At 43.5% G+C, this 72,089-nt stretch overlaps 1 long non-coding RNA gene across 1 annotated transcript; it reads left to right on the top strand.

Moving 5' to 3' along the window:
• Positions 1 to 22,795: 22,795 nt before the first annotated feature.
• LOC143773703 (uncharacterized) lies at positions 22,796 to 71,062 on the top strand. The gene is made up of 4 exons (XR_013215317.1): positions 22,796 to 23,009; positions 66,403 to 66,564; positions 70,171 to 70,296; positions 70,402 to 71,062. It is a non-coding gene; the product is annotated as an uncharacterized LOC143773703 (long non-coding RNA).
• Positions 71,063 to 72,089: the final 1,027 nt, after the last annotated feature.

The raw sequence follows: 72,089 nt of genomic DNA, 5'->3' as shown, positions 1-72,089 counted from the left end.
ATGTGTAATTTCACTATTTAATGTGCAGAATTATATAGGATTCTATAGAAATTAAAAGAAAGAAAAACATTTGTGTTTAGGTTTTACTCCTACTGGTAATATGTATTTCTTCATGCTTTAATTTATCTTTTTATTAAAAAAAATCAGGGCAAATGTAATAATTTGTTTGTGCTGAAATTTACTGAAATTTAGAACATTTTGCCTCATTAAGTCTTAGACGAATTTATTATTATATGCTTTAGACTCTTTTTGCACACCAATCGTGCTAAAATGTAGACTCAAAAAAGTCATGCAAAGTGTTCAAACCGATAGGCAATGTAAAGTTAGAAAAAAGAAAAATGTGGATAGAAGGAAAGAGTTAAAAGGAAAATGTTTTGGGATATGCATACAGTTGTGTGAAAAAGTGTTGCCCTCTTCCTGATTTCCAATTATTTTGTACAGGCATGTTTTTGACAATTAAATGTTTCAGATCATCAAACAAACGTAAATATTAGACAAAGATAAAGCAAGTAATCACAAAATGCAGATTTTAAATTAATGTCTTTATTATTAAATGAAAAAGAAATCCAAACCTACAGGGCCCTGTGAGATAAAGTGATTGCCCCATAAACTTAATAAACTAGTTGGGCCACCCTTAGCAGAAACAACTGCAATCAAGTGTTTGCGATAACTGGCAATGAGACTTTTACACCACTCCAGAGAAATTTTGGCCCACTCAACTTTGCAGAATATTTGTAATTCAGCCACATTGGAGGGTTTCTGAGCATGAACTGCCTTTTTAAGGTCATGCCACAGCATCTCTATCGGATTATGGTCAAGACTTTGACTAGGCCTCTCCAAGATCTTAATTTTGTTTTTCTTAAGCCATTCAGAGGTGGGCCTCAGCTTGGTCATGAACAGATAGCCAGACAATCTCATTCAGGATTTTTTGGTAGACAAGAGAATTTATGGTTCAATTTACTACAGCAAGTCATCCAGGTTCTGAAGCAGCAAAACTGCTTTAGATCATCACATTACCACCACCATATTTTACTTTTGGTATTATGTTCCTTTTGTGAAATGCTGTGTTACTTCTACGCCAGATGTAATGGGACATGCACCTTCCAAAAAGTTCAACTTTTGTCTCGTCAGTCCACAGAGTATTCTCCCAAAAGTCTTGGGAATCATCAAGATGTTTTTTGGAAAATCTGGAATGAGCCTTTATGTTCTTATTGCTAAGCAGTTTTTATCTTGGCACTCTGCCATGCCGGCCATTTTTGTCCAGTCTCTTTCTTATGGTGGAGTCAAGACAACTGACCATAGCAATTGAGGCCTGCAGTTCTTTGGATATTGTTGTGAGGTCTTTTGTGACCTCTTGGATGAGTCATTGCTGCGCTCTTGGGGTAACTTTGGTCACACGGCCGCTCCTGGGAAGGTTCACCACTGTTCCATGTTTTCGCCATTTGTGAACAATGGCTCTCACTGTGGTTCACTGGAGTCCCAAAGCTTTAGAAATGGTTTGTAACCTTTTCCAGACCAATAGATTTAAATTATTTTGTTTTTCATTTGTTCCTTGGGTTGGGAATTTCTTTGGATCACCGCATGACGTCTAGCTTTTAAGGATCTTTTGGTCTTCTTCACTTTGTCTGGCAGGTCATGTTTAAGTGATTTCTTGATTGAAAATAGGAGTTGCAGTAATCAGGCCAGGGTGTGGCTAGGGAATTTGAACTCAGCTTCCAAAGATGTGATAAACCACAGAATATTTATGCTTTAAGGGGAGATGGTGCAATCACTTTTTCACACAGGGCCCTGTAGGTTTGGATTTCTTTTTCCCTTAATAATAAAGACCTTCTTTTAAAAACTGCATTTGTGCTTACTTGTGTTGTCTTTGTATAGTATTTAAATTGATTTGGTGATCTGAAACATTTAAGTGTGACAAACATGCAAAAGAATAGGAAATCAGGAAAGGGGCAAACATTTTTTTACATAACTGTGTATATGTGCATATATACAGTATATACAGCTCTGGAAAAAAATAAGAGACCACTGCACACTTTTATAAAAATCAGCTTCGCTACATGTCTGAAAGCCATTCCATTCCAGTATCAGTTGAATTCCAACCAGAGTACACCTCATTCTACTTAATGTGCTTCTGATTAGGTGATCACCTGAACCAAGTCTTATTTAACAAAGGAAAGTATAAAAAACACTGCTGTGTTGTTCACAATCCTCTTGCAGTAGGACAAGCTGGATGGCAAAACAAGTGCTAGTAATATCCCAAAAGTAATAGGAATTAAAAAATAACTTTTATCCATGCCACAGGAGTTGAAAAGAAAAGTTTTGAGTGAGTAAAAGAAGAGCTCAATTCTGGTTTTGCTAGCAGAGGGACCCAGTGAGCATCACGTTGCCTCCATCCTTAAAATTTCTAAGGCGGCAAACCATTACAACAAGGTCAAGCAGCAGACATTGGGGACAACAAAGCTACAGACCGGCAGAGGGCAAAAACGACTCTCCACTGACCGGGATGACCGTCATCTTCAAATGTCACTCAACAACCACAGGATGACATCAAGTGTCCTTCAAAAGGAATGGCAAATGGCAGCTGAGGTGAAGTGCACGGCAAGAACAGTTCGTAACAGGCTCCTAGAGGCAGGACTCAAGTCATGTAAAGCTAGAAAAAAGCCTTTCATCAATGAGAAGCAAAGGAGAGCCAGGGTGAAGTTTGCCAAAGACCATAAGGATTGGACCATAGAGGACTGGAGTGAGGTAATGTTCTCTGATGAGTCTAATTTTCAGCTTTGCCCAACACCTGGTCATCTAATGGTTAGACAGAGACCTGGAGAGGCGTGCAAGTCACAGTGTCTTGCTCCCACTGTGAAATTTGGTGGAGGATCGGTGATGATCTGGGGATGCTTCAGCAAGGCTGGAATTGGGCAGGTTAATCTTCGAATCAAGCCGCATACAAGGTTATTCTGGAAAAACAGTTGATTCCTTCTGCTCAGGCAATGTTCCCCAACTCTGAGGACTGTTTTTTCCAGCAGGACAATGCGCCAATGCACACAGCTAAGTCAATCAAGGTGTGGATGAAGGACCACCACATCAAATCCTTGTCATGGCCAGTCCAATCTCCAGACCTGAACCCTATTGAAAACCTCTGGAAAGTAATCAAGAGGAAGATGGATAGTCACAAGCCATCAAACAAAGAACTGCTTAAATTTTTGTACCAGGAGTGGCATAAAGTCACCCAAAAGCAGTGTGAAAGACTGGTGGAAAGCATGCCAAGACGCATGAAAGCTGTGATTAAAAATCATAGTTATTCCACAAAATATAGATTTCTGAACTCTTCTTGAGTTAAAACGTCAGTATTGTTGTTTCTAAATGACTATGAACTTTTTTTGCATTATTTGAGGTCTGCAAGCAATGCATTTTTTTGTTATTTTGACCATTTCTCATTTTCAGAAAATAAATGCGAAATGTATTGCTTGGAACTTCGGAGACATGTTGTCAATAGTTTATAGCATTAAAGAACAATTTATATTTTACTCAAAAATATACCTATAAAGAGAAAAATAAGACAAACTGAATTTTTCTCTGAGGTCCACATCCAGGGAGATTAGCTACAGTGCCATGGGTTGTAAACTTTTTGATTATTTTGTGCACCGTGGACAAAGAAACATCAAGATCTCTGGAGATGGACTTGTAACTTTGAGATTGTTGATACTGTTCAACAATTTTGGTTCTTAAGTCCTCAAACAGTTCTCTTCTCTTCTTTTTGTTCTCCATGCTTAGTGTGGCACAGACACACTGCAAAGATTGAGTCAACTTCTCCCCTTTTTATCTACAGTTCTGGAAAAAATTAAGAGACCACTGCAAAATGTTCAGTTTGTCTGATTTTTCTCTTTATAGGTATATTTTTAAGTAAAATGTAAATTGTTATTTTATGCTATAAACTTATGACAACATGTCTCCGACTTTCCAAGCAATCATTTTTGTATTTTTTTTTCTGACAAAGAAAAATGGTCAAAAGTAAAAAACAGTGCTTTCAGACCTCAAATAATGCAATGAAAGCAAGTTCATAATCATTTAGAAACAACAATACTAATGTTTGAACTCAGCAAGAGTTCAGAAATCAATATTTTGTGGAATATCCATAATTTTTTAATCACAGCTTTCATGTGTCTTGGCATGCTTTCCACCAGTCTTTCACACTGCTCCTGGCGCAAAAATTTAAGCAGTTCTTTTTGTTTGATGGCTTGTGACTATCCATCATCCTCTTGATTACAGTCCAGAGGTTTTCAATGGGGTTCAGGCCTGGAGATTGGGCTGCCCATGACAGGGTTTTGATGTGGTGGTCTCTAATTTTTGCCAGAGCTCTATACACATACACTGCTCAAAATAAAGGGAACACTAAAATACCACATCCTACATATCACTGAATAAAATATTCCAGTTGCAAATCTTTATACATTACATAGTGGAATGCATTGAAAATAGTGATGAGATAGCATGCTCATCACTACTAGTTACTCGCTCAAGCAACAGTGTGCTCTTGAAGCTCGTTACTCGGCGAATTTTTTTTAATGCTCAAGCTCGAGTCTGCCTCCTGACAGTTACTGTAATGCCATAGTCATCTTGGCTGTGGCATTACTGTGACTGGCTTGCCGCATAGTCTATATAAAGACCCATGACACCATGCTCAGCACACTGTAAGCCGGAAACAGGCAGAGAAGGGAGAGATGCTGCTGAAAGAGGGACAAAATTGTATCTGATTATAGGCAGGGATTCAACTACATTTATATTTCTTTCAACTACAAAAACAGTACTTCTTAGGGCAAATTATAGTCAATATTAATACTGATGTTAGCAGCACTTAGGGAGAAAATGTGGTGAAGGGATAGAGTAGAACAGGATAGGGCTAATTGCACTTCCTTTCTGCTGTAACTCATACCAGAAGCTCTTCTCAGAACTAATAATATTTTACTTTTAATCCTGCGAATTGTTATAAGCAGGGAAATATTCTACAGTGTTTTCACTGTAGCAGTTGTGCATAAAAAGCATACAGTCAGACTTGGTTAGATATCAATAGCATCGGTATATTGCTCCTGCAGTGTAACCAGTCCATCTGAGGTATGCACATTTTCCAGCTACAGTAGTGCTGCAAAGTTTTTTCAGCAGTGAAATATTATATGGCATTTATAGTGCACCAGTTGTGCATCAAAAGCATACAGCCAGACTTGGTTGGATCTCAATAGGATCACTATATTGATACTGCAGTATAAAAAGTCCATGTGAGGTGGGCAAATCTTCCTGTGCTAGTATTCCTGCAATTTTTTTTCAACAGACAAATATTATACACCATTTATACTGCACCAATTGTGCATCAAAATAAAAAATCCAGAGCTGATTGGCTAGAAATAGCATCGCTATATTGCTCTGGCACTGTAACAAGTCCATGTTAGGTGGGCAAATTTGTGTGTTCTAGATTTCTGAGATTTTTTTTTCAGCAGACAAATATTATATTCCACTTATACTTCGCCAGTTCTGCATCAAAATAAAAAAGCCATATTTGGATATTTAAAAATAGCATTGCCATAGTGCTCCGGCACTGTAACAAGTTCATGTGAGGTGGGCAAAATTTCCTGTGCTAATATTCCTGCCAATTTTTTTAGCAGAGAAATATAATGCAGCATTTATACTGCTCCAGTTATGCATCAAAACAAAAAAGCCAGACTTGGTTAGAAAAAGCATTACTATACTGATACTGCAATGTAAGAAGTCCATCTGAGGTAGGCCAATTTTCCTGCGATAGTGATACTGCAAAGTTTACTCAACAGGGATATATCATATGTAATTAAAAATGGGCAGGGTGCGTGGCAAAGGATGGGGAAGTGGGCGTGATGCTGATAGTGAGAGTGAAGGTCGAGGCAGTGGGCAAGGTAAAACTGTGCCTGCTGCACGAGCACAGCACACACATTTTGTCGACCTAGCTTTCTGTCCCACTTTGTAGGGGGGCGCAAAACATCACTCTTGAAGCCAGACCAGTGTGAAAATGTTGTTGGATGGATAGCAGATAATGCTTACAGTCACTTTGCCAACACCACCCTGTGTTCCACATGGCCCAGTCTTAGTAGCCATGCTTCTGGACCACATAATCCCCACCCTGATCCTCCTCCCTCCCACCATGCCGAGTGCCTGGAGACAAGTGATCCCACACTTGGCACTCTGAAGAGTAGTTCACATTTCCATTTATAGATTCTGGCCTCTCACCCTGCCCGTTTAAAGCAGTACATGAGGAGATCGCATGTAGCTATACTCAAATATTTGAGCAGCCATGCTCACAAGAAGGCGACTTTGGGAAAATGCAATTACTGTCACAAGATGTGGATGATGATGAGACAATTGCCAGCAAGTGATGTTGTTATGTCAGCAAGTCAGGAGGGCAACCAGCATGCGGAAGTGGAAGAGAAGGTGGTGGACAATGAAGTCTCTGGTCTGACATGGGAAGGTGACAAGCAGAGCAAGGACAGCAGCGCACAGGGGAAGGGATCCGCAGGACCACAACAGTCAGGAAGAGGCAGTGGGGTGGCTATAGACACAAGGATAGTCAGTACCTGGGCCATCACAGATCGGCGGTTCCCAGTGGAGCACAGGTGTACAGCAGTCATTTTCCATTTCCAGAATCACTGTGTAAGTCTCTCTTTTCTGTTGTCTATAAGCCCATATGGTCAGCAGGGTTAACAATCTCCCATATAGAGTGTAAGGTCTTATAATCAACATGGTCTACTCTCTCTCTCCTGTTGTTAACTCTGTTTTTTGGCTCCCTCTAGTGGTCACAAGCGGTACTGTGTAGTGTTGTCTTTCTGCAGGTTGGCAGCATCAGCTGGTTCGTTATCCTCGGTTGGTTTCCTATTTAGCTCACCTGGATACTCAGTTCCTTGCCTGCTCCCAATGTATTCAGTGCTCTTCAGATTCCTTGTGACTACCTTGCTCCCAGTCTCTCCAAGACAAGCTAAGTTTTTGTTTGATCATTTTTTGATTATTAGCATTCATTATGTTTTTAGTCCAGCTCGCTAAAATGTGATTTTCTCGCTTGCTGGTTGCTCTAGGGGACTGAGTTTCTCCCCCCACACCGTTAGTTGGTGCGGGGGTTCTTGAAATCTCAGTGTGGATATTTTGTAAGGGTTTTTTGCTGACTGCACAGACCCCTTTACTATTTTCTGCTATCTAGTATTAGTGGGCCTCATTTGCTGAATCTGTTTTCACCCTGTGTATGTGCCTTCCTCTTACCTCACCGTTATTATATGTTGGGGGATTCAATATCTTTGGGGATTATTTCTCTGGAGGCAAGAGAGGTCTTTCTTTCTCTCTAGGGGTAGTTAGTTCCTCAGGCTGGCTCGAGACGTCTAGGATTTTCAGGCACGTTCACCGGCTACTTCTAGTGTGTTTGGATAGGTTCAGATTTGCGGTCAGTCCAGTTTGCCACCTCCCTAGAGCTTGTCCTATGTATGTTACTTAGCTGGAGTAATTTGTGATCCTCAACCACTAAGGATCATAACACCTGTAGAGTGCAAGTTCTTATCATCAGCAAGGTCTTCTCTGAGTGAAATCCTCTCTCTCTTCTAAAGAGTGCAAGCTCTTATGGTCAGCGGAGTTCTCTCTTCTATTTTTGGAGCAATTACAAGTTTTTCAGAAATGCGATTCTGGCAAATTTATTCAAAAAAATCAAATTTTGTGGGTACATTTTGTGAAGCCTTAAATTCAAATTTCAAAAGACCTGCACTAATACAGTATAACCTACAGTAACTTAGCGTTGACTTCTCATCTGATGAGAGTTATTTTACTTGTTTCTTCTACAGCTGGTCAGATCTTCATGTCGACATCTTCTAACCTTGACTCGTTTTGTCTTACTGGTCCTGAAAATAACAAAATCACATATTCTGTACAGATTCATTTGCCTCTTGAATAAAAAATCTCTCACACTGCACCCGTGAATATAAATATGGGCACCACCATTAGTACATATTAGCCACACGCCATTAAAAATATAATTTGATAATCCAGCACTGGAACCTGCATTAAGTGTAGTCAGCAACTTTTCCATCGCCCCCCTGTAAATACAAATTAATTACCCACTAATTAGCCATTAATTAGCCACTGTAACGCTCCCTCTAAATGCATTACCAGTACCCGTTCTGTGTCCACTCTCACCCCCACTTCATTATAAGACCCTGTAATGTCCTCTTAACACCCCATTCAATTTAAGACACTTTACTGTCCTCATTCACCCCAAATTCATTATAAAATCCTGTATTGTCTCCTCTCCTACCTAATTCATCACAAGACTTTGTGTTGACCTCTCTCACCATCTTCACATTTATTATAAGACCTTGTATTTCTTCTCTCACTTCCAAATTCATTATGAGACCCTGTATTGCCTTCTCTCTACCCATTTCTTATAAGATATTGTATTGTTCTCTTCCCCTCATTCCATTGTGTTCTCTATCACTGTTTTTTTTTTTTTAAATAATAGTCTGATCCTATTTTTTAAACACATGATCCTTCTGGCTAGGCACTTGACATAAGGAGAGCTCTGAACAGGAAGATCAGGAAGCTGACGAAGACTTCATGTAGCTCTGCAGCTACGATTTATTGCAAGCGGAGCTGCAGAAAGACTCCCTGCCCAGTGTGCTGCTGATGTTGAAATAGATTATGGAGAAGGCAATCTAGGCATTGCCCTCCCCCTAAAACCTCGGACCCCACATGATACGCCAGATTGACCTCATTTAAAATCTGCCTCTCTCTAAAATCGCAATCGCAGTGGAAATGTAAAGTAAAAAATTATTGTATATTTGCCTAATATGGTGGTTGAGATTACAATACAGAATTAATGCTATTTGTCTTCAAATAAAGTAATAATTCTACATGAAAATGCATATATTTTTTTAAACACATTTCCTATTTCACAGTGCTCTCTACTGGTCAAGAAAAACAATGCCTCCTCTTCTGCTCTAAATCTGTAGACTCTAGAGCTAAGACATTGCTGAAATGATAAAAGAATATGTGTATTGAGTTGAAGAAAAAAATTTGCAGGATGCATAGTTGAAAGTAACAGAACCTGGCACTACAGTATACAGTGCCTTAAAAGGTATTCACACCCTGTGAACTTTTCCAAATTTCTTCACGTTACACCCACAACCTTAAATGTATTTTATTGGGACTTTATCTGATATACCAACACAAAGAAACAAGTATGTGTGAAGTGTAAAGGAAATTATACATGGTTTTCTAATTATTTTATAAATATACATCTGAAAATTGAGACATCTTTTCTATTCAGCCCCTGTAGTCTGATATCCTAAATAAAATTCTGACTGGCCCATTGCCCCCAGAAATCACATACAGTAATTAGTAAACTGAGTCTAGGTGTGTGTAATTTATTCTCAGTACAAATACAGCTATTCCACAAAACAGAAACCACTAGAGACTAGACGGAGGTGGACATGACTTGGGGATGGGTGGACCGAGAACTCCTGCAGCTTTTGTTTGTATTGCGGTGTAGATTTTGAACAAGAGTGTTGTTGCTTTAAGAGGAAGGAGTTTAGATGTTTATGCCTGGTGTATTACTGTGAGGAGGGTGGGGCTTATATAGGGGAGGCAACTCTGGCTCTCCCTCTTTCTCTCACAGGATGGACAGGATGAAACATTACCCGCCCTCCCACCCTGTTTATAATCTCTGTCCTAAAACTTTTTAATTATTGCTTGTATAATGATAGATGCTTTATTGTATTTTTGAATTTGTCATTCTACAGTTAGGTCCATATATATTTGGACAGAGACAACATTTTTCTCATTTTGGTTATAGACATTACCACAATTTAATTTTAAACAAAACAATTCAGATGCAGTTGAAGTTCAGACTTTTAGCTTTCATTTGAGGGTATCCATATTAAAATTGGATGAAGATTTTAGGAGTTTCAGCTCCTTAAAGGGAACCTATCACCCCGTTTTTTAAAGATTAGATAAAAATAGTGTGAAATAGGGGCAGAGCTGGGCTTTACATTAGTGCCTTTTTGGTGCCTTTACACCCCCGTTAGGCTGCCGAAATACCTTTGTGAAGTGGCCGTTTTGTCCCGTCACTCAAGTTGGTCAGGTCGGATGGGCGTGGTCACAGCGCTGTTTGTCCCCCAGGATCCTGCTCATCATTACGTTGGTGGCGTAGTGGTGTGCGCATGTCCAGCAGGCGAATCCACTGCCCAGGAGATGAATAACAGCGCGGTCTTCGCTATTCAGCCGTTTACCGGTGGGCGCGGCCATCTTTCCTGTGGCCGCGCCTGCGCAGATGGAGCGCTCTGCTGCCCGGGGCTTCAGGAAAATGGCCGCCGCGATCTCCATCTGCGCACGCGCGGAATCCCGCGGCCATTTTCCTGAAGCCCCAGGCAGCAGAGCGCTCCATCTGCGCAGGCGCGGCCACAGGAAAGATGGCCGTGCCCACCGGTAAACGGCTGAATAGCGAAGACCGCACTGTTATTCATCTCCTGGGCAGTGGATTCGCCTGCTGGACATGCGCACACCACTACGCCACCAACGTAATGATGAGCAGGATCCTGGGGGACAAACAGCGCTGTGACCACGCCCATCCGACCTGACCAACTTGAGTGACAGGACAAAACGGCCACTTCACAAAGGTATTTCGGCAGCCTAACGGGGGTGTAAAGGCACCAAAAAGGCACTAATGTAAAGCCCAGCTCTGCCCCTATTTCACACTATTTTTATCTAATCTTTAAAAAACGGGGTGATAGGTTCCCTTTAACCTGTGCCACCCTGTTTTTTAAAGGGACCAAAAGTAATTGGACAATTGACTCCAAGGCTATTTCATGGACAGGTGTGGGCAATCCCTTCATTATGTCATTCTCAACTAAGCAGATAAAAGGCCTGGAATTGATTTGAGGTGTGGTGCTTGCATTTGGAAGGTTTTCCTATGAAGTAAACATGCGGTCAAAAGTGCTCTCCATGAAGGTGAAACAAGCTATTCTTAAGCTGTGAAAACAGAGAAAAAACCCATCCGAGAAATTGCTACAATATTAGGAGTGGCAAAATGTACAGTTTGGTACATCCTGAGAAGGAAAGAAAGCACTGGTGATCTCATCAATGCAAAAAGACCTGGGCGCCCACGGAAGACAACAGTGGTGGGTGATCGCAGAATAATCTCCATGGTGAAGAGAAACCCCTTCACAACAGCCAACCAAGTGACCAACACTCTCCCGGAGGTTGGCGTATCAATATCCAAATCTATCATAAAGAGAAGACTGCATGAAAGTAAATACAGAGGGTTCACTGCACGGTGCAAGCCACTCATAAGTGTCAAGAATAAAAAGGCTAGACTGGACTTTGCTAAAAAACATCTAAAAAAGCCAGCACAGTTCAGGAAGAACATTCTTTGGACAGATGAAACCAAGATCAACCTCTACCAGAATGATGGAAAGAGAAAAGTATGGCGAAGGCTTGGTACAGCTCATGATCCAAAGCATACCACATCATCTGTAAAACACGGCGGAGGCAGTGTGATGGCTTGGGCATGCATGGCTGCCAGTGGCACTGGGTCACTAGTGTTTATTGATGATGTGACACAGGACAGAAGCAGCCAAATGAATTCTGAGGTATTCAGAGCCATACTGTGTGCTCAGATCCAGCCAAATGCAGCAAAACTGATTGGTCGTCGTTTCATACTACAGATGGACAATGACCCAAAACATGAAGCCAAAGCAACCCAGGAGTCTATTAAAGCAAAGAAGTGGAATATTCTTGAATGGCCAAGTCAGTCACCTGATCTCAACCCAATTGAGCATGCATTTCACTTGTTAAAGACTAAACTTCAGAAAGAAAGGCCCACAAACAAACAGCAACTGAAAACCACCGCAGTGAAGGCCTGGCAGAGCATCAAAAAGGAGGAAACACAGCGTCTGGTGATGTCCATGAGTTCAAGACTTCAGGCAGTCATTGCCAACAAAGGGTTTTCAACCAAGTACTAGAAATGAACATTTTATTTAAAATTATTGAATCTGTCCAATTACTTTTGGTCCCTTTAAAAACAGGGTGGCACATGTTAAGGAGCTGAAACTCCTAAACCCTTCATCCAATTTTAATGTGGATACCCTCAAATGAAAGCTGAAAGTCTGAACTTCAACTGCATCTGAATTGTTTTGTTTAAAATTCATTGTGGTAATGTCTATAACCAAAATGAGAAAAATGTTGTCTCTGTCCAAATATATATGGACCTAACTGTATATCTTGTACCAGGTTCAATTGTATATTGGCTAAGAAGAGTTATTATTTGTGGTAACCTTCTAAGCCCAAGGGAAGGGCAATCCTTAAGCCATGGTTCCCTGGAGGTTTCCTCCACAGGGGGGTTTTCCTCTCCTGAGCGCTGTAGGATGACTCTTTGTGAGTCGGAGGTTTGCCAAGTTTAGTCCCATTAATGCTTTTGCAGGGACTTCTAGTTTTTAAGTTTACAAAAATGATTTAATTATTAAAAAAAAGAAAAGTGGCAAATGAGACTTGGAATTTATAACCCGTCACTAGTGTTGAGCGATACCTTCCGATATTTGAAAGTATCGGTATCGGATTGGATCGGCCGGTATCCAAAAAATATCGGATATCGCCGATACCGATACCCGATACCAATACAAGTCAATGGGACACAAATATCGGAAGTGATCCTGGATGGTTCCCAGGGTCTGAAGGAGAGGAAACTCTCCTTCAGGCCCTGGGATCCATATTCATGTAAAAAATAAGAATAAAAATAAAAAATATGGATATACTCACCCTCGGACGAGCCCTGGCTGTCACCGCTGCACCCGGCAGCCTCCGTTCCTAAGAATGCAGAGTGAAGGACCTTCGATGACGTCGCGGCTTATGATTGGTCATGTGACCGCTCATGTGACCGCTCACGCGACCAATCACAAGCCGCGACGTCATCGCAGGTCCTACACGCACTGCATTCTTAGGAACGGAGGCTGCCGGTTGCACCGCTGAGGTCCAGGGTCTGTCGGAGGGGTGAGTATATCCATATTTTTTATTTTTATTCTTCATTTTTTACATGAATATGAATCCCAGGGCCTGAAGGAGAGTCTCCTCTCCTCCAGACCCTGGGAACCATACGCACCGCACACGCCTGGGAACTTATAGGAACTTCCGATTCCGATTTCCGATATCACAAAAATATCGGAACTCGGTATCGGAATTCCGATACAGCGAATATCGGCCGATACCCCATATTTGCAGTATCGGAATGCTCAACACTACCCGTCACGGCTTTGCGGTTTAGGAGTCAGGTGGAAGTTGCAGACAAGTTAAGGTGGACTCATTTTAACTAATAGAGGATGTAAAACCTCATGGTGGTGAGCAGGCTTGGCTTTGGTAGCCAGCCTCAAGGACGTTGTAATGGTAACATCAATCTGGGGCGGGCACAGTGGTTAAGCACAGGAGTGAGGATAATAGGGTCATTGGTGCCCTGAAAGTTTACTGGCTCTGCTTGAATGGCAAGCCAGTGCGTGCCACCCCTTTATGGCTGTCTGTCCTGGTGCTGTATATCAGACAGCTGGGGATATCGCAGTACTTGTGAATCCCAATGTACTAGCACTCCACCTGACTCCTACTGTGATTATTTAATCCTGTGATTTGAATAAAAGCTGTGGCCATTTTGACAACCAAAATAATGTGTTTTGTGTATTTATTTTAGTACCTAGGTTTACAGTAGTTATGGTGGTTTTAAGATGGAGTGGGGCAGGGGTGAACCTAGCCTCTCTGTAAGGACTCTGGATTCCTTGTTTATCTTTGGTGCTTTATTGCCATTTTCCAAGATGGCGTCTGCTGCCTCAAATCTGCTCATGTGATCTGACTTCCCTGTCTTTATAAGCCTGGCTTGCTTCATTCTCCTTGCTTGTGTATTCTGCCTGAATCCCTGGTTTGTGCTGCAAGAGACTTCCCCTCTCCAGATACTCCGGCTCCGCCTATTCAGCTAAACCTTCTCAGCTCTCAGAGGTTCTCCTGCATTTCTCTGCATTCCTCTCCTACCTGCTGGACATGTAAGCTCATCCTGCTACAGCTAAGCTTGTTTGATTTTCACTGCTGGTTTATGTGACTGTTTGGACTTGAAGCTCTGCACTGCTTCTGGACTCGTTGCTAAAACTGCCAGCCCTGGTTTGAACTGTGTCTTATCGTCTGCATTTCCCCAGAAGATGCTACGCCCATAAAACTGTGCCTGCAGCAAAGCTGCAAATAAACTATTCCTAAGAAGGACCCAGTTTGCCGTCCATTTGAACTGTTGTGCACATGCTGCACCCACGTTTGTGCGTTTGAATATTGACTGTGCCTGCAGCCGAGCTGCAAGGAACTTATCCTGATTTCACCTTATTTGCTGTGTTTGAACTTGTTCACGCTTTGCACCAGTGTTTGTTTGAAAAATACAGACTTATCACTATATTTGGTTCTGCTGCTTATTTGTCTCAAGCCAAGAGATTCCTGACTGTTCCACTACAATTGTTACAGGATACACAAGCCAAATAAGGAATCTGCTGAGACAATGGCTACTGAAGCTAGGATTGAACAACTGTTTTCTATGAGATCTCTGCAGAGTAAAGGTACCTTCACACTAAGCGACGCTGCAGCGATACAGGCAACAATGCCGATCGCTGCAGCTTCGCTGTTTAGTCGTTGTGTGGTCGCTGGAGAGCTGTCACACAGATGGCTCTCCAGCGACCAACGATGCCGAAGTCCCCTGGTAACCAGGGTAAACATCGGGTTACTAAGCGCAGGGCCGCGCTTAGTAACCCGATGTTTACCCTGGTTACCATTGTAAAAGTAAAAAAAAACAAAACATACTCACATTCAGGTGCCCGGCGTCCGCTTCCCTGCACTCCTCCTGCATCCTGTGTCAGCGCAGAACATCTTCAGCATCTCCCACAGAGCGGTGACGTCACCGCTCTGCTTTACGGCCGGCACTTACACAGGATGCAGGAGGAGTGCGATGTCAGCGGGAGATCCAGCGACAAAATAAAGTTCTGGACTTTCAGCAACGACCAGCGATCTCACAGCGGGATCCTGATCGCTGCTGCGTGTCAAACACAATGATATCGCTAGCCAGGACGCTGCAACGTCACGGATCGCTAGCGATATCGTTTAGTGTGAAGGTACCTTAAGGTTGGAGGCTTGGAACATAATCAGCAGTTGTTTGGACAGACTCTGCAGGATCTGAGTACTCGAATGGACGCTCAGGAAAATAAATTTAAAAACATGGAGTCCCAGTATGGACAGGCTTTTCAAGACTTAAGTGCTCAGATGGCCACACAAGTGGTCTTACCCCCGGGACAGCCGCAGGCAGTCAGTCCTCCTAAGCTGCCGCCATTCCGATACAATGGTGATCGTGATAAATTTTGTGGTTTTGTAAATCAATGTTTGTTATATTTTGATGTGCATGCCGACCGCCTTACTGTCCTTGCTTCAAGGTAAACGTTCAGTTATTGAATATGCCACTGATTTTAGAAGGCTAGCTGTGGATACTAACTGGGATTCATATGCACAATTGCCTATTTTTAGGAGAGGTCTGTCTAGTGTTATAAAGGATGAACTAGCCCGCTCTGAGTCACCGCAAGAACTAGAAACATTTGTTCAACACTGTGTACGCATTGATATTCGCCTTACTGAGCGCAGACAGGAGAAATTGGCGGTATTTAATCGTATGTCTAATTATTCCCTTTCTCCCAAAGAACCTGCAGGTAAAATCACTCGGGAGACAGAGGTAGTGCCTATGCAAATTGACTCAGTGCAGAGACGTGAGAGTAATGAACTTCGGGAGCGCTGCCTCCGGGAGAGTCTCTGCTTTTATTGCGGCCAATCTGATCACTTCTTAATCAACTGTCCGAAGCGGCCTAACAAGGTGTTAGCAGCGGTAGGGGAATATGATAATGATGACGATGAATCTGATGTCTCTGAATTTAGCCTACCATTGAATGCTGTTTTTCATTCTCTCTCTATGACTACTCCTTCCAGGGAGCAGAAGGTAAAAGACTCTCACTGCTCACTCCCTATTAAAATCTTATGTTCTGGATAGTGGATCTCTAGCGCAGCCATGATAGATTCCGGCGCAGGGGGTAATTTTATGGACATTGCATTTGCCAAGAAACACGGCATAGAAATCCAGCATAGAGCTTCTCCAATTGCTATGGAAACGGTAGATGGCTAGTTTCTGGGCCTGTTGATCAGGAGACTGTACCGCTTGCCATTTTGTTGGAACCGGACCATCAGGAGCAACTCTCATTTTTAGTAATTTCTTCTCCTCATTTTCCTGTGATTCTAGGCATTCCTTGCCTGCGCTCACAAAATCCAACAATCAACTGGGAGACCAAGGAGATTACATTCCCAACCAGGAGTGATTCAGCCGTAATGGAAACTGTTCCGGAGTCTCTTGATTCGGAACCCCCTGAACCGGTATTTACTTTACCTGCTGTATATAAGGAATATTCTGACATCTGTGATAAGACAAAGGCAGACCAGCTTCCTCCACATAGGGATTATGATTGTCCCATTGAACTGCTTCCAGGGGCAGCCATTCCTTTCAGTAACGTCTACCCTTTGGCAGCTCCTGAGCTCCAAGCTTTGAAAGAGTATATTGACGAAAATTTGGCTAAAGGCTTTATACGTCCTTCTTCCTCACCAGCAGGGGCACCTATTTTTTTTGTAAAGAAGAAGGATGGGACCCTAAGACCGTGCATCGACTATCGGGAACTCAATAAGGTGACCATCCAGAATCGTTATCCCTTGCCTTTCATTCCAGAACTGTTGGAAAGAATCCGTCATGCCAAGGTATTCTCTAAATTGGATCTTCGCGGGGCGTATGATCTGATACGTATCCGACCAGGTGATGAATGGAAGACGGCATTCAGATGTCGGTATGGACATTTTGAGTACTTGGTGATGCCTTTTGGGCTGTGCAATGCCCCAGCAAACTTTCAACATCTCGCCAATGATATTTTTAGAGATTTACTGGACCAGTTTGTTGTAATCTATCTGGATGACATTCTAATTTTTCCTGACTCTCTACAGGAGCATCAAGAACATGTCAAGATGGTTTTGAAGTGTTTGCAAGAGAACCATCTTTATATCAAGCCGGAGAAATGTGAGTTTCATCGTTCAGAAATTCAGTTCTTAGGTTATGTCATCTCTCCTCAGGGGATAAACATGAAATCCAGTAAGATTCAAGCAATCCTGGATTGGCCGGTGCCTAAGAACATTAAGGAGGTTCAACGCTTTATCGGCTTTGCAAATTTTTATAGACGTTTCATAAGAAATTTTTCAGAGATTGTCCGTCCCATCACTTCTCTGACTAAGAAGGAAAGATCCTTTAAGTGGTCTTCACAGGCTCAGGAGGCCTTTGATCGGCATGTCTTGTTTTACCTCAGCTCCGCTTTTGATTCATCCAGACCCAGCACTTCCTTTCATCGTGGAGGTGGACGCTTCTGATTGGGCACTGGGAGCCATTCTCTCTCAGAGAACTGGAGAGAAGGCTCTATTACATCCTTGTGCTTTCTTTTCTCGTAGACTTACCCCTGCAGAAAGGAACTACGACGTGGGAGATAAGGAACTCCTAGCGATTATTGCAGCCTTTAAGGAATGGAGACACCATTTGCAAGGGGCCGCACAACAGATCGTAGTGCTCACCGATCATCGCAATTTGGAGTTCCTCAGATCTGCTAAATGTCTGTCTCCACGTCAGGCTCGGTGGAACTTATTTTTAACCAATTTAACTTTATTATTTTGTACCGTCCAGGTTCACGTAATGGGAAGGCTGATGCCTTGTCCCGAATCCATTCTGCGGATTCCGTACCTGGAGCCCCGTTCAAGAACATTCTTTCGGATGCCAACTTCATCGGAGTAATCCATGATTCAGATCTATGGACAAGGATCAAGGAGGCCTATGATGGTGATGTATTTCTTGCTAACCCACCTGTGGATATCAATATTGCCCTTAGGGGAGGCTTGTGGTTCCGTGACCAACGCATCTACATTCCTGAGGCCGTACGTCTACAGATCCTCAAGTTGGTACATGACTCCAAGTTGGCTGGTCATAGGGGGGTACAGAAGACGCAAGAGTTCCTGAGACGATTTTTCTGTTCCACTACAATTGTTACACTCTCTGCTGCCTGAGGCGAACGGAAAAATGGTGCCCCCCCCGTAATAAAATCAGTACAAATAAATCTGGTTTACTCTTTACTAGCCTAACCTGACGCACATGGAAAATACATACACTTTTAAATAGGAACATATTTGAAACATCGATCTTTACACTTCTTCAGGGACTAAATGCCACCTGAGGTGAAGTGATCAACTTGCTTCATTTTAAGTGTGCCCTTGGCCGGAGAACAGTGCTTATTGTAGCGCTTCTTCCCCGGCAGGCGTCCGTGTCATACAGATGTGGCACACAGTTGCCACACGTATTACACACACGGACACGAATATCTCCAGTACCGTTTTTTCCGGTACCGGAAATATCAGGATGTGTGAAACCAGCATAAAGCCACATTCACAGGTTCAGTATTTGGTCAGAATTTTACCTCTGTATTTGTAAGCCAAATCGGGAGTGGGTGAGAGATCCAGAAGTGGTGATGTGTTTCTTTATACTTTTCCTCTGATTGTTACATTCCTGGTTTTGGCTTACAAATACTGAGGTAACATATTGAACATGTGAACGTGGCCTGATAGCGTGTTTCTGTTACTTCTGACTTCCCGCAAACAGCTGGAGCCGGACCGGACCGCGACGCCCATCTGACCCGTAACGGACCGGGACCGCCCCTTGGTGAATATAATATAACCTTTATTTCTCATCTTTCAGTTTACATTGGGGGCTTATCCACAGCATTACAGAATGCATTACAGAATGCTGTAGATAAGCCCCTGATGCCGGTGGCCGCAGCTCATATACGATTTTTGGGGTGACAGACGCCCTTTAAAAAGGTACAGTACTACTGGCCTCTCAGATCCTCAATATTAATCTGACCTGATAGCAAAATGACTATAGTTGCCCATAGGATATGTCCTCCACTTGCCCAAGTAAGTCACAATAACATGTATGGATATAACATCCTTTTCTTATAAGCACCACTTATTTGTACCATATAAATGTGACCATGTATATACTATTCATCCTATGGGCAAATATAGTCATTTTGCTATCAGGTATGAGAGGCCAGTAGTACCTTTTTAACACCCCCGACCCCTTTTTCTGTTTGTTGGTTATAGGGAAAGGAAGAACAGAGAGAGAGAGAAAGAAAGGAGAGAGAGAGAGAAAGAAAGAAAGAACAGAGAGAGAAAGAAGGAGGGGAAAGAAAACAGAAAGAGAAAGAAAGAAGGAAAGAAAGAAAGAGAGAAAGGGAAAGAAAGAGAAAGAAAGAAAGAAAGAAAGAAAGAAAGAAAGAAAGAAAGAAAGAAAGAAAGAAAGGAAAGAAAGAACAGAGAGAGTAAGAAAGAGGGGAAAGAAAGAAAGGAGAGAGAGAGAAAGAAAGGGTAAAGAAAGAAAGAACAGAGAGAGAGAAAGAAGGTAAAGAAAGAAAGAACAGAGAGAGAGAGAAAGAAAGAACAGAGAGAGAAAGAAAGAGGGGAAAGAACAGAGAGAGAAAGAAGGGGGAAAGAAAGAACAGAGAGAGAAAGAAAGAAAGACCAGAGAGAGAAAGAAAGAACAGAAAAAAAAGAAAGGAGAGAGAAAGGAAGGAGAGAGAAAAAAGATTAGAGAGGGAAATAAAGAACAGAGAAAGAAAAAAAGATTAGAGAGGGAAAGAGAGAGAGAGAAAGAAAGATTCTATAAAGATACTATAGCGGCCCGGCTCCCATTGTAATGCCCACCTGAGCATCACGCTGCAGGACATATCATGATCCGCTCACATGGCCGGCATCCCCGATTCCAAGGCGATCCCCCTGTCCGCACTGTCGGAGGAGGACACGGTGATGGATCTGAAGCATTCCCTGAATGCCTCCATGGTTCCGTCACAATCTCCTCCCAAAATTACATCATTTCCGGTCAGCTTTCAGCACGTTACTTCCGGTGGAACATCACGTGCGAGTTTTAAAGCGCTCCTCGGGGCTCCGCCGTGTACTCCTGTGTCCACAGGAAAAGTAAGCTCCCGGCCGGGACAGCCTCTCAAAATTGGGACTGTTGGGAGGTATGAAATTTGCTCCCTGATCAATACACCGACATCGGACACGCACGGCTCCACACACCTCATACACACGGTTCCGCTTTGTATGCCTCTTACACACACGGCTCCGCTCCGTACACCTCGCGCACACACATGGCTCCACTCCGTAAGCCTTGTACACATGCGGCTCTGCTCTGTACACCTTGCACACACGCAGCCACGCTACGTACACCTCCTACACACGGCTCCACTCCGTAAACCTTGTACACATGCGGCTCTGTTCCATACACCTCGTACTCATGCTGCTCCGCTCCGTACACACACGGCTCCACTCCGTACAACAAGTACACACATGGCTCCGCTCCATACACCAAGTATACACATAGCTCTGCTCCATACACCTTGTACACACGCGTCTCTGCTTCGCACAAATTGTACACACATGGCTCCACTCCGTACACCTTGCACACACGCGGCTCCGCTCCATACACCTCATACACACACAGCTCCACTCTGTACACCAAGTACACACACGGCTCCACTTCATACACCAAGTACACACATGGCTCTGCTCCATACACCTTGTACACACGCGTCTCTGCTTCGCACAAATTGTACACACATGGCACCGCTCCGTACACCTTGTACACACGGCTCCGCTCCGTACACCACATACACACACGGCTCCGCTCCATACACCACATACACACATGGCTCTGCTCCGTACACCTCGTACACACACGGCTCCACTCCATACACCTCGTACACACACGGCTCCGCTCCGTACGCCAAGTACACACACGGCTCCGTTCCATACACCTTGTACACATATGGCTCCGCTCCGTACGCCAAGTACACACACGGCTCCGCTCCATACACCTCGTACACACATGGCTCCGCTCCGTACGCCAAGTACACACACGGCTCCGCTCCACACACCTCGTACACACACGGCTCTGCTCCGTACACCTCGTACACACACGGCTCCGCTCCATACACCTCGTACACACACGGCTCTGCTCCGTACACCTCGTACACACACGGCTCTGCTCCGTACACCTCGTACACACACGGCTCTGCTCCGTACACCTCGTACACACACGGCTCTGCTCCGTACACCTCGTACACACACGGCTCCGCTCCATACACCTTGTACACACACGGCTCCGCTCCGTACGCCAAGTACACACACGGCTCCGCTCCATACACCTCGTACACACATGGCTCCGCTCTGTATGCCAAGTACACACACGGCTCCGCTCCACACACCTCGTACACACACGGCTCTGCTCCGTACACCTCGTACACACATGGCTCCACTCCGTACACCTCGTACACACATGGCTCTGCTCCATACACCAAGTACACACAGCTCCACTCCATACACCTCGTGTACACACGGCTCCGCTCCATACCCCAAGTACACACACGGCTCCGCTCCATACACCAATTACACATGCGTATCTGCTTCGCACAAATCATACACACATGGCTCCGCTCCGTACACCTCCTACACACCCGGCTCTGCACCGTACACCACATACACACATGGCTCTGCTCCGTACACCTCGTACACACACGGCTCCACTCCATACACCTCGTACACACACGGCTCCGCTCCGTACGCCAAGTACACACACGGCTCCGCTCCATACACCTTGTACACACATGGCTCCGCTCCGTACGCCAAGTACACACACGGCTCCGCTCCATACACCTCGTACACACATGGCTCCGCTCCGTACGCCAAGTACACACACGGCTCCGCTCCACACACCTCGTACACACACGGCTCTGCTCCGTACACCTCGTACACACACGGCTCCGCTCCATACACCTCGTACACACACGGCTCTGCTCCGTACACCTCGTACACACACGGCTCTGCTCCGTACACCTCGTACACACACGGCTCCGCTCCATACACCTCGTACACACACGGCTCCGCTCCGTACGCCAAGTACACACACGGCTCCGCTCCATACACCTCGTACACACATGGCTCCGCTCTGTATGCCAAGTACACACACGGCTCCGCTCCACACACCTCGTACACACACGGCTCTGCTCCGTACACCTCGTACACACACGGCTCCGCTCCATACACCTCGTACACACACGGCTCTGCTCCGTACACCTCGTACACACACGGCTCTGCTCCGTACACCTCGTACACACACGGCTCCGCTCCATACACCTCGTACACACACGGCTCCGCTCCGTACGCCAAGTACACACACGGCTCCGCTCCATACACCTCGTACACACATGGCTCCGCTCTGTATGCCAAGTACACACACGGCTCCGCTCCACACACCTCGTACACACACGGCTCTGCTCCGTACACCTCGTACACACATGGCTCTGCTCCATACACCAAGTACACACAGCTCCACTCCATACACCTCGTGTACACACGGCTCCGCTCCATACCCCAAGTACACACACGGCTCCGCTCCATACACCAATTACACATGCGTATCTGCTTCGCACAAATCATACACACATGGCTCCGCTCCGTACACCTCGTACACACCCGGCTCTGCACCGTACACACCCGTACACACATGGCTCCGCTCCGTATACCTTGTACACATATGGCTCTGCTACATCCACCCTGCAAACCCCTCCTGACCCCACACATCAACTTCCCCTCATCCAGCACCATGACAATCAGCACAGCAGAGTCCTGCTTACACGAGGACCCTGATCATGTGACCGCTGACTCCTCCCCTCCTGTGACCTCATCACAGGTCCTGTGTGCACAGAGCAGCCATCCATCAGCAACCCGAGGAGATGCATGGAGAAGAGCGACTTCAGCGTCAGGACCTGTGATGATTTCACGTGAGTTGGGGAGGGCTGGATGAGGAGATCCAGGACGGAGCCCTGATTAGACTCAATAGCGTAGTGTAATAACTGAACGTGCATCTCCGACGCAAATCCATTTACTACACCGACAGAATCTGCCGCCCCCTCTCTTCAGGGATGGCACTGCCGCCTGAGCCAGAGGGCGCCACTCGCCTCATAGTAGCGACGTCACTGGAGTGGGGTCCATCCCATATCCAAAAGTCAAGCTTTAGAGGTCTCAGACAATTAAATAGCTTTATGAAAACCAAGGAACGCAGCAGACAGGTCAGTGGTAAAGTTGTGGAGAAGAGTAAAGCAGGGTTAGTTTTATGACCCAAGTTCTGAACATCTTACGGAGCACTGCTCAATCCTTTATCCAAAAATGGAAGCAGTATGGCATAATTGCAAGTCTACCAACCAATGGCTGTTCACCTAAACTGACATCTCAAGCAAGAAGAGCACTAATTAGAGAAGCAACTAAGTGGCTCATGGTCACTCTGGGAGAGCTACAGAGATCCACAGCTCAGGTTAGAGAACTTGTCTATAGGACAATTATTAGTCGTATATTCCAGAAATCTGGCCTTTATAGAAGAGTGGCAAAAAGACAGTCATTTTTTTTAAAGCAAGCCATAAGAAGTCCCATTTGCAAACTGCAAAAAGCCATATATGGAAGGCTGCTAGCATGTAGAAGAATGTGCTCTGATCAGATGAGACCAAAGTATAATTTGGCTAAATGCAAAACGCTATGTGTGGGGAAAAACTAAGACTGCACTGTGATGACACTGAAAACCATCCCCCACCGTCCAACATGGTGGTGGCAGGATCAAGCTGATAAGGAGTTCCGAACCAATGTCCAGAATAACCTGATCTATAAAGCTGTAACAGTATTTAAACCCAGCAGTAGACACCATAAAAAAAACTAGAAAAAAATGTTTTTCATCATATAGCCAACAAGGAAGTGGAGTAAAGTTTGATAAAAAAAAACTTCTGTAATTATACAATTTTCATTCTGCAACATTCACTGCATTTGACTCCATGGGTGACTCCAGAAACAAAATAATCACTACACTTGACCATGAAGTCCCAAAGGGGTGTAATTTCCAAAATGAGGTCATATGTTTCTGCTGTTCTGGCACATGGGGGCTCTGTAAATGGAGTCTGCAATCTATTCTAGGAAAATCTGTGCTCCAAAAGTCAAATAGTGCTCCTTCACTCCGTATGGCTAAACTGTACTGTACAGCCATATATGTGGTATAGCCATGATCCGAAGGAATTGTGTAATTAATTATGGGGCAATTTTTACCTATTTTCCTTTCTGAAAATTGGAAATCTGGGTCTAAAATAACATTTTAATAGTAAAAATGTAACAAATTTTCTTAATTGCCCTATAGTATAACATTTTGTCACACCTTTGGTGTCAATATGCTCGCTGCACTCCTGGATGAATTCACTGAGGGATGCAGTTTGCAAAATGGGTTAATTTCTGGTGGATTTCTGCTGTTCTGGAACCTCAGGGATTCTGCCAATGTGACATAGCACCTCCAAAACATTCCAGCAAAATCTGAACTCCAGAATAGCACTCCTTCCCTTTTGAGCTTGCACTGTGCCTCAAAGTAGTTTTCAACCACATATTGCGAACACAGGAGAAATTGTGTAACAAATTAAACTGTCCATTTTTAACTATTAGCCTTTTGAAAATTAAAAAAAATTGTGCTAAAACAACATTTTAATGGAAAAAATGGTAATTTTTCACTCTCACGGTTCAAGATGCTCATTCCAGCCTCAGATGAATTCTTTAACGGGTATAGTTTCCAAAATTGGGTTACTTGTGGGGGTCTGTTTTGGCAAGTCAGGGGCTCTTCATTGGATTCAAATGGTGCTCCGTCCCTTACGAACCCTACTGTGCACCAAAACAGTAATTTTCTACCACACGTGGGGTATCATTGCACTCAGGTGAAATAGCAGAACTAATTGTGTGGTCCATTTTCTCCTACTACTCTTGGGAAAATAAAAAAAATTGGGTCTAAAACAGTATTTCCCAAACTCCAGTCCTCACGGACCCCACGGGTCATGTTTTCGGGATTTCCATAGTGTTGCACAGGTGAGACAATTCCTGATGCCCTGATGATACTTCCACTACTTGCGCAATACTAAAGAAATCCTGAAAACATGACCTGTGGGGTCCGTGAGGACTGGAGTTTGGGAAACACTGGTCTAAAGTAACATTTTTGTGGAAAAAATTGAGTTCATATTTTCACGTCCCAATGTTATGAAGTTTTTTGAAGCAACTGTGGGTTCAAAATGCTCACAATAGTCATGTAAATTCATTCAGGGGTGCAGTTAACAAAATGGTTTCTGCTGTTTTAGCATGTCAGGGGTTCTTCAAATGCAACATGGCATCTGCAATATAGTCTAGTCAAAAATGTGCATCAAAATTCAAATAGCGCTCCTTCCCTTGCAAGCTCTGATGTGTGCCATAACAGTAGTTTCTGACCACTTTTGGGATATCATGGTATTTACGAGAAATTGAATAACAAATTGTGCAGTCCATTTTCTCCTGTTACTCCTGTCAAAATGAAAAATTTGGGGCTCAAGCAACATTTTTGTGGAAAAAAATTACATTTTTGGATTTCATATCCCAATGTTATAAAATTCTGTGAAGCACTTGTAAGTTCAAGATGGTCACCACATGCCTTTTTAAATTCCTTGACAGGTGTAGTTTTCAAGCTGGTGACCTTTGTGAGGGTTTCTACTCTTTTGGTACCTCTGGGGCTTGGTAAATGCAACATGGTGTTCGCAATCTATTCCAGCCAAAATTCAAATAGCGCGCCTTCCCTTCCGTGCCCCACCATGTGGCCAAACAGTAGTTTTCCCCCAAATAGGGGGCATTAGGCTCAGGAGAAATTGCACAACAAATAACTTGGCCAATTTTTCCTTTTACCCTTGTGAAAATGAAAAATTTGGGGCTAAAGCAACATTTTTGTGAAAAATAACACATTTTTCATTTTTTGTTTTTACTTTGTTTTAATTCTTATGAAGCACCTGAAAGGTGTTAGGGCTAGCGGAACGCACCTAATGAATGTATATATTTTATTAAAATAGATGCGTTCGCAGCCCGGGGTCCACCGTGCAGGAGAACCTGCTGCTAGCAAATAGCGGAACTAAATGGCGGTGTTAGCTAACTCTGTTACTTCACAGAGCAGCCGTGAACTCAAAGCACTGCGCCCTATTAGACACCACAGAGGCACAGGCTAACTGTCTAAACAAGAACAGTCAGTGGTCTTGCATGCACACGAAACTCTCACCGGAGGTGCCAGCATTCTAGGGGCTTATTTCAGCCAGGTCCCTGAACACACAAGCATACAAACTCCTCGCCGGAGGTGCCAGCATTCTAGGGGCTTATTTCAGCTGGGTCCCTGAACACACTCATAAAAGACCACACTGGCGCAAAGTACATAAATGAAAGCAATACTAGCGCATGGCCGTGTGGCCATGCGAGCCTTAAATAGTTGCAGCATGTACAGGACCTACCAAGAAGGACCAATGAGAGGCTGCCACAGAGCGTGAGCACCTACCGGACCTTAGCTGCAGTGTCTGATCATGTGACCCTCGATCTCCACTGAGAGATCTTACTCTGGGCATGCTCAGAACGAGAAAAGCAGGACTTAGTCCCAGAAGCGTCTGCTCGCTGCTGCCCAGCACTGACTTCAATGGCAGAAGCAGGAAAAGCAGCAGCAACTCTCTGTACAGAGTCAGACTGGGCAAGATGCTGGGACTCACGCCTCCGCTGAGCAGACTCCACTGCGGCAGGAGAAGAATGGGAGACCGCAGTGGAGATGGCCCGAGATTCCCCCTGTGCAGAGACGGGAACTCGACCCCTAACATTACCCCCCTCCTAGGGCCCCCCCCTTGGGCCTCGCTACGCTCGAAGGCATCAATGAGCTGCAGAGCCCGAATGCGCTCAGCAGGCTCCCAGGACCTATCCTCAGGACCGTAACCTTTCCAGTCCACCAAATAAAACTTTGTGCCACGAACCACCTTGCACCCCAAAATAGCATTCACCTCGTAATCATCTGTAGACGAACCCGATGTCCCGGCAGATGACTCGGAAAACCGGGACATGTATACAGGTTTCAAGAGGGACACATGGAAGGTGTCGGTGATACCCAGGCGTGGCGGAAGGGCTAAACGATAGACCACAGGGTTAACCTGTGAAAGGACCCAAGTAGCGAGGTGCAAACTTAGTGGACTCAACTCGCAGCCTGATGTTACGGGCGGAAAGCCACACTAAGTTGCCGGGAGCAAAAGTCGGAGTGGGGCGCCGATGTGCATCGGCGGGGGACCTCATTCTCTCCTTGGAGACCTGAATGGCATCCTGAGTGCGGTCCCAAATATCCCATGCTTCCACAGCCTAGTCTGCCACCCTGGAGTCAGCAGAAGACACGGGCATAGGCACAGGTACCCGCGGATGCTGACCATAGTTGAGGAGGAATGGGGTTTGTCCAGTGGAGTCGGCAACCGCATTGTTCAGCGCAAACTCTGCCCATGGTAGCAAGGATGCCCAGTCATCCTGCCTGGCTGAGACAAAATGTCGTAGATATGTGACCAAGGTCTGATTGGCCCTCTCTACCAATCCATTCGTCTGGGGATGATATGCGGAAGAGAGATTTAACTCAATGCTGAGAAGATGACAAAGCTCTCTCCAGAACCGAGACGCAAACTGGGGACCCCGGTCACTGACAATCTTATCTGGCATACCGTGTAGGCGAAAGATGTGCTTTATGAACAACGCTGCCAAGGCCCATGCCGAAGGTAACCGCGGAAGCGGCACCAAATGCACCATTTTGGAGAAGTGATCGGTGATAACCCAAATGATGGTACAGCCCCGAGACTTGGGCAAAACCACCACAAAGTCCATCCCGACCATCTCCCAGGGCCTGTCTGCCACCGGCAATGGATAGAGTAACCCAGCTGGCCGTTGTCGAGGAGACTTATTTTTTGCGCAGGAGACACACGCCAGAATATAATCCCTGACATCACGGACCATATGTGGCCACCAATACGTCCTCGCCAACAGCTCAGATGTCCTTTTTGTCCCAAAATGTCCACCCACCCTGGACGAATGAGCCCACGAGAGAACTTCCGGTCGCAAATTGGATGGTACAAAAGTCTTGCCCGGAGGCACAGACTCTAGCGAAACCGGAGCTACGGTTCTCAGGCTCTCAGTGGGGACAATAAGCCGAGGCACCTCTTCCTCCTCCACAGATGACACAACAGAGCGAGAGAGAGCATCGGCACAAATGTTCTTCTCCCCAGAAAGAAAATGGAGGGTGAAATGGAACCGGGAGAAGAACAAGGACCATCTAGCCTGGCGAGAATTTAACCGCTGGGCTGTCTTTAGGTACACCAAATTTTTATGGTCTGTGAAGACTTGGAAAGGAAAACGAGCTCCCTCCAAGAGATGTCTCCACTCCGAGAAGGCCAACTTCATGGCCAGCAACTCCCTGTCCCCAATGGAATAATTCCTCTCTGCTGGTGAGAAGGTCTTTGAAAAGAAGAAGCAAGGATGCTTCCGACCTTGAGCGTCTTTTTGGAAGAGGACTGCTCCAGCACCAACAGATGAGGCATCCACCTCCATGATAAATGGTTTGTCTACATCGGGGCGATGTAGGATGGGAGCGCTAGCGAAGTGTGACTTTATGGAATTAAAGGCCTTGGAGACCTCCTCAGACCACAATTTGGGATTTGCTCCCTTCTTGGTAAGGGCAACCAAGGGAGCTACCAACGTTGAGAAGTGTGGAATGAACTGTCGATAGTAGTTAATGAACCCCATAAAGCGCACCGCTTTAAGAGAATGGGGTTCCTGCCAGTCCATCACAGCCTGTAGCTTGGCAGGATCCATAGCCAAACCCTGGGCAGAGATGATATAACCAAGAAATGGCAAGGACTCCTGCTCAAACACACACTTCTCTAACTTGTCGTAGAGGGAGTTTGCCCGTAAGAGGTCAAAGACTTTGCGAACATCTCTCTGATGGGAGTGAATATCTGGAGAGTAGATGAGAATATCATCCAGATAGACTACGACCGAGGTGGAGAGCATATCCCGGAAGATGTCGTTCACAAAGTCTTGGAAAACGGCTGGGGCATTACAGAGCCCGAAGGGCATCACCAGATACTCATAGTGCCCATCCCTGGTGTTAAAAGCCATCTTCCATTCGTCCCCCTCATGAATGCGAATCAGGTTGTAAGCACCCCGCAGATCTAATTTTGTAAATACCCTTGCTCCCCGTAGCCTATCAAAAAGCTCAGATATCAGGGGTATTGGGTATTTGTTCTTAATGGTGATGGCGTTAAGACCCCTGTAGTCTATACATGGACGCAGTTCCCCATTCTTCTTTTGAACAAAGAAGAACCCAGCCCCAGCAGGCGACACTGACTTCCTGATGAACCCTCTTGCCAGATTTTCTTGGATGTACTGAGACATAGCCTCCGTCTCCGGGAGAGATAATGGATAAACTCGACCCCGGGGAGGCTCAGCACCAGGCAAGAGATCAATAGGACAGTCATAGGGGCGGTGAGGCGGAAGGGTCTCCGCCGCCTTTTTGGAGAACACGTCCGCATGAGACCAGAATTGTTTGGGGAGAGAGAGGATAGATCTGCGGGTACCTCTGTAGTAGCAACCTGAAAGGCGCACTCCCTTTGACACCTACCCTCACAAGACTCATCCCATCCCAAAATTCTGCCTGAAGACCACTCGATATGTGGAGAGTGGTACCGTAACCAAGGTATCCCCAACAGGACCTCATCAATACCCTCAGGTATGACGAGCAGAGATATTGTCTCCTGATGGGATGGCGACATGGACAGAGTAAAAGGAATGGTCTGGTGAGTTATCTGTGAAGGCAGTGTTGACCCATTCACCACTCGTACCGTAACTGGTTGCACTAGCATAACCAGGGGTATTGCGTGACGTTGGGCAAAGGCGGAAGACATGAAATTGCCCTCTGCCCCAGAATCCACGCAGAGCTCTACTGAGTGGGAAGATGAGCCAATAATAATTGTCCCCTTAAAGGACAAATTTGAGGCAAACGTCGCCGTATCTAGAGTACCTCCACCGACTACCACTAGAGGCTGACGTCTCCTCGACCGCTGGGAACATCTGGTGGCAAGATGTCCAGACTGCTGGCAAACATGACAGACCTTGGATGCCCAAGCGGTCCGGGACTTAGAATCCGCTCGTGACACCTCCCTGGCCTCATGTGACTCAGGAACCAGGACCGGAGATTCCAGAGGTCTGGCGAAGGTGGGAGCCAGCCGAAACCTCTGCCTACACTGGGCTCGCTCTAACCTCCGCTCGTAAAAAAGGAGGTCAATACAGGTAGAGACAGTTATTAACTCCTTCAGTGTGGCTGGAATCTCCCTAGTGGCCAGAGCGTCCTTAACTTGATCAGCCAGCCCCCTCCAAAGTATGGGGATAAGGGCTTTATCCGACCACTCCAGCTCTAAAGCTAAAGTTCGGAAACGGATGGCAAATTGGCTGACCAAGGACTCACCCTGAGTTAATGCCAGCAGTTGGAGCGCCGTATCATGGGTGACTTGAGGTCCTAGGAAGACCTGTTTCAGAGTGCTCAGAAACAACGGAGCACTCTGCACCACATGATCGCCACGCTCCCACAGCGGCGTAGCCCATTCCAACGCCCTGTCTGACAAGAGGGACACAATAAATCCCACCTTAGCCCGCTCTGTGGGAAAACGTGCAGCCAGAAGCTCAAGGTGAATAGAGCACTGACTCACGAATCCCCTACAAGATCTGCTTTCTCCAGAAAATTTTTCTGGGAGCGGGAGGCACGAAAATGTCGGAACAGGGGTGGTAGTGGACAAGGTTGCTGCAGCCATGCTAGCAGCCTGTACAGCAACTGCGGAAATATCCACAGCTGAGGTCAGGTACGGACTGGGGCTGAAATTTAGCCCTGGCATTTGAAATCACACAGGCCCACGTTGTCCCCCTCCACCAAGAACCAAATGGGATATATCACTAATATTACCCTGAATGAAGGAAAGATTTACTACAAGACCAATATTTCTAATGATACCCGTGGCCTGCTGGGGTAAGTGACGGAGTCAGCAACTTTGTGATCCATCACAACTCTTAGCAGTATGGGTATCTTGAGAACACCAATTCTGTTAACAAAGTAGCAGACAAGTCAGCCCATGACTAGACAGGCCCTTCTGGCATTTGCCAGAATTGCCAGATGGCCAGTCCGGCCCTGGCTGAGGTTGAGCTCTCGAGAGCCGCCAACCTACCCTCCAGCTGCTGGATATACCGCAAAGATTGCTGTATGTCCTCCATTTACTAGCCAGACCCTGGCGCTAGTATTATGTTAGGGCTAGCGGAACGCACCTAATGAATGTATATATTTTATTAGGATAGATGCGTTCGCAGCCCGGGGTCCACTGTGCAGGAGAACCTGCTGCTAGCAAATAGCGGAACTAAATGGCGGTGTTAGCTAACTCTGCTACTTCACAGAGCAGCCGTGAACTCAAAGCACTGCGCCCTGTTAGACACCACAGAGGCACAGGCTAACTGTCTAAACAAGAACAGTCAGTGGTCTTGCATGCACACGAAACTCCTCGCCGGAGGTGCCAGCATTCTAGGGGCTTATTTCGGCCAGGTCCCTGAACACACAAGCATACAAACTCCTCGCCGGAGGTGCCAGCATTCTAGGGGCTTATTTCAGCCAGGTCCCTGAACACACTCATAAAAGACCACACTGGCACAAAGTACATAAATGAAAGCAATACTAGCGCATGGCCATGCGGCCATGCGAGCCTTAAATAGTTGCAGCATGTACAGGACCTACCAAGAAGGACCAATGAGAGGCTGCCACAGAGCGTGAGCACCTACAGGACCTTAGCTGCAGTGTCTGATCATGTGACCCTCGATCTCCACTGAGAGATCTTACTCTGGGCATGCTCAGAACGAGAAAAGCAGGACTTAGTCCCAGAAGCATCTGCTCGCTGCTGCCCAGCACTGACTTCAATGGCAGAAGCAGGAAAAGCAGCAGCAACTCTCTGTATAGAGTCAGACTGGGCAAGATGCTGGTACCGACGTCTCCGCTGAGCAGACTCCACTGCGGCAGGAGAAGAATGGGAGACCGCAGTGGAGATGGCCCGAGATTCCCCCTGTGCAGAGACGGGAACTCGACCCCTAACAAAAGGTTAACAAACCTCATAAATGTATTTTGAATACATCGAAGGGTGCAGTTTTGAAAATGGAGTCACTTTTGGGCATTTTTTGACATATAAGACACAAAAGTCACTTCAATTGTGAAATGGTCCCTAATAAAGTAGGTTTTGTAAATTTTGTCTGAAAATGAAAAATTGCTGCAAAACTTTTAACCTTTATACATTTCTAACAAAAAATGATTAACAATGATGCTGATGTAAAGGAAACATGTGGAAAGTATTACTTATTAAGTATTTTTATTGGTATGACGATCTGTTTTCTGTGCGTAAAAATTCAATATTTGAAAATTGCTAATCTTCAAAAAGTTTCACCACATTTTCAATGTTTTCATTAATAAATGCAAATGATATTGACCTATCTTTACCACTTTTATGAAGTACATTGTGTAACACAAAAAAAACAATCTCAGAATCAGTGGGATCCGTTGAAGCGTTCCAGAGTTATTATGAGATAAAGGGACATAGGTCTGTATTGAAAAATGTGGCCTGGTCAGGAAGGTGAAAACGGGCTTTGACAGTAAAGGGATAAGCTGTTAACTGTTAGCAGAAGAGATGAGAGAATATATTTCAGTGCAACTGAATACTACTCAAATTTTACAATTTTACAAATTTTAGCACAATGGCCATTTTTCTGAACAGTTACTCGTTCTGCCCTCACTGCATCTTCTTATCACTACCGCTCATGCTTAGCAATTAATGACACTATCACATCACACAATGGTTTTAGACTCATAATTTCTCCTGCATTAAGCCTTGAGAATTGCCTAATTTTCCAGAACAATAAAATTCTGTATCTGAGGATTTGCTAAAGCCCCTATTAACTGGGTGCATTTTACTTTGTGACAGTCCCCATAATTATCTGATTCTTGCCCTACAGATTTGTCTACTAGTAAATGTGAGATAATTCTCATAATCAGCCTCTGAGTATGGCCAATTCTTTACTCCTGTCACTATGTCTGGTTTCTAGCACCAGAACATATGTCCTTTATTTTTTGTTTTGCTTTTTTCTTTGCATATGAGTAGAGATGGAGCAAATTGATTAGGTGGATCCAGTCCAGCAGCCACATCAGTAATCTGTGGCTGGTGGCTGGAAGACCGTCAAACAGCCTTCCATCTGACCGCATCTCTGGGTCTTCTTTTGATTAGTCAGCCCACCACAACTTCATCTTTGTGGCGTGATGCACATATGACGTCGCACCAAGCATGCTAATCAAAGAAGAGTCGGGGATACTGGCAAGTAGGAGGTGACTCCCATCCAACAGCCATGGAATACTGACAGACCCTTGATCTGGGTCTTGTCAATCGAGTCACATCATCTTTACTTATGAGAAAAAACATCATTGTGATGAATCTGATATTCATACATTTTTAATCCATGTGAAACATTTTATCATAATTGGTGCATCCGTTTTTCTCATATTCGAAAAAAAAATCACTGCTTCAAACATTTGAAAGAGACATTATTCGTCTTCTGAGCAAATTACAAACTGGCATCCGGGTCATAATGTGCACTGGCATACTTTGAGGGTCATGACTAAAGCCGGGGGCGGACATACTAGCTGCACAGGTGCTCAAAGGTAAGGGAGTCCATTTCCACCTATAAAGTAGATGGAATTTTGCATTATGATGAGCTACTGGACTGCAAAGGGCCCATATACTTGTCTTGCACAGGTGCCCTATTTTGTGTACTGTATGCCTACCACGGAATAAAGCATTTCTTTTTCAAAGACCATGTCTACTTTAGAGATTTTCGGAGATGAATATAGGGGTAAAGACAACCTTTGAATACTAATCTGATCCAGTTCTTCATTTCTGAATTGTTACCTATGTAGGAACGCCTAATAATGTGTCACAGATACATGAACATTTCTACTCATAAGTTTCAAGTTTGGTGTCTGTAGCTCTGTTTGTGTTAATTTTATGCTTTTTAGAAATGGCACAGTACATCTATGTTCATCTCCCGGAAAGCCGGTTCTGAAATTGAATAAGTATTAGTGATGAGTGAACGTGCTCGGATTAGGTGTTATCTGAGCATGTTCGGGTGCTAACTGAGTGTCTTTAGTGTGCTTCAATAATATGTTTGAGTCCCCGCCGCTGCGTGTCTCGCTGCTGTTCGACAGCGGCAACACATGCAAGGATTGCCTGACAAACAGGCCAGGAGATATCTAGTCACGGGGACTCGAGCATATTTTTTGAGCACACCAAAGACACTCTGTGAACACACGAGCATACTCGGATAACACCTTATCTGAGCACGTTCACTCATCACTAATAAGTATGAATGAACTTTGAGGCTAATTTTAGCAAAGTGTCATGGCAAATATTAATTGTGTAAATTTAGTTTTTAACTTATATAGTAGTTATTAATAGATAATAAAAAATAATGTCACTGTAATCATAAAAATTATTATCCATTTCTTCCTAGTTATATTTGACAGATTGTCCACGAATGGTGCAAACATAAGGTCTAGCACCAGATGGCAGAATTGATTTTAGCAACTAAAGAACTTTTCCAGCAGATGAAATAGAATTTTGATATACCAGGTGATCAGAGGCACAATTAGGACAAGGGTTGTCTGTGACTGTACATGTACATATAATTCTGGACAGTTCTAGTATCTATAACAAAAAGGATATGTTCAGCTAGCTTTTGTAAGCAAGAAGAGCTTGTACAGATTATAGTAATTATAATTAATGTAATCAATTCACAGATCGTAATAAATGCTGCTAATTTGTTTCAGCATTTTAGATTATGAAAATATACACCTGGGGCCCTAGTCATCATTTGCATTTTTGTCACTTAGTCACTTTTGTTTTATTATGAAGTGGCATTCGTTGATTTTTTTTACTACAAATTCTTCAAAATGGTGCACTTAGTCCATGAATTTTGCACAAAAGCAAAAATGGTACTTATATTTGTTTTTTACCTTTTTTTTCTGCTTTTTAGAGAAAAAAGTTGAATATTCAAATACAATGTCGGAAAATTTGCGCAAAATTTCCGGTATACATAAAATCACTGTACATGGGGACTGGAGTACACTTGTGCCAAAATAATGCAACTAGTCACAAAAAGTAAAAAGTCACAATTGATTAATTAGCTGCAAACATGTAGAAAACGAAAACTCTGCCCACATTGGCAGATATTAAAAAAAAAAAGTAATAGAAAAGATAGTCTAAAAGCACCAAAAACTAAACAAAAAAGGCATAAGTGCAATAATGAATGGGGCCCGTATAGTTTTAAAATTTAGCCACGAAAAAATATTAAATGACTGTGAATTTTTGGAGTTGTCTATAAAAAAGAAAAACTAAGGTTAACAATCCCGATTGTTCCATTCGATTTCACATGGACTAATTAATACTGCTGCACTATACTAGTGATTTGCCAATCTCCGCAGTGCACCTTATTCATCAGCATCTTGCTGGAATGTCACAGATGCTTTTTGTTCAACAGATGACGATTTTTTAATTCACACAGAAGCACAAAGAGCTTAACCCCTTCCCGACATGTGACTGTATAGTACGTCACATGTCGGGACCCCCGCTTTGATGTGCGCTCCGGCGGTGAGCGCACATCAAAGTCGCGACATGTCAGCTGTTTTTTACAGCTGACATGTGCGCGCAATAGCGGCGGGTGAAATCGCGATCACCCGCCGCTATTAACTAGTTAAATGCCGCTGTCAAACGCAGACAGCGGCATTTAACTACCGCATCCGGCCGTGCGGCCGGATATGAGCGCATCGCCGACCCCCGTCACATGATCGGGGGTCGGCGATGCTTGTACATTGTAACCATAGAGGTCCTGGAGACCTCTATGGTTACTGATCGCCGGTGGCTGTGAGCGCCACCCTGTGGTCGGCGCTCACAGCACACCTGCATTTTAGCTACATAACAGCGATCTGATGATCGCTGTTATGTAGCAGAGCCGATCGGGCTGTGCCTGCTTCTAGCCTCCCATGGAGGCTATAGAAGCATGGTAAAAGTAAAAAAAAAAAGTAAAAAAAAATGTGAAAAAAATAAAAAAAATATAAAAGTTTAAATCACCCCCCTTTCGCCCCAATCAAAATAAATCAATAAAAAAAAACCCCAACCTACACATATTTGGTATCACCGCGTTCAGAATCGCCCGATCTATCAATAAAAAAAAAGCATTAACCTGATCGCTAAACGGCGTAATGAGAAAAAAAATCGAAACGCCAGATTTACGTTTTTTTGGTCACCACGACATTGCATTAAAATGCAATAACGGGCCCTCACCTGACCCCAGATCACGAAAAATGGAGACGCTACGAGTATCGGAAAATGGCGCAATTTTGTTTTGTTTTGTTTTTTGCAAAGTTTGGAATTTTTTTTCACCACTTAGGTGATAAATAACCTAGTCATGTTAGGTGTCTATGAACTCATACTGACCTGGAGAATCATAATGGCAGGTCAGTTTTAGCATTTAGTGAACCTAGCAAAATAGGCAAGCAAAAAACCAGTGTGGGATTGCACTTTTTTTGCAATTTCACTGCACTTGGAATTTTTTTCCCGTTTTCTAGTACACGACATGGTAAAACCAATGATGTCGTTCAAAAGTACAACTCGTCCCGCAAAAAATAAGCCCTCACATGGCAAAATTGACGGAAAAATAAAAAAGTTATGGCTCTGGGAAGGAGGGGAGCGAAAAACGAAAACGGAAAAACGGAAAAAGCTCCGGGGGTGAAGGGGTTAACAATAAAGTCACTGTGAATGGTTTTTGACTGCAGTATTGTAGAGGCTCCCATTTAACTTACAAGGTCCCCTTTTTCTCACCAAAAACCTTATTCTCAGATTCTTCCAAATAAACAGACATAACACCAATGCAGATTAAATTGGCCAAATTGGCTTTTATTACAACAAATATTTCCATACCACCGACTCCTAAGGATCACACCCTTTGTCACCAACTCCAAGAACCCGTTCTCGCATGCCTGCTGAATGACAAAAACTATCAACCTTAAGTAGATTAAAATCCACTGACTCACCCTTAACAAAATTAATAACAGGTGAGCGGGAACTTTTGGAATGGTGACTACGTTCAGCTTAGGTGGCCACTTTCCTATCTCAGCCCTTTATAGACCCGCTCCGACATAGTTGTATCATGGGTCACTGTGTTCATGGCGCTGGTGGGGCTATGTTTTTCCTTGACTGCAGTATTGTAGAGGCTCCCTTTTTTAAATTACATTAATTTTAAATTATTATTCCCCCTTTTCTCACCAAAACCCCTTATTCCCGGATTCTCCCAAATAAATAGACATAACAATATTTTTTACTAAATAGGCCAAATCGGCCTTTATTACAACAAGCATAACATAAAATAAATAAGTTGGTTTAAAGAGGTTCTTGGAGCTCCAAAACCGGGTGGAAACAAAATATATATACACTACTGTTCAAAAGTTTTGGGTCACTTAGAAATTTCCTTATTTTTGAAAGAAAAGCAGTTTTTTCCAATGAAGCTAATATTAAATGATTCAGAAATACACTCTATACATTGTTAAAGTGGTAAATGACTATTCTAGCTGCAAACGTCTAGTTTTTAATGAAATATCTTCATAGGTGTATAGAGGCCCATTTCCAACAACCATCACTCCAGTTTTCTTATGGTACTTTGTGTTTGCTAACTGTGTAAGAAGGCTAATGGATGGTTAGAATACCCTTGAAAACCTTTGTACAAGTATGTTGGCACAGCTGAAAACAGTTTGACTGATTAGATAACCTATAAACCTGACCTTCTTTTGAGCTAGTTCAGAATTTGGAGCATTACATTTGTTGGTTCCATTAAAATCTCAAAATGGCCAGAAAAAAAAAGAAATTTCATGTGAAACTCGACTGCCTATTCTTGTTCTTAGAAATGAAGGCTATTCCATGTGAGAAATTGCCAAGAAACTGAAGATCTCCTACAGCGGTGTGTACTACTCCCTTCAGAGGAGAGCACAAACATGCTCTAACCAGAGTTGCACAACTGAGCAACAAGACAACTACATTAGAGTCTATAGTTTGAGAAATCGACGCCTCACAGGTCCTCAACTGACAGCTTCATTAAATAGTACACGCAAAACGCCATTGTCAACATCTATGGTGAAGAGGCGACTCCGGGATGCTGGCCTTCAGGGCAGAGTAGCAAAGAAAAAGCCATATCTGAGACTGGTTAATAAAAGGAAGAGATTCATTGTTAGGTGTCGAGATCCAGCTGCTGCACAGGGGGAATCTCGAACCACCTCCGCTGCGGTCTCCCATTCTTCTCCAGCCACAGTGGAGCCTGCTCAGCGGAGACGTCGGTCCCAGCGTCTGGCTCAGGCAGATACTGTGCGCTTGGTTACTGCTGATCTTCCAGACTCAGCCATTGTAACCAGCACTGTTCTGCGGTGAGCAGATGCTCCTGGGACTAAGTCCTGCTTTTCCTCTACTGGGCATGCCCAAGGGACGACCTCTCATTGGAGGTCGGGGGTCACATGCTCAGGTCCTGAAGCAGTTCCTATTGGACCACTAGGAAGGTCCTGGAGAGCTTCCTCTATAAAAGGTTCATAGTGTATCAACTTAAGTTCATGTGTGTATGAGCTTAGCTGCTTTGTGGTCTGTGTCAGCATGTGCTCAGGGTTGGCTGTAAGACGTTAGAATTCCGGCACCTCCGGAGAGGAGTTTGTGTATGAATTCAGGGCTGGCGTATAGCCACTAGAACTCCGGCACCTCCAGAGAGGAGTTTGTGTGTATGAATTCAGGGCTGGCGTACAGCCACTAGAATTCCGGCACCTCCGGAGAGGAGTTGTTTGAGTGCTGTTGCTGACTGTATGACCATTATATGCTACCTGCTCCGTTAGGGAGCTGTGATCCTCTGTGAGGTTAACAGGGCACAGCGTTATCATTTATCCCGGCGACTCTGTGAAGCAACAGAGTTCGCTCCTATACAGACCGGGTGACGGAACCAGTGTCTGTTCAGGCGTAATACCGCCATATAGTGCTGCCATTTACTAGCAGCAGGTTCCACTCCTGCACGGTGGACCCTGGGCTGCAAATGCACCAATATTATCTCCATATTTACTCGGTGCATTCCGCCAGCCCTAACATTTATATGGGCAAAAGAACACAGACATTGGACAGAGGAAGATTGGAAAAAAGTGTTATGGTCAGACGAATCCAAGTTTAAGGTGCTTGGATCACACAGAACATTTGTGAGACACAGAACGACTGAAAAGATGCTGGAAGAGTGCCTGATGACATCTGTAAAGCATGGTGGAGGTAATGTGATGATCTGGGGTTGCTTTGATGCTGGTAAAGTGGGAGATTTGTACAAGGTAAAAGGGATTTTGAATAAGGAAGGCTATCACTCCATTTTGCAACGCCATGCCATACCCTGTGGACACAGCTTGATTGGAGTCAATTTCATCCTACAACAGGACAATGACCCAAAGCACACCTCCAAATTATGCAAAAACTATTTAGAGAAGAAGCAGGCAGATGGTATTCTATTTGTAATGGAGTGGCCAGCGCAGTCACCAGATCTCAACCCCATTGAGTTATTGTGGGAGCAGCTTGACTGTATGGTAGGCAAAAAGTGCCCATCAAGCCAAACCAACTTGTGGGAAGGGCTTCTGGGAGCATGGGATGACATTTCTCCAGATTACCTCAGCAAATTAACTGCTAGAATGCCAAAGGTCTGCAATGCTGTAATTGCTGCAAAGGGAGCATTCTTTAACGAACGCAAAGTTTGAAGAAGAAAATTATTATTTCAAATAAAAATATTTTTTTCAAACCTTGTCAATGTCTGGACTAGATTTTCAATTCATTTGGCAACTCTTTTCATTAACCCCTTCACCCCCAAGGGTGGTTTGCACGTTAATGACCAGGCCAATTTTTACAATTCTGACCACTGTCCCTTTATGAGGTTATAACTCTGGAACACTTCAACGGATCCTGGTAATTCTGACATTGTTTTCTCGTGACATATTGTACTTCATGATAGTGGTAAAATTTCTTTGATATTACCTGCGTTTATTTGTGAAAAAAATGGAAATTTGCAAAAATTTTGAAAATTTCGCAATTTTCCAACTTTGAATTTTTATGCAATTAAATCACAGTGATATGTCACACAAAATACTTAATAAATAACATTTCCCACATGTCTACTTTACATCAGCACCATTTTGGAACCAAAATTTATTTTTGTTAGGGAGTTATAAGGGTTAAAAGTTGACCAGCAATTTCTCATTTTTCCAACACCATTTTTTTTTAGGTACCACATCTCATTTGAAGTCATTTTGAGGGGTCTATATGATAGAAAATACCCAAGTGTGACACCATTCTAAAAACTACACCCCTCAAGGTGCTCAAAACCACATTCAAAAAGTTTATTAACCCTTCAGGTGTTTCACAGGAATTTTTGGAATGCTTAAATAAAAGTGAACATTTAACTTTTTTTCACACAAAATTTACTTCAGCTCCAATTTGTTTTATTTTACCAAGGGTAACAGGAGAAAATGGACCCCAAAAGATGTTGTACAATTTGTCCTGAGTATGCCAATACCCCATATGTGGGGGTAAACCACTGTTTGGGCGCATGACAGAGCTCGGAAGCGAAGGAGCGCCATTTCACTTTTCAATGCAAAATTGACTGGATTTGAGATGGGACGCCATGTTGCGTTTGGAGAGCCACTGATGTGCCTAAACATTGAAACCACCCACAAGCGACACCATTTTGGAAAGTAGACCCCCTAAGGAACTTATCTAGATGTGTGGTGAGCACTTTGACCCACCAAGTGCTTCATAGAAGTTTATAATGCAGAACTGTAAAAATAAAAAATCATATTTTTTCACAAAAATGATCTTTTCGCCCCCAATTTTTTATTTTCCCAAGGATAAGAGAGGAAATTGGACCCCAAAAGTTGTTGTACAATTTGTCCTGAGTACGCTGATACCCCATATGTGGGGGTAAACTACTGTTTGGGCGCATGGGAGAGCTCGGAAGGGAAGGAGCGCCGTTTGACTTTTCACTGCAAAATTGACAGGAATTGAGATGGGACGCTGTTGTGAATTCTGCTCTTGGGCTCCCTCTGGTGGTTGTAAGTGGTAGCGCTGCTGTCTCTGAATCGCAGCATTTATCAGGTGTGTTCACTTTTTGCAATTTTGACTGGGCTATTTAGTCTTGCTTCACCCTTTAGTCAGTGCCAGTTGTCCATTGTTCCTGGAGGATTCACATCCCTGCCTGGTCTCTTCTGCTTTGCAGTTCATTTCAACAAAGATAAGTTCTGGCCTTGATTTTTGCTGTCCACATGCTGTGGCCTTATTGTTCAGTTCTTTTCCATGTTTTTGTCTTGTCCAGCTTGGTCTGTATAAGGATTTGTTTAGCCAAGCTGGTATCTCTGGAGATGCAGATATACCCTCCATATCTTTAGTTAGCTGTGGAGATTTTGTATTTTCTGTGGTGGATATTTTCTAGTGTTTTAATACTGACCGCATAGTACTCTGTCCTATCCTTTCTATTTAGCTAGAAGTGGCCTCCTTTGCTAAATTCTCATTTCAGTCTGTGTATGTTTTTTCCCTCTCCTCTCACAGTCAATATTTGTGGGGGGCTGTCTATCCTTTGGGGATTTACTCTGAGGCAAGATAGTTTTCCCTTTTCTATCTCTAGGGGTAATTAGTCCTCCGGCTGTGTCGAGATGTCTAGGGAGCACTAGGTACATTCCATGGCTACTTCTAGTTGCGGTGTTAAGTTCAGGGTCTGCGGTCAGTACAGGTACCACCTGCTCCAGAGTACGTCTCATGCTGCTCTTAGGCCACCAGATCATAACAGGATGCCATGTTGCGTTTGGAGAGCCACTGATGTGCCTAAACATTGAAACCCCCCACAAGTGATACCATTTTGGAAAGTAGACCCCCTAAGGAACTTATCTAGATGTGTGGTGAGCACTTTGACCCACCAAGTGCTTCACAGAAGTTTATAATGCAGAACCGTAAAAATAAAAAATCATATTATTTCACAAAAATGATCTTTTCGCCCCCAATTTTTTATTTTCCCAAGGGTAAGAGAAGAAATTGGACCCCAAAAGTTGTTGTACAATTTGTCCTGAGTACACTGATACCCAATATGTGGGGGTAAACCACTGTTTGGGCGCATGGGAGAGCTTGGAAGGGAAGTAGCGCCTTTTGACTTTTCACTGCAAAATTGACAGGAATTGAGATGGGACGCCATGTTGCGTTTGGAGAGCCACTGATGTGCCTAAACATTGAAACCCCCCACAAGTGACACCATTTTGGAAAGTAGACCCCCTAAGGAACTTATCTAGAGGTGTGGTGAGCACTTTGACCCACCAAGTGCTTCACAGAAGTTTATAATGCAGAGCCGTAAAAATAAAACAAAAATTTTTCCCACACAAATTATATTTTAGCCCCCACTTTTGTATTTTCCCGAGGGTAACAGGAGAAATTGGACCCCAAAAGTTGTTGTCCAATTTGTCCTGAGTACGCTGATATCCCATATGTGGGGGGGAACCACCGTTTGGGCGCATGGGAGGGCTCGGAAGGGATGGAGCGCCATTTGGAATGCAGACTTAGATGGAATGGTCTGCAGGCGTCACATTGCGTTTGCAGAGCCCCTAATGTACCTAAACAGAATAAACCAAGTGACACCATTTTGGAAAGTAGACCCCCTAAGGAACACATCTAGATGTGTTGTGAGAGCTTTGAACCCCCAAGTGTTTCACTACAGTTTATAACGCAGAGCCATGCAAATAAAAAATATTTTTTTTTCCCCAAAAATAATTTTTTAGCCCCTAGTTTTGTATTTTCCCAAGGGTAACAGGAGAAATTGGACCCCAAAGGTTGTTCTCCAATGTATTCCGAGTACGCTGATACCCCATATGTTGGGGTAAACCCCTGTTTGGGCGTACGGGAGAGCTTGGAAGGGAAGGAGCACTGTTTTACTTTTTCAACGCAGAATTGGCTGGAATTGAGATCGGACGCCATGTCGCGTTTGGAGAGCCCCTGATGTGCCTAAACAGTGGAAACCCCCCAATTATAACTGAAACCCTAATCCAAACACACCCCTAACCCTAATCCCAACGGTAACCCTAACCACAGCTCTAACCTAGACACACCCCTAACCCTAATCCCAACCCTATTCCCAACCGTAAATGTAATCCAAACCCTAACCCTAACTTTAGCCCCAACCCTAACCCTAACTTTAGCCCCAACCCTAAATGTAGCCTTAACCCTAGCCCCAACCCTAGCCCAAACCCTAGCCCTAACCTTAGCCCTAACCCTAGCCCTAACCCTAGCCCTAGCCCTAACCCTAACCCTAGCCCTAATGGGAAAATGGAAATAAATACATTTTTTAAATTTTTTTAATTTTTCCCTAACTAAGCGGGTGATGAAGGGGGGTTTGATTTACTTTTATAGCGGGTTTTTTAGCGGATTTTTATGATTGGCAGCCGTCACACACTGAAAGACGCTTTTTATTGCAAAAAATATTTTTTGCGTTACCACATTTTGAGAGCTATAATTTTTCCATATTTGAGTCCACAGAGTCATGTGAGGTCTTGTTTTTTGCGGGACGAGTTGACGTTTTTATTGGTAACATGATCGGGCACGGGAAATTTTTTGATTGCTTTTTATTCCGATTTTTGTGAGGCAGTATGACCAAAAACCAGCTATTCATGAATTTCTTTTGGGGGAGGCGTTTATACCGTTCCGCGTTTGGTAAAATTGATAAAGCAGTTTTATTCTTCGGGTCAGTACGATTACAGTGATACCTCATTTATATCTTTTTTTATGTTTTGGCGCTTTTATACGATAAAAGCTATTTTATAGAAAAAAAAATTATTTTTGCATCGCTTTATTCTGAGGACTATAACTTTTTTATTTTTTCGCTGATGATGATGATGTATGGTGGCTCGTTTTTTGCAGGACAAGATGACGTTTTCAGCGGTACCATGGTTATTTATATCCGTCTTTTTGATCGCGTGTTCTTCCACTTTTTGGCGGTATGAGAATAAAGCGTTGTTTTTTGCCTCGTTTTTTTAAAAAAATTTTTACGGTGTTCACTGAAGGGGTTAACTAGTGATATAGTTTTATAGGTGGGGTCTTTACGGACGCGGCGATACTAAATATGTGTACTTTTATTGTTTGATTTTTTTTTATTTAGATAAAGAAATGTATTTATGGGAATAATTTTTTTTTTATTTATTTAGGAATTTTTTATTTTATTTTTTTTTTTACATGTGGAAATTGTTTTTTTACTTTTTTACTTTGTCCCAGGGGGGGACATCACAGATCAGTGATCTGACAGTTTGCATAGCACTCTGTCAGATCACCGATCTGACTTAGAGCACTGCAGGCTTACCAAGCACCTGCTCTGAGCAGGCACTCGGTAAGCCACCTCCCTCCCTGCAGGACCCGGATGCCGCGGCCATCTTGGATCCGGGACCTGCAGCGAGGAAGGAGGTAGGAGACCCTCGAAGCAACGCGATCACATCGCGTTGCTCCGGGGGTCTCAGGGAAGCCCGCAGGGAGCCCCCTCCCTGCGCGATGCTTCCCTGTACTGCCGGCACACCGCGATCATGTTTGATCGCGGTGTGCCGGGGGTTAATGTGCTGGGGGCGGTCCGTGACCGCTCCTGGCACATAGTGCCGGATGTCAGCTGCGATAGGCAGCTGACACCCGGCCGTGAGCGTGGCCGATCGCGCTGGACGTACTATTCCGTCCTTGGGAAGTAGGGCCCACCCCACATGGATGGAATAGTACATCCAATGGCAGAAAGGGGTTAATAAAAGTATGAGTTTTCATAGAAAACACAAAATTGTCTGGGTGACCCTAAACTTTTGAATGGTAGTGTATAACCATCCAGTCTTTCCCTCAACTGTGACCACAGGCTTGGAGCACCACAATGGCTGGAAAACATTTCCATACCCCCAACTCCCAGCAACCCCACTTTGAAAGCTCCAAAACCCACAAGGCAATTATCATAATTCCAAAGCCAATAGGAGGTTCCCATCTCTACAATGTACAACCCCCACTACTATTTTTGTCACCTAATCCAAGAACCCCCTCCCTTCAGCACAGTGAGCATTACCGTAAGGGGTCATAAAAATGGTCTTGTGCCCCAAACACGTCCTTGTTAACTGTATGTATATTGCTGTCTTGTAATGCCATTAAACCATGTATCCATTGTTGTATTTAATATGCTGTATCTAGTGCTGCTATTTGTACATTATTGATAGGGAATGTGCAGTACCTCAGTCACGACACTAGATGGGGTACCTTAGTACACACAGTTAAGATAGGAGGGGCCATTGTGACTAAGCTAGGATATTTCCTTATTGTGAGTAGTAGGGCCAGGGAGCCCAAACAGTCCTGATGGGCTTTAAAGCTCTGGGACAGCTCAGTGACCCCGCAACGTTGTGAATCTAGGAGCCCAGGCATCCAGAATCTATGGAGGCCAGAAACTACAGTGGAAGGCTACAACAGGTGTTGTATGTTTAAAGTTGGAATTGGACTCTGTCTCTTTATGTGCCAGATCAAAGGAAGAAGTGTCTCTGCGTCTAAGAGAGGCCTCAGAGAACCAGGCGAGAGAGACAGTGCGACTCTATGTATGTGATGCGAGCGGCCAGGGTGCGCTAAATCAGACATCTGTGAGGGCCATGACTATAGCCCTGGCTGCCTCTCAAAATAATACAAGTTCTCCCAACAAAATCCATGAATGTTCCATGCACTCTTGAATCTTGAAAGCCCATAAATCAACACCTATTGAGTTCAAATGTATCCCATTGCTCCGCCACAAGTTCTCTTCCATGGACTCCAAATCAAAATGCCTCACTATGACCCCATTGTTTCTGGCTACAAAACTCCCTACAGACTTGTTCACTTTTCCTTAATTTGTTGATTTTTTTCTACCGATCAAGCAGCCCGCCAGACTTTTCAGAGTACAATATCTGACCAAACTATCTTCATGTTCGGATATGATACCCATAACGCAGTAAATAGTATCTAATTTCTCCTATTAAATCTCTGCATGGGCAGTCTCCTAAATCATTTCCCTCCACATATAATACCAGCACCTCCAAGGGCGAGCTAACCTGGAGAAACTGTGAAATTTCAGCAATACCCGTCGCCAGCTTATACCACAATCTCCTATACAACTAATTACACGTCATTGGTGGAAAAATCCAATAGACGCCTGTTTTTTTGCCGAACATCGGCCCTCAATGCTCCCCAATAAACAAACAAGTAGCCTAATACTAGTCACGCTTTGCCTACAGTAATAAGGGGAAAAGGAGGAAAGGAAGTCAGCAAGTGAGAACACCACCACTAATGACACCCTTTTTTCTATAACAAATGGGTTTATATTTCTAAAATTCCCACCTGCCTATTTCCTGAACCATTTCTGCAGTGATGCTGACCCATCTCTGCCTCTGTTGCAGCACCAATTCTGAATCAGTGTGGTGAAAATCTATCTCCCTCTAAACCATCAAGCACTTTCTATACACAGACACAAACTGATATTAAGATGAAAAAGGACCCATCCCAACCAACAAATCAAAGCGCCTATGTAATTCTTATCAGACCCGGATACCCCCATCTGTTGAATCCAACACACCTATTGATTCAAAGCTGCGTCTTATGCCCTACACATGAAAGGGAAGCCCTAATTAATGCTTTTGATTCTCTTAGACCAATTTCCAGAGCTTCATGGGCCATGTGCAGCTCACAGACTCCGCTGCCGATGCCAAGCTCCAAAAACACTCCCACTGTAATTGAGAAAGGGAATCAGCAATGGAGTTCTCCACCCCAGGCACCTGCACTGCCATCACCCAAAAATTGAGGCTAAAACAGCGCAAAACAAAATAGCCCAGTAAACGGATCACAGGAGGAGAGGAGGCAGATCAATTATAAATAGCCATCATCACTGACATACTGTATTATCACAATGGAACCTGATCTTCTTGTCCCTAAATTGCTCGCTCAAACTGACAGCGCCACCACTATCGGAAAAAATTCAAACACTGCAAGGTTTCCGGTAAACATGCCTCAATCCATGACTCTGGCCATTGTCCCACACACCATTAACACTTGCAGTAAGCATCAAAAACCAACACCGCTGGCTGCATCACTAAAGAGTTCATATTCAAAATTCTCCACAATCTCAGCTATCATTACGGACCATCCGTTATACCTGTTCAGAAAGCCTTCCGAAACTATCAGTTCATCCCTGAGTCCCTGAGTCAATCGAATGTAGTGTCTATGGAATAAAATGCTGCCGTTGCCGCAGCCAGCCAATGCAAAAAAACTCCCGAATAATCGGACAAGCAAAATTTAGCTTTCTGAGCAGCAATTCAAGGTCCCTCAACTGTATCTTTTTTGCCCAATCACGTGGTGGACTTCTGTGTGCAATGCTACAACTTTTCCTTTAGGTAACCTGCACTCCATATTTTCCGTGATTAGCTACACATTCCAATGATTTTAATAATGACTGGCAAACCAGAGAATCTGGATGACCAATGCACAAAAAATGTTCCAAATAACGAGTGACTGACGGTATCCCCACTACATCATGTACCCCCCATTCCAAAAATCAACTAAAAGCCTCAAAAGGGAGAATAAAATTGAGCATTCAATTTTTGGATTCATGGCAGCTCTGGTTCCCCTATAATCTATATGTAGCTTTTTTCCTTTCAGGCCAGCAAGGGTTAATGTCATTTTCCTTGCTGGCAGCTGCTTTGGTGCTAGTCAGCTGATGTGGGTGGTGACCACTTCCACTATCCTTTAAAAAGTCACATGACCAATCAGCTTACTGTCGGTGATAGAGTAATCTATGATGACCAGCCTGGAGTAAAAAGCTCTCTGGTTTCAGTGGTGAATCTGCTGTTTTTGTGAAGTTCGTGGTCCTGGTGCCTTATCCTCTGCTGTGTAGTGCTTTACAGCAGGGACAGTGTTAAGTACTATTTCCCTTCTTCTGTCTGTCTTGTTGTCCCTCTCCCTGTGTTGTTAACCATCTGCAGTGGTGAGGCTAACGTCCTTGCCGGCCAGTGCTCTAGCCAGGGAATAGTGAGGTGACAGTCAGGGCCTAGGCACATGACGGCGGTGGGGGGAAGGACCCGCTTTGGGCATTAGGGGAGTTTAGGGACAGGCACAGGTTGGAGTTCAGGAGGTACCCCATCCCTCGTTCCCTACGGTTAGGGCCTTCCTCACCCCATTCCATCCCATTGTTGGTATATGTTGTGTCGTCCGCTGGACATAACCATGTCATTCGTGACACCTATCAACAAAATATGACCCTTCCCAGAAACATCCAAAAAGGTGTAAACTTTCAGGATGCACAGGTAACAAATGGAAAGCATACTCAATATCATTCTTCGCTAGTAGTGCCCGCTATCCATAATACCTCACTCAATTTACCGTTGTATCTGAAGCATAAACCACAGTTCAAAGCTCTGGATCTTTGCCGTCAGTCACCGAAATACCTCTACGGGCCATCAAATGCTGAGTAAGCCATAATTTATTAAGCTTCTTCTTTGGTGCCATCCCCAGTGGTGAAACCACTAAGTTATGCAAGGGGGAAGAATGAAATTGACCTGCCATCCGTACATAATTAACTTCATATGTAATCTTTTCGTTTACAACTGATGGATGCTGATAAGCAAACTTTAAGGTTTTTTTTTTAAGTAAATGGGACCTACTGTGCTGGGGAGGGTATCTTGAAACCAGAATGAAAACCCTCCTTTAACAACATCTCTTTTTTGGGTATCTAATTAGATAAGGGACCATCGTGGGATGTCTCACTGAACTTACCCCTTTTTCAGGGTAACTCCCCCCCCAGTTTTACTCTTTCCCTTTTTAAAACAGCGAGCTGCTCCGTGTAATATCCCACTGCATGACGAACATTGGTGTTTAAACTTAAAGTTATCACCAAACTTGCACTGTCTCTTACTGAACTACCAACATTAACCTATCTTTATCCCTGCACCCCCAGCTTGGGCTGCACCCCCTGAAGCGCCATGTTGGATGGAAATCGTAAGCCCCCTGTAAACGACTGACCAAAACGGGTTGGTGGAATTTGCTGTAACCACAGCCCACTATCCTTCTGATCCCACCGAATACTATGCTGCACTGCCCTCCTCTGCCATAACTGCTTGTCTTATCTCAACAAAGTCGGCCTCCATAAATCCTGTGTACTTCGCCTATGGAGTCCATATAACAGAACAGCCCAGAGTAATTATCTGGTGTCTTCTCCCCTATAACAGCCCATAGCGGACCCTCAGCATAGACATACACTCCTCTCTTAGCTTTATCATTCAACACAATCCTATCCCCTTCCTTATCCATTTCAGTTTGCACTGACACCCAAACATTATTCCCACTCAATTACACTCACTCAGCCTGAGTGACCACTTGCCCTGAAGAATTGCGCCTAGCTGCACACACAGGAACCAGGGACCCTGATACTACGCTATTTGCCTGCTCCAACCTTTCCAGCATCTCCCAAATGCCCACAAGTAAATTAACTATATATTCCCTCTCCTCGTCCTGTATCGTAGTAACTGACTCATTAATAGGAGTACCTCCAGGTAACAACGGGGCCTGGCTACAACTCGACCCAGGGAGGAAATAGTGGAAAAAGATGCACAAGACATGGAAATAAACTCACCAGGCTGCGTTGATGCCTAAAACCCACCAGCCAATGATCCAGGGTCCTGTCGTTCTTCATCTCGTCTACTGGAGAAGGGGCCTTCACCAGCTTGGCCAGAGTCCATCTGACCAGTTGCCGTGCTCATACCTGGTCATCACCATGGAGCTAACTGAAGGCCACACCTCAAATTGGGATTCATGTCTGCTGCCAGCATGCTGCTGTCCTGAAGGTCCCTGCACTCCTGAGCTAGGGGCAACCTGGCAAAGATCATCCTGTAGCCAAAGTAGCCCCACCAACAGGAACCTCAGCTGGTAGAACCTCCGCCATTTTGTTAGATCCTGTGGCTCTAGAGGAAGCAGGCACAGTCAAGTGACCAACTGCTTTCCTGCGCTCATCCGCTGTACCTGACAATCTAATTGGATTCCACCCAGGGGCGAGACCTACAGCCAGAGGAGGGTGGGGAAGGCCACATCTTGAAGCGCTCCTGGTGGGGCTCCTTAGACACTGCTGAGGACGAGGTGCTGCGTCCGGTGACAGACCATGATCTCCGGTGGCCTTGCTCTCCACCTGCACCAAGAAGCAAGCATCACATTCTCACCCCCAGCATCCAACCCACTGATGATCTCCTGCAGCCTTGCTGTGATTCAGACTCCGCACGTGCTGCAAATTTCTGAGCACAGATGCTCTAGGATTGCCTCCATATCCAGCATCAGGACCAGGTAGCTGTAGGAGCGGAATGTAGGAAATCTTTTGGAATGGTGACAAAGTGCAGGCTATGTGGCCACCTCCCCTCCCAACACTTTATAACCCTGCTCTTTTTTTCCCACTTTTTTCACCCCACCTAACCTCCCAACAATCTCAAATCTTAACCCCTGCTATGCCCCACATAGCTGAGTCATGGTTCAGTGCACTCGTGGCTCTGCCTGGGCTATGTTTTTTCTTTATGCTTGATGGTCACACTCACACAAGATGAACAAATGAATGGTTATAGAATTTTTAATATTAGTTGTCTTTTATTAGGATGAGGAGAACTGTGAAAGCAACCACAAATCATCAGAAAGTCTGGTTAAGCACAGGATGGTCAAACTGCTCTAACCTGAACATTCTATGCCTCTTTGGGTCTTCCTCACCATAGCCAACCATATCTATGCTTTAGGTGCAGGGTTTTACCAGGCAGTTGTCCATAAGTGGTCAGCAACCCTGTGGATCCTTGCAAGTGTTAGGCCGTTCCCCTTCACCGATTTAACTACTTACTATCCACGTCCACATATGAACAAATGCATATGCAACTCATCACTTTTGCGCTATCAAAGCATGCTCTGTAGCCACTAGATCGTCCAAACAGTTCAAGCCTTTGTCCCTGATTCATCAAGACCGGAGTTTTTCACGCTGGTCTTGAAGGGGCAAGGTGACATGAGAGGTGCCTGATTCACTAAGAGGCACATGCCTCTTAATGAATCTGGTGAAGTGCAAAGTGGTGTGCCCCCACCATAAAACTTATGGGAGGAACTGGGGTAGGATGGGAGAGTGACGCCACAGTTCATTTAGTTCATGATAAGCTATGGCTATTACACCAAAAATCTCACTCCAGTCTTTGAATGGAGTTGAATTTGTGGTAAGACGCACGGCGGAACATGCCACTTCTCAGACACCCATGACTCATTAAGTGGCATGTGTTTCTTAATGAATCATAAGGGTCTGACTCAAACACACCCACTAATTAAAAGAAGCATTGTTCACAATGGTCTTGATGAATCGTAACCATCATTTATATAAGAGTATTGCCTTTGCACATAAATAATAAAGGCACTTTGCTTAACAGAAACATTGCAATCTGCCACATAAGATTCTTGGTATCAGTTATATCTTGAAGAAAAGTAATGCACTAAAAAAAACTCGGCTTATGGTTCTTCCATTTGCTGACCAATTTCTTTTGTCTTCCAATTCTGGCAGACACACACATAGCTGGGTATTTTCTTTTTGGCTCTTCAACAAGACTATGGAAAAACAATCCTTACTACACTACTACTGTCTAATGGGAGGATATATTTCTCAACCCACAGTGACAGAGCCTGAATCTAACTCGCAACATTTTCACCTTCTGACTCAAAATCCCTCTGGACTTTAAATAATCACAATCACACTGTCTCCCTGGATCCACAAGTCCCACTGCTAGGTCACATTGCTTTACTTATAGCAGTTTTCAGAGATCACAATAACTGCTTCTAACAGGGTCTCAATAACTTAAAGACATCTGCTCCCCACCAGCTGGACTCAGGTCTTTCCTTTGATCACTAAAAGAGCAGTTATCTCTAGTATACCATGCACCTTTATACTGACCTATGAACATTGATCACATCAGCATAAGCTTCTATCTGCATTGGTCCTTCTGACACCTTCTGCTCCTACATATAGGGAATCTTATTCCTTTACCAACTAATCAACTACTCTGCACCACCGAGTGCAGTAGTCCACCAGACCATTACAAAATGCAAACTAATAAGTGCACAGGCCCACTAGGAAAAATAACCATATAATATAATGTGACATACCAGCACAAGAACAAAAATAAACTTTTTAAATGGCAAAGAATACATACAGTATTATATAATGGGGATACAATTGTGGTTTACCTATGGTTTGATCCTCTTAAATATTACATAGTTACATAGTTACATAGTTATTAAGGTTGAAGGAAGACTGTAAGTCCATCTAGTTCAACCCATAGCCTAACCTAACATGCCCTAACATGTTGATCCAGGGGAAGGCAAAAAAACCCCATGTGGCAAAGAGTAACTCCACCATGGGGAAAAAAATTCCTTCCCGACTCCACATACGGCAATCAGACTAGTTCCCTGGATCAACGCCTTATCAAGGAATCTAGTGTATATACCCTGTAACATTATACTTTTCCAGAAAGGTATCCAGTCCCCTCTTAAATTTAATTAATGAATCACTCATTACAACATCATACGGCAGAGAGTTCCATAGTCTCACTGCTCTTACAGTAAAGAATCCGCGTCTGTTATTATGCTTAAACCTTCTTTCCTCCAGACGTAGCGGATGCCCCCTTGTCCCTGTCACCGGTCTATGATTAAAAAGATCATCAGAAAGGTCTTTGTACTGTCCCCTCATATATTTATACATTAAAATAAGATCACCCCTTAGTCTTCGTTTTTCCAAACTAAATAGCCCCAAGTGTAATAACCTATCTTGGTATTGCAGACCCCCCAGTCCTCTAATAACTTTGGTCGCTCTTCTCTGCACCCGCTCCAGTTCAGCTATGTCTTTCTTATACACCGGAGACCAGAACTGTGCACAGTATTCTAAGTGTGGTCGAACTAGTGACTTGTATAGAGGTAAAATTATGTTCTCCTCATGAGCATCTATGCCTCTTTTAATACATCCCATTATTTTATTTGCCTTTGTAGCAGCTGCCTGACACTGGCCACTGAATATGAGTTTGTCATCCACCCATACACCCAGGTCTTTTTCATTGACGGTTTTGCCCAGAGTTTTAGAATTAAGCACATAGTTATACATCTTATTACTTCTACCCAAGTGCATGACCTTACATTTATCCCCATTAAAGCTCATTTGCCATTTATCAGCCCAAGCTTCTAGTTTACATAAATCATCCTGTAATATAAAATTGTCCTCCCCTGTATTGATTACCCTGCAGAGTTTAGTGTCATCTGCAAATATTGAAATTCTACTCTGAATGCCCCCTACAAGGTCATTAATAAATATGTTAAAAAGAAGAGGGCCCAATACTGACCCCTGTGGTACCCCACTGCTAACCGTGACCCAGTCCGAGTGTGCTCCATTAATAACCACCCTTTGTTTCCTATCCCTGAGCCAGCTCTCAACCCACTTACACATATTTTCCCCTATCCCCATTACTCTTATTTTATGTAACAACCTTTTGTGTGGCACCGTATCAAAAGCTTTGGAAAAGTCCATATATGCTACGTCCACTGGGTTCCCTTGGTCCAGTCCTGAACTTACCTCTTCATAGAAGCTGATCAAATTAGTCTGACATGAACGGTCCCTAGTAAACCCGTGCTGATACTGGGTCATGAGGTTATTCCTCTTCAGATACTCCAGCATAGCATCCCTTAGAATGCCCTCCAGGATTTTACCCACAGTAGAGGTTAAACTTACTGGCCTATAATTACCGAGTTCAGTTTTTGCCCCTTTTTTGAATATTGGCACCACATTTGCTATACGCCAGTCCTGTGGTATAGACCCTGTTATTATGGAGTCTTTAAAGATTAAAAATAATGGTCTATCAATGACTGTACTTAGTTCCTGCAGTACTCGGGGGTGTATCCCATCCGGGCCCGGAAATTTGTCAATTTTAGTTATTTTTAGACGCCGCTGTACTTCCTGCTGGGTTAAGCAGGTGACATTTAATGGGGAATTTTTATCACTAGTCATTTTGTCTGCCATGGGATTTTCTTTTGTAAATACTGATGAAAAAAAGTCATTTAGCATATTGGCTTTTTCCTCATCCTCATCCACCATTTCACCCAGACTATTTTTAAGGGGGCCAACACTGTCATTTTTTAGTTTCTTACTATTTATATAGTTAAAGAATATTTTGGGATTATTTTTACTCTCTCTGGCAATGAGTCTCTCTGTCTCAATCTTTGCTGCCTTGATTTGCTTTTTACAGAATGTATTTAATTTTCTGTATTTATTTAATGCCTCCTCACTACCTACTTCCTTTAATTCTCTAAATGCTTTCTTTTTGTCCCTTATTGCGCCCCTTACAGCTCTATTTAGCCATATTGGTTTCCTCCTATTTCTAGTATGTTTATTCCCATACGGTATATACTGTGCACAGGTCCTATCCAGGATGCTAATAAATGTCTCCCATTTTCTTTGTGTATTTTTGTGTCTCAGGATATCGTCCCAGTTAATTGCACCAAGATCCTCTCTCATCCGTTGGAAATTTGCCCTCCTGAAGTTTAGTGTCCTTGTCACCCCCCTACTACCCATCTTATTAAAGGTTAAATGAAAACTTATTATTTTGTGATCACTATTCCCCAAGTGACCCCCAACCCTTATATTTGATATGCGGTCTGGCCTGTTGGTTAATATTAGGTCTAGCAGTGCCCCCCTCCTTGTTGGGTCCTGAACCAGTTGTGAAAGGTAATTGTCTCTCATAGTTGCCAAAAACCGATTACCTTTGCTGGAACTGCAGGTTTCTGTTCCCCAATCTATTTCAGGGTAGTTGAAGTCCCCCATAATAATGACTTCTCCTTGAGTCGCAGCTTCATCTATTTGCTTTACGAGGATATTCTCCATTGCTTCCATTATTTTTGGAGATTTATAACAAATCCCTATCAGTAATTTATTATTTTTTCCCCCTCCCCTTATCTCCACCCACAGGGACTCTACATTTTCATTAAATTCACCTATATTATCACGCAGGATGGGTTTTAAGGAAGATTTTACATATAGACACACCCCTCCCCCTCGCTTATCTGTACGGTCATTTCTGAACAGGCTATAGCCCTGCAAGTTAACAGCCCAGTCATGGCTCTCATCCAGCCACGTCTCAGATATCCCCACCATGTCATAATTATGTTCCAACAACATTAGTTCTAATTCATCCATTTTGTTGGCGAGGCTTCTGGCATTAGTATACATGCACTTGATGTTACTCTCTGTACCTCTATTCTTTCTTAAATTACTAACTGTTCTAACCCCACCCCCCATGCCACCGCCACCCCCAATTTCCTTATTTGTGCCCAGGTCTCTATCTGCACTATCTTCCCCTCCTATAAAATGAATACCCTCCCCCCCAATCCCTAGTTTAAACACTCCTCCAACCTTCTAACCATTTTCTCCCCCAGCACAGCTGCCCCTTCCCCATTGAGGTGCAGCCCGTCCCTAGCGTAGAGCTTGTAGCCAACTGAGAAGTCGGCCCAGTTCTGAAGGAACCCAAACCCCTCCTTCCTACACCAATTCTTGAGCCACTTATTAACCTCCCTGATCTCCCGTTGCCTCTCTGGCGTGGCACGTGGTACAGGCAGTATTTCGGAAAATACCACGTTGGAGGTCCTTGCTTTCAGCTTGCAGCCTAATTCCCTGAAATCATCTTTAAGGACCTTCCACCTACCTCTAACTTTGTCATTTGTGCCAATGTGCACCATGACCGCTGGGTCCTCACCAGCCCCTCCCAGTAATCTATCCACCCGATCAGCGATGTGTCGGACTCGAGCGCCAGGTAGGCAGCACACCGTCCGACGATCCCTGTCTTTGTGACAGATTGCCCTATCTGTTCCCCTAATAATTGAGTCCCCCACTACCAGCACCTGTCTGGCCTGCCCTGCTCTCCTATTTCCCTCCTTACTGGAGCAGTCACTCCTCCGGCTTTCAGAGGACATGCCTGGCTGCAGCAGTGCTACCCCTGTACTGGCACCCCCCTCATCTGCCAACTTAGCAAACTTATTGGGGTGTGCCAGATCAGGACTAGCCTCCCTGGCACTCTTCCCTCTACCCCGCCTTCTATCTGTCACCCAGCTAACTGCCACACTGTCCTGCAACTCCATCCTACCATCCCCTTCCTCATCTATCCCATTGAGCGTCTGCTCTGTGAGCAGAAGACTCCTCTCCATATTGTCTATGGATCTCAGTGTTGCCAGCTGCACATTTAGATCCAGTATCTGGGTTTCCAAATGCACAATGTGCTCACATCTCGCACAGCAGTATGCACCCTCGACCGGCTGGTCAAGGAATGCATACATGTGGCAAGATGTACACTGGATGGCATTAACAATTGTGGAGCACATTTCCTAATGGGGATTGCACCACACAGAAACGTTAATTAAAAATAAATACAAAGTATTAATTAAACAAAAAAAAAAAAAACAGAAGCAATTCCTCCCTTGGAAACTCCCTGATTCCAAAGTCACTGAATCACAAGTCACACACTTACCGCCGTTCACACTTACGCTCAGGTCACACTCAGCTCGCTCACACTCGCTGTGCTGAAGATTTATAGATTTTTTTTTTTTCTCTCTATCTCCCCTCAACAGCAATCCACTTTGCTGTTCAGATGCACTTCCAAAAAGGACTTGAGCCCCAAACAGCTGCCCCTTATATCCCCTTAATTATGAGCCCCCACCCTAAGTTAACTCCTTATGAATATAGCTACTCCCAATTCAGCAACTCACTCCAATTCACACAGGTATTTGTTAAAGGCCTTCCAAATACCTCCTCACTGAATCACAAGTCACACACTTACCGCCGTTCACACTTACGCTCAGGTCACACTCAGCTCGCTCACACTCGCTGTGCTGAAGATTTATAGATTTTTTTTTTTTTCTCTCTATCTCCCCTCAACAGCAATCCACCTTGCTGTTCAGATGCACTTCCAAAAAGGACTTGAGCCCCAAACAGCTGCCCCTTATATCCCCTTAATTATGAGCCCCCACCCTAAGTTAACTCCTTATGAATATAGCTACTCCCAATTCAGCAACTCACTCCAATTCACACAGGTATTTGTTAAAGGCCTTCCAAATACCTCCTCACTGAATCACAAGTCACACACTTACCGCCGTTCACACTTACGCTCAGGTCACACTCAGCTCGCTCACACTCGCTGTGCTGAAGATTTATAGATTTATTTTTTTTTTCTATCTCCCCTCAACAGCAATCCACCTTGCTGTTCAGATGCACTTCCAATATTACATGTTGTAACATATTACAATATTACAAATTCAGCAGAAATGTAGAGTTGTCATGGTTAGGACATGGTTAATGTCCTGTTCTCTCAGGGTTAGTTTTGCTGGCCTCCCTTTGGATCTGGGAGGGGTATTTATACTCACTCCAGACTAGGATTCTCTGTCCGCTATACTTCCGGCCAGTTCTATGCAAGCTGATTGACTGGCGCGGGCTTTTCATGCCAGATACCCTAAGAAGCCTGGGGGTCCAGTGGCCCCCTATTAAGAGGGGGGTACTGTCATGGTTAGGACATGGTTAATGCCCTGATCTCTCAGGGTTAATTTTTCTGGCCTCCCTTTGGATCTGGGAGGGGTATTTATACTCACTCCAGAGTAGGATTCCCTGTCAGCTACACTTTCGTCTAGTCTGTGTGCCTGACCCTTGGAGTGTGTGCCCGGTTTGCAATTGTTTCCAGAGTGATCATGGGCATCTTGGCTGCATCTCTGATCAGTCTTCTCCTTGTTTGAGATGAAAGTTTAGAGGGACAGCCGGGTCTTGGTAGATTTGCAGTGGTATGATACTCCTTCCATTTCAATATGATCGCTTGCACAGTGCCCCTTGGGATGTTTAAAGTTTTGGAAATCATTTTGTATCCAAATCCGGCATTAAACTTCTCCACAACAGTATCACGGACCTGCCTGTTGTGTTCCTTGGTCTTCATGATGCTCTCTGTGCTTCAAGCAGAGCCCTGAGGCTATCACAGAGCAGGAGCATTTATACGGAGACTTAATTACACACAGGTGGATTATATTTATCATCATTAGGCATTTAAGACAACATTGGATCATTCAGAGATCCACAATGAACTTCTGGAGTGAGTTTGCTGCACTGAAAGTAAAGGGGCCGAATAATATTGCACGCCCCACTTTTCAGTTTTTAAATTTCCACAAAAATTTAAAAAAACCAATACATTTCATTCAACTTCACAATTGTTTTCCACTTGTTGTTGATTCTTCACCAGAAATTTACATTTGGTATCTTTATGTTTGAAGCATGAAATGTGGGAAAAGGTTGAAAAGTTCCAGGGGGCCGAATACTTTCGCAAGGCACTGTATATATTTACTGTTGAATGGCTGGACATTAGAGTGAATAATCTGCTGGCTACAGGTTATGGTCCCAGAAACCTAGAAAACAGAACAGATAAGAGAAAGCAATAGTGTACTAAGAAGAAAAAGCAAAGATGGCCACCAGCAGCAACTCTGTGAAGTTCACAGTGTCAAATCTGACTAACCAGTACTACCCATCCTGGAAATTCAAGGTAAAGATGTAGCTGATAAGAGAAGGTATGTGGAAATGCACACAGGAGTCTAGACCTGACCCATTTCCAGAAGACTGCGTAGCAAAGGATAAAAAAATCTCAGTATAGATGATCAGACTGTGCATGCATGTAAATGTGAAACTGCAAAAGAAATGTGAAAACAGCTGCAGAAAGTGCATGAAAGGATAAATCTCAGCAATAAGCTCTATTTAATGAGAAATCTGTATCAGTCAAAGCTAAATAAGGGCAACACAAGAAATAATGTAGAAATTGTGGCACACCAGCTGGGCATTGGGGAAGATGTAAAGGATGTCAGAGGAAAGCTTGTAGATGAGTATAAGTGAAAGACAGAAAGTGTAAGCAGAAGTGGAGTATCCAAAGCAGATTCAGCTTTAAAAACCCAAGATCGACCCAAAAACTTACTTGCTAACCCAATTTCTCATCCTTGTAAAACTAATACATCAAAGGCAGAACAAATTGCTTTAAAAAATGTTTCAAACATACCCTAACACCCTTATCAAAATGTCGGATAAAGGCGGATCGGTAGTAGTAACGAACAAAACTGATTATGTTTCTTCCATTGAGGATATGATCTCAAATGATGAGATATATTCTTCTCTAAAATTTGATCCAACATCTGTTTTTTTCTGATGTGTGTAATTGTATTATACAAGAGGGTTTTCTGCAGGTTTTTTTTTACTAAAACGCAATATGAGTATCTTTGTGTAGATAACCCCACTATTCCCATCTTACATGCATTACCAAAAACACTATGCATCTCATAGTGTCAGAGTGCCAGTGGCTGGACTCCGCTTTACAGCCACTGGTACGACACATTCCTGGATACTTAAAAGATTGTAAAGATGTGCTTAATATGTTTCACAAAGTCAATTGGGATCCTAACTAGACTTGGTTAACATGCGACGTCGTTGCATTGTACACGTGCATTCCACATCACATTGCTATTCTTGCTGTTGAATTTCATAGACAATCTGCTTCTTGTTTGGAAAGGTGACATTCCACTCGTCCCTGCTTTCCTTGAATATCTCAATAATAACCAATTTAATTTAAAATTTACTAATTATTTCCACAAAAATCAGATCTGCTTTTTGGGTTTATGTTTGACAGGAGAACCGCATAAACCTGTTTCCAGTTGTGCTTACCGCAAAAAAAACTGCGGTCAATACCATACTACATTACTACATGCACAAAGTTTCCACCCGTTTCATACAATCAAATCTATTCCTCTAGGTGAAATCATTAGAGCAAAGCATAATTGCAATGAGATTGTTACATTTAACCAAGTGATACAATCAATAAAACACTTTAAAAAACAAAAATATATCTTAACAGGACTATGAATCCCACGTGTTGCATTGCAAATACCAAGTCCAGGGAAAACCTCATTAGTCATAATAAATCAAATGGCATAAATATATTAAAAATAAAAAAATAGCAAATAATCAGACCAGCCAACTTTGATGTTAGCCTACAGCAGACATTTCAAATCAAATTCAAATATAGTGCATCGTAACCTGAATGTTTTAAGAAATGACAGCACCATGGATAAAATCTTGGAAAATGGCATTAGAATAGTGTCTAGACGAGCACTTACAATAGGTAGTTCTCTGTCTCCTAGTTTTTATAACCCAATAACATTTCTAGACCCTATCATTGGTTATCTAGTGTGGGTTATCATAAATGTGGACAATCCCTATATAAAACTTGCCTACTTTCTCATAAAACTCTTACCTTCTCGTGCTCTAATAATATCAAAAGTTTCTGAATTCTGAATATGTGGTCTACTTAATTGAATGCAAAGTTTGTAATCTCAGGTTCCACTACCAGAAAATTAGAAACTAGAATACGTGAACATTTATATATGATATTTATCATCCTTCAAATCGCAATGTATCTAATATTTCAAATCATTTCATTTTGGCTCACAATAGAGAAACTAAACATTGTAATGTTTGCCATCCAAAAAGCAAAAAGACATGCACCAGGGGGTGATAGAGAAAGGTTACTACGCGACAGAGAAGCTTTCTGGATCTATTGATTAAATACCCGAGTCCCAGCGGGCTTGAATGTAAAAAAGGAAATAATGTTGCATAATTAATATATACTGTAAATACATGTTTATTTATGTATTATTTTGTTCTTTTAACATTATGATGCCGGTTATTATTTGTTACAATCCATGTAATTTCATTTGTTGTTTTTAGAATCATTCACATATGTGTTTTTTTGTAATTAATCACTTGTTAATTTTCACCTGTTCATCACCTTAATACTGTCCTCCCGTTTTTCTTGCATGCTAAACTAAAGGTACCTTCACACGAAACGACTTTGTAACGATATCGCTAGCGATCCGTGACGTTGCAGCGTCCTCGCTAGCGATATCGTTTCGTTTGACACGCAGCAGCGATCAGGATCCTGCTGTGATGTCGCTGGTCGCTGAATAAAGTCCAGAACTTTATTTGGTCGTCCGATCGCCATGTATCGTTGTGTTTGAAAGCAAAAGCAACGATACCAGCGATATTTTACACTGGTAACCAGGGTAAACATCGGGCAGGGCCGCGCTTAGTAACCCGATGTTTACCCTGGTTACCAGCGTAAAAGTAAAAAAAACAAACAGTACATGCTCACCTGCGCGTCCCCCAGCGTCTGCTTCCTGACACTTACTGAGCGCCGGCCCGAAAGTGAAAGTGAAAGCACATCGGTGACGTCACCGCTGTGCTGTTAGGGCCGGAGCTCAGTCAGTGCAGGAAGCAGACGCTGGGGGACGCGCAGGTGAGCATGTACTGTTTGTTTTTTTTACTTTTACGCTGGTAACCAGGGTAAACATCGGGTTACTAAGCGCGGCCCTGCACTTAGTAACCCGATGTTTACCCTGGTTACCCGGGGACCTCGGCATCGTTGGTCGCTGGAGAGCGGTCTGTGTGACAGCTCCCCAGCGATCAAACAGCGACGCTGCAGCGATCGGCATCGTTGTCGCTATTGCTGCAGCGTCGCTTCGTGTGAAGGTACCTTTAGTCTAAGAAGATACGTTGGGTTCAACAGAGCCAGTTTGCAGCTTAATGACCAAGCCAATTTTTACAATTCTGACCACTGTCCCTTTATGAGGTTATAGCTCTGGAACGCTTCAAAGGATCCCACTGATTCTGAGACTGTTTTTTTGCGACATATTGTACATCATGTCAGTGGTATAATTTCTTTCATATGACTTGCGTTTATTTATTAAAAAAAACAGACATATGGCAAAATTTAGAAAATTTTGCAATTTTCAAGCTTAATTTTTATGCCCTTAAATCAGAGAGTGGTGTCACACAAAATACTTAATAAATAAGATTTCCCACATGTCTACTTTACATCAGCACAGTTTTGGAAACAATTTTTTTTAGGACGTTATAAGGGTTAAAAGTTGACCAACGATTTCTCATTTTTCCAACAAAATTTGCAAAACTTTTTTTTAGGGATCACCTTACATTTGAAGTGACTTTGGGGGGTCAATATAACAAAATATACCCAAAAGTGACACCATTATAATAACTGCAACCCTCAAGGTGCACAAAACCACACTCAAAAAGTTTATTAACCCTTCAGTTACTTCACGAGAACTAAAGCAATGTGGAAAGAAAAAAATGAACATTTTACTTTTTTCACAAAAAAATTTACTTTGGAACTAATTTTTTTTATTTTCACAAGGGAATCAGGAGAAAATGGACCAAACAATTTGTTGTGCAACTTCTCCTGAGTATGGTGATACCCCATATGTGGGGGAAAGCCACTGTTTGGGCACATGGCAGGGCTCAGAAGAGAGGGAGCACCATTTGACTTTTTGAACGCAAAATTGGCTGGAATCAATGAAGGCGCCATGTCGCATTTGGAGACCCCCTGATGTACCTAAACAGTGAAAAAACCCCAATTCTAACTCCAACCCTAACTTTAACATACCCCTAACCCTAATACCAACCCAAACCACAACCCTAACCCCAACACACCCCTAACCGTAATCCCAATCCTAACCACAACCCTAGCCACAACACACCCCTAACCCTAATCCCAACCCTAACCACAACACACCCCTAACCCTAATCCCAACCCTAACCAAAATCCTAACCACAAACCTAACCACAACACACCCCTAACCCTAATCCTAACCCTAACCATAACGCTAAGCACTAACCTAACCCTAACACACCCCAAACCCTAATCCCAATCCTAACCCTAACCTTTACCCTAGCCCTATCCCTAACCTTAGCCCTAACCCTAACTCTAGCCCTAACATTAGCCCAACTCACTATAGCCGTTAATAATGGCGATCACAACACTGGGGTAGGTAAAAACCGACCCGAATCATGTTCTCTGGGGTCTCGGCTGCCCTTGGTAGCCGAGACCCTTGAAAAATTCTGACTCTAGGGGGCCGCTGTAAAGTTTTTCCACATCGACGTTAATTAACGGTGCTGTGGTTTAAGTACCCTTAATTGCTGCCATGAAAAGGTGTATCGGCGGTCGTCAAGGGGTTAAAATCCTTGATGACCCAGTTGATTTTGATGTTTTAGAACCATAGTTAGAACACCATAGAAGCCTTTAATGGGCAAGCTTTGGTTCTATTGCACTGAGGAAGGTGAAGGTGTTTCTAAGTAATATAGACAGAAAAGCTCCCATATTCTGCCTACATAAAAGCAGCCTAAGCACATGTAGAGAATAACTGGAACTACTGATGTGCAGTTGCTCACGATTGAGGAAAGGATAATGACCTTATAATATAGTTGATGAGAACCTCAGCAATGACAAAAAACAAACAAAACTAAAATAAGTTGTACTGGGAGCAGGTATCAAGAAAGGGGGATCATGGAAAAATGAAAAAAAATTAACATAATGACATAAACTACAATAGATTAGTTAATGATTAAACTAGGAAATGGAAATTAATGTAGTCTCCCATTTCCTAATCTAATAGTTAATTAAAAACAAAACCTATTTAGCTTTTTTTTTCATTTTATTTATATTATTTTGTTTGTACATGCATTTTTAATGTACTCTCTATGCCACATTGTATACTTTAGATGCCCTAGATAAAAACCACCTGTTGGTCAAAATGTTGGATATTATCTATCTGGATTTAAATAAAATTTAGAATATTATTTACGGCAAAGACTCACTATCCTTTTTTGTCAGTACTGAAGTTCTCGTATAAAATAAAAGTAGCCTAAGGGCTCACTAATATGACCATACATTCCAACAGTGTGTGCTATCATTGTGCCAAATAAGACTACACATGTACAGCACATGGACCAATGCAAATGAATGAGGTAGTTGAGATGAACGCTTTAACACACGGAACGATTCACAAGTAAAAATCGCAGAATGCACTACTCCGAATTCATTTTTTTCATCAGACTCGCCCATTACACTCATAGGCTGCAAAATAAAATGAGTGCTAAACAAACACCACTCATATGGAATCCATTTTTAATGTGACCATTGCAATTAATAACATAGGAAACCGTATACATCAATGTTTTATGTATCTACTATGTAATGAATACAGTTTTCAAAATGGATGTGCCATACAGATGACATAAGCACTAAGCACTCCACATGGATGAAAAGTCATCCATCTTTCTAGTTGAATTTTCATACATTTGTCTGAAAGCAGCCTGATTTGAAACATCGCAGAGAAGAAACAACCTTTGCGTAGAAACAAAACCTTCACACACTAAAATATTTCCATACACGTTTAGTACAAGTACATGAAATTTACTTTCACGCTACTGTCTCATTCTGGTCATGTATAAAAAGAGCAGTCATACAGAAAACAATCAATCCATACTAGCTGTGACTTTACCCATAGCCTGCAGGACTTTTCTGACCGTGCATTCATAAAGCAGCCATAAATATTGATTTGTCTCACTAAACTACATTTCTAGACAATGGGGGACAGTAACTGGGCAATTTAGATCAAGTAGTTGAAAAATAATTGAAGCATGACATTAACAACATTATTTGTTTGGACATAATTTATGGAAATCCATAAGCCTCATACACACTGTAGAGTTACAGTATGTACAGGTAGCTGACAGCATATGAGGTCCTGTTGTGTTCTATAGTCTGTACAAAATAGAGCTGTAACACAACAATGTGCATGAGGCCGTACACTTGACTTTGGTGTTATGCACCTATCTTGGATCTTTTGAGGGGCTGCGCTCCCTTTCCTTACTGCTGCCAAACTTTGCTGTTGTGTACTTTGGGCTTTACAAGTTGCCTGATATGCCTCCAGGACATCTTCATCCAAGGCCTTTTAAACAGGTAGTCTGAAAAACAAAATTGAATTTAATTATATATCTCGATCTCTTTAGGGTAACAATTAGGCTAGTTTCACACTAGCGTTAACTGCAATACGTCGCAAATGCGTCGTTTTGCCGAAAATACGCATCCAGCAAAAGTTCTTGCTGGATACGTTTTTTCGTCATAGACTAACATTAGCGACGCATTAGCAACGCATTTGCGACGCATTGCCAAACGTCGCGTCCGTTTTGCGACGCTTGGGCGTGTGGTAGCGGACCGTCGGGAGAAAAAAACGTTTTTTGCTCCCGACGGTCCACTTTTTCCGACCGCGCATGCGCGGCCGGAACTCCGCCCCCACCTCTCCGCACTTCCCCGCACCTCACAATGGGGCAGCGGATGCGTGGGAAAAATGCATCCGCTGCCTCCGTTGTGCGGCGGAGACCACCCTAGCGTCGGGAACGTCGGCCCGACGCACAGCGACGGGTTGTTCCCGACGCTAGTGTGAAACTAGCCTTAGGGATGAGCGAAGAGCTTCGGATAACTCCTTATCCGAATAGCTATAGCACTGACCGAATAGCTGCATCTGGATACCTGGAGCGCTCTCCATAATCAGCTGTTCGGCGCCGCAGCTGCATGTGTCGTGGCTGTGTAACAATGTGGAGACTCCAAGTTGGGTCTCCATCTGGTGGGTTGTCCGTGTAAGGAGGTCTCCAAGACAGGCAGGTCTGTACTTACACACACTGGCTCTCCATGCATGTGTTGTGACTGTGGCACAGCCATGACACATGCAGCTTGTGAGCCAAACAGTTGATCAGCCGTCATGCTCCATGTATCCGGGTTCCCTCTGCAGCTTATTCGGTAAGCTTTATAGCTTGCCAAATAAGCATGGACCCAATCAAATTCACTCATCTCTAGTCACAATAAAAAAGTCTCAGAATCACTAGGATCCATTGACGCGTTACAAAGTTATTACCTCATAAACTGATATCGGTCAGAATTAAAAAAATTGGCCTGGTCAGGAAGGTGAAAACAGGTTTTAAGGTGAATGGGTTAAACAATTAGTTATTTGTAGGAATTTTAAAGTCTTACATTACTCATATTAAGGGGTCATACTCATTTGTGAGAAAAACGAACGAGGGCAATCAGATAAAAAATCGGATTGCACTCTGACCAATGTTAATCTATGAGTCTCTGCTCATCTGCAACTTTTTTTGTCTTAGCATGCTGCGATTTTTCTCGTATATCAGCAAGTCAATGGATGTGATAAAGAAAAAACTGCACGGCACTTGGACCATGTGAGTGCTGTCCAATTTTTACTCACCCAGCTCCTTGAAAACCCCACATCTCATCAGCCGCATACAGTAAAATCACAGCGTGACAAGGTAGAATAGATATAATACTTATACAGTATATTCATAGGATAGATATGAAAATGTCAATCATATATATAATTAGTATAGTTCATGTCTACCTTACTGTACATGTATTTAATTGATAAATATCTGAAAAAAATGGCATGGCGTGGGATCCCCTGAAATTGTATTAACCAGCAGAGGGAGAGCAGACAGCTGGGGGCAGATGTTTATAGCCTGGGAAGGGGGTAATACACATAAAGCTTCCCATGCTATTAATGTCAGCTCACAGCTGTATACTAAGCCTTTACTGGTTATTAAAATGGGAGACACCCCCCAAAAAATGATGTAGGGTCCTGTTGTGAATTCCGCTCTTGGGCTCCCTCCGGTGGTTGTAAGTGGCATTTTTGTGAATTCTGTTCTTGGGCTCCCTCCTGTGGTTTTGAGTGGTATGGCTGCTTCTGGGATTTAGCATCAGCAGCTGTTTTCACTGATCGTCTTTCTGGCTCGGCTATATTAGTCTGGCCTGTTTCCTCATTCAATGCCAGTTGTCAATTGTTCCAGCCTGGAGTCACGGCTCTTTGGATTTCCCTGACACTCTGACCAGTTCAGCAAAGCTAAGTCCTTGCTTGTCCTTTTGCAGTTCACTTGTTGTGGACTTTGTTGCTCAGCACTTTCTATGTTTTGCTCATTTGTCCAGCTTATCAGTATGAACCTATTAAGCTAAGCTGGAAGCTCTGGGCAGCAGAGTTTGCCCTCCACACCTTTAGTCAGGTTTGGAGATTTTTGCATTTCTCTGCGGTGGACTTTTTCTAGTTTTTATTACTGACCGCACAGTATTCTGTCCTGTACTAATTCTATCTAGCTAGAAGTGGCCTCCTTTGCTAAATCTTGTTTCATACTACGTATGTCATTTCCTTCTCCTCTCAGTCATTATTTGTGGGGGGCTGTCCTATCCTTTGGGGATTTTCTCTGAGGCAAGATAGCTTTCCTGTTTCTACCTCTAGGGGTAGCTAGTTCTCCGGCTGTGACGAGGTGTCCAGGGAGTGACAGGAACATCCCACGGCTACTGCTAGTGTCTGTGTTAAGATTAGGAACTGCGGTCTGTATAGTTACCACCTGCTCAGAGCTAGTCGCATGTCGCTCCTACATCACCAGACCAAAGCAGGGTCCCCTGTAATTAATACCAGCAAAGGCTAGGCAGACAGCTGTGGGATGATATTAATAGACTAGGAAGGGGCCATGAATATAGGCCCCATCCCAGACTAAAAACATTAGCTCTCAGCTGCACCAGAAAAGGTGCATCCATAAGATCCATTGGGATTGGTGTCCGTTGTCAATGCAAAGTTGACATCAACCCCAATACTATCACCCCACTTGCCAATGAACCAGGGCAAGTAGGAAGAGCAAGGCTAAGCACCAGAATTGGTGCATGCGCCTTTTTTGGGGTCATGGAGAGCTAATGTTTTCAGTCTGGGACAGGGCCAATATCCATGGCCCCTTCCTAGCCTATCAACATCAGTCTGCAGCTGTCTGTCTAGTCTTTGCTGGTTACTAATTATAGCGAGACCCTACATAATTTTTTTAGGTGGGGGTCCCCCATGTTATTAAACAATAAAAGCTAAGTATACAGCTATAAGCTGATATTAATAGCCTGGGAAGCGCCACGTGTATTACCACCCTCCCTTTATATAAACATCTGCGACCAGCTGTCCGTTTCCCCTGTTCTGGATAATAAAATTTGGGGGTCTCCCACGCTATTTGTTTTGGAAAATAGTTTATTTAGTAATACAATACATGTACAGTAAGCTACACACGCAAAGCACATGTTATACTGTATATCTCACTCACGTATTTATATATGTCTATATATATATTACTATTGAATAATATTTCCTTGGAAAAATATGTTTAAGACATAGAAAATTACTTTATGTAAAAGTTAATGTTATTGCATAGGGATTGCATTCGAATGTCATTCGGATGTCAATTGGATGCTAGGTTATAGAAATTGGATTGCGTTCGTATGAAAGTCACATGACAGTTGATTGACACTTGTCCGATTTTTCAGGAACAATATCTGACGTTTTTTGTTTTTTTTAACAGTGATGGGTATGAGCCCTAATAGATCCCTTTTTAAACTTCTTTTTAGTCTGGCCAAGATATGAGGATCCTGAACAGAAGCTTTCACCCCAGCATGCTCAGGTGTTATCCGAGCATCCGGACGAGCTCATATATTTTGTTGGGTCTCTGCGGCAGCATGATTTGAAGCCGTTAGGCAGCTTCAACACATGTGGGGATTGCCTAGCATACAGGCAATACCCACATGTGTTAGCGCTGTCTAAGAGTCGCAAATCATGCAGCCGCAGAGACTGGAACATACAGTAATATACGAGCACGTCCAGATGCTCGGATAATACCCGAGCGTGCTCGGATAAGACATTTTCCAAGCACGTTCGCTATTCATTAATGAGCACCAATGTTACTTTTTTTCTAAAATAGTTAAGATAAATGAAATCCACAAATAACAATTTCCATTTATCTATTGTTTAGTTCACATGAAAATAAATTTGTGGACTAAGAGAAGATTTAGAAGACATGTTATGTAACCCATAATAGAGGTATCCAGCATGTCACCTCCCTAGTCTCAATGGGGTAGCTGCTTATATTTCAAACTAGCCATAATAAATCATATTGTGTCCTTAAGAGCTGTTGTTACAGGCATTTACTGAGCTCACATAGAGGTGTCTCCCTGGACGGTGTAATTTATTTGGGATTACCCTTTACAAGCTATTGCTGACAATTTGGCTTGAGTTACAGCTGTGTGGTATGAATGTGCATTGGTTGTAAATCCTGACACTGTCTTCAGTTATATGAATAGGAAAGGCTCATATATTAAACACAAGAAAAACCCTGTCCTTGAAGTACTCTGACACGTTATGTCTACAGCAGGAATTAGCCCAATATAGTTTGACTGGAAATGACTTAACAAATATGGAAAGCTCCATCTCTGAACAGGTGTTAGGACCACGAATACTCACAGTAGGTGAGAACAGTGTATACAGTCATTATAATACATTAAAAGTATGCCTTATTTTATAAAATAAAGAGGGTCAGTTCCTGTACAACAGTAGCCTCTGACTGCAGTGGTCACATAACATCTTTTGCTAAAAAAAAGGAAGCGAGAAGACTTGCAGAGGAAAGGCAAAATTGATTGCGTGCATTTTTTTGCATTAAGGGCTCATACTCATCTGCGTGAAAAACAGACGAGTGCAATCCAATGTTAATCAGCTCTTCTGCGATTTTTTTTTTTCGCAGCTGAAATCAGACTGATAAAAAAATTGCAGTATGTTGCGATTTGCTGTGTATAGTGGACAAGACTCGCTAATACAGGTCAATGGGTGCGATTAATAAATCGGACAGCACTCAGACCATGCGAGTGCCTTCTGATTTCTAGTCATAAAAATCGTACACATGTATCCAAATTCCATTAAATTGCATTAGAACAACCCAGTAAGCTCATCATTTGACACAAGTGCTGTTATAAATGGGAAGCTTAAAACAAGGCATGCCTCCATGGAAAGCAATTAAATGGCACATATAATTAACGTTGAGCTCCTGATATTTCTGGTGCAGCATCCTGAATTATGGGACACCAGGGATGCGGGAAATGCAGACATGATTAAGCGCCATGTGGCCTCGATCCACAGCAACCTTTCTAGAAATTTTTTACGAACAGCTCCCAAAAAGTACAGAATGATAGTAGGTATTACCACAAATCTAAATGTTAGCTTATGCGTGACGTAATATATGTGTTCTGTCTTTTATTTACGGCCCTAATGTATTTTGTTTTTCGTTCTTTCTGAGTTTTCTGCTACAGTCAGCAAAAAATGACCTGTACCGCCAGGAGAGGCCAACAGCATCCTGTCACTTGCAACTCCTTCTCCTGTGGCCCGCAGCATCCCGGCACTTCCAACACCTCCGTCTATGGCCCACAGCATCCCGACACTCCCACAATAACATCCTGGTCTACGATGTTTGCCTAACCAAACACCATCAACACCAACTAGGCAGGCAATATTTAATTTTCCGGGATGGTCTGAGGACACAACAAATGAAGACCAGCAACCAGTGACTCCCACCTTTTTAGACCACTGCCATTTGTAACCCCCTGTGTGTCGACTCCTGTTTTGGCTCCTCCATCTTTTTCTACACCCAGTACCAGCTCTGATGTTACTTCTCCCCCTTCCTATTAAATGTGTAAGTTTTTTTTTTTTTTTAATTTTGGTAATGTTTTACTTTTGATTTTGGTGTGGTGGCAAGTGGGGTCGTAGTTGAGGAGGTTGATGTCACCTTTGTATTATCAGGTGACATCAAGCCCAAAAGTTAGTAATGGAGAGGTGTCTATAAGATGCCCCATTACTAACCCCATAGCCATATTGTATTAAGAAAAACACATCCAGAATAAAGTCCTTTAACTGAAATAATTATACAAACTCCTTTTAATGAATCTAAATTAAACCAAACTCACATCGCCCAGTCAACTGAAGCCAATGTCTCCTGTAACAGAATTAAAATAATAAACAACCATATTACTCACCTATCTGCCGAGAAGACAATAATCCATTCGTCCTGTGACGCGTCTAGCTCTGCTGCATCTAGATGTCAGGCTGCATTGTTTCATGATGCGACAATACAGCCAGCCATTCAGCAGAGGCACTGAGCTGTGTGTGCTTGCTCGCGGTGAACTCCTTTCACCTCACTGACGTCAACGCGAGTGTGAGAAAAGTCTCATGTTTGCGGCGCCATCAAAAAGGTCCTGCGAGTTCACAGCCAATGAACTCACGTCAACTCACTGACATCAGTGTGAGAACCATGGGAAAAGTTCTGATGGCGCTCATGGTGACGTCACACTGAACACAGGTGAGAAAAAAAAAGCATTTCTGGTCTGCCTCATTGAATAACATTGATCAGGGTACAATCCAATTTTTTTCAGCAGATTGCCCTCGTCTGATTTATATGTATGTGTGATGGAGCCCTTGAGGACACAATACTGACCAAATCCCTGATTCCATTTGCTGAACTACATGTCCAAACCTGCAAGGAATCTCCTTGGTGCTTCACTGTTGCTTACAGACAATGATTATTGTACTGATCTCCAGGCCTTTGGTACACAAACTTCCTTCTGTTAAAGCCAAATATTTCAAATTTTGACTCATCAGTCCAAAGCACTTGCTGTCATTTTTCTGTACCCCAAGTTCCTATGTTTTCACACATACATAGTTGAGTCACTTGTTCTTATTTCCTTGTGGAAGATTTCACTTTTTGACTGACATTCTTCCATGAAGACTACTTTCTGGCCAGACTTCTCTAAACAATGGATGGGTGTCTTACATCTGCTGTTCTTAGTTTCTTGGGAACCACGACATATATGGTCTTCAAAGTTGCCTATTTCTTGGTGATTCTTCAAAAGAAATTTAATTATGAAACCCAAGCCTGCTTTGAAGCATTTACCTGGGAGAGACCTTACTAATAGAAACATAGAATGTTAGAGT

Source organism: Ranitomeya variabilis, chromosome 5 (genome assembly GCF_051348905.1).
Source record: "Ranitomeya variabilis isolate aRanVar5 chromosome 5, aRanVar5.hap1, whole genome shotgun sequence".
Classification (NCBI taxonomy): Eukaryota; Metazoa; Chordata; class Amphibia; order Anura; family Dendrobatidae; genus Ranitomeya; species Ranitomeya variabilis.
This window is presented reverse-complemented; position numbering and strand designations above follow the sequence as displayed.